The 72,089-nt window shown below is 42.0% G+C and overlaps 1 protein-coding gene and 1 long non-coding RNA gene across 3 annotated transcripts; one reads left to right on the top strand and one right to left on the bottom strand.

Moving 5' to 3' along the window:
• Positions 1 to 28,908: 28,908 nt before the first annotated feature.
• On the bottom strand, positions 28,909 to 32,111 carry LOC138848466 (uncharacterized). Its single transcript, XR_011386273.1, has 2 exons — positions 31,879 to 32,111; positions 28,909 to 29,168 (listed from the first exon to the last, which is right to left on the bottom strand). It is a non-coding gene; the product is annotated as an uncharacterized lncRNA (long non-coding RNA).
• A 582-nt stretch (positions 32,112 to 32,693) lies between these two features.
• On the top strand, positions 32,694 to 60,853 carry AADAT (aminoadipate aminotransferase). 2 transcript variants are annotated; one of them, XM_051842568.2, is made up of 13 exons: positions 32,694 to 32,774; positions 34,374 to 34,542; positions 36,339 to 36,471; positions 41,161 to 41,235; positions 43,604 to 43,813; positions 47,696 to 47,761; positions 49,733 to 49,815; positions 50,213 to 50,309; positions 52,643 to 52,704; positions 53,542 to 53,606; positions 55,519 to 55,625; positions 59,290 to 59,391; positions 60,306 to 60,853. In XM_051842568.2, the coding sequence occupies exons 2-13, from the start codon at positions 34,481 to 34,483 to the stop codon at positions 60,345 to 60,347; spliced, it is 1,104 nt and encodes a 367-aa protein (XP_051698528.2). In that variant the 5' UTR covers positions 32,694 to 32,774; positions 34,374 to 34,480; the 3' UTR covers positions 60,348 to 60,853. The 2 variants fall into 2 exon arrangements, with proteins under 2 accessions (XP_051698528.2, XP_008248013.2); XM_008249791.4 differs by lacking the exon at positions 32,694 to 32,774 and adding an exon at positions 33,248 to 33,388.
• The last annotated feature ends 11,236 nt before the right edge of the window (positions 60,854 to 72,089 follow it).

Here is a 72,089-nt window from a genome sequence, read left to right as displayed (position 1 = left end):
ACCTAACAGGCACACTATCTGCATCTTACTAAGGATGGCCCTCACTAGCCACTTTACCCACGACCTTGTAAAAAATTTTTTCACATGTTGACAGCATCACAGTGAAACTTTCATCATTTTTCTCCCATTTTTTTAACTCTGTGGTAATAATCTATTTTTTACAAGGGACAACAGGCATGGAGAAACAAATGTCATTGCTGCTGAAAGTCATGGGTACATTAGTCATCTTTTCATTACTACAGCAAGATACCTGAGACAAGCTACTTATGAAGGAAAGAGATGTTTATTTTATTTATAATTCTGGAGGTCTAAGTTCAAGATAAGCCAACTCCATTTGTTTAGCTTCTGATGAGAGTGGCAGATGGCCATGAGAAAGGCTAGTCCACTTAAGACTTTCATAATAACAATTTCAAAATTCACCTCCTGAGAATTACCTTCTGAGGGCATGTCCCCAGTGATTCAAGGACTTCCCACTAAGCTCACCTCCTAAGCACCATAATCATATTAAGTTTCCAATATCTTAGTACTATTAACTCATGACTTTGGAGTCTAAATATCTTTCATGAGTTCAGGAGCCAAACCATGTTCAAACTGTAGCATACACAATTCACAATCAAGTGCTATAAATCTTCATTGCTTCTGCCATTTGGCCATAAATCAATCACTTATTCTCTGCTTGGGAAGATTCTTGGGAAGAAAATCCCACTTTAGGCTCCATTTTTTTTTTTTTGAATGAACATAGATTCTTCTATTGACAATTGTACCTTTTGTGGAATATCTTCTCTCTTAGGGGTAGTGCATTAGACCTAGAAATCAAAGGTTATGGTCAAGCTATGCCAATCAGGCTCAATCTTTGGGCTCTGAATCTTTATTAGAGTAATACAAGAATGAAAACAGCTGGAATTTATTCCAGGGGTAATTCTTGGACAAGATCATAGAACAATTTTGTTCCAGCAGCTACCTGGTTCTTGTCCTTTATCAGACTTACACTTTAGTTTTTCTCCATAAACTTCTAACCAATTCCCCCTTTTTTTTTCTTTCAGCCTGTACTGACTCATGCTCCTTGGAACAAAAGGATCCTAATTGATAATATACCATTTATGGTCCCAAGTTAAAAATTAAAATCTCCCATGATGCAGATTTGCTCTTCTCACTGAAAGTAGCAATTCCAGTTACATTTGACAGGCAGAGTTAGACAGAGAGAGACAGACAGAGAGAAAGGTCTTCCTTCTTCTGTTGGCTCATCCCCCAAACGGCCACTATAGCCATTAAACAAGAGGTATGCCACTTTTCATTGAAGAGGCACTTTGCAAAACAGGATTATGGTAGGAATCCAAAAAACTGGTTGTTTCCCATCCACCTCTGCAAATATGCTCTCCCTTTGCTTCTCTGCCCTGCCTCAGGCAATGGAGCCTCAGTTATTTGGATTTATCAACAGACACTGTGGCTTTCTGCTGTGCTCAGTTAACAGCAATACTTCAGAAAAGTGTGAAGAAAGTGAGATTAGGGTACTTAGCCCTGGGACTCCCTCCCTACAGATGAGCTTCAGGCTGGCTGCCTCTACCCCAGGCCACAATCTCTGCCATAAAGCTTGTTCCCAATCTCCTCACCACTATAGGACTGGGGTGGTATAGCCTGAAAGACTGAACTGTCTTAATGGCTCCTCCAAACGCAAGCCATGCCATGATAAATACTGCTACAAGTTAGAGTGTTTCATCTCCTTCCTGGTAGAATCCTAACTTATTTAGTAAAAGTAAATTCCAACTCAACAGACTGACCTTGTCTTCCACATGTAAGAATCGCCTGTTGCCACCACTACAATGTAGTCATTGATATACTGTGACTATGTTCAAGAAAGAAGTAGCAGAGATGATTTGATGGAACAATGACCCAGACAGCTGCTGTACTTTCCTTTTGGGGGCCAATTTCAAGGCTCTGCAAGATGAAGGCCCATGATAAGCTATCCAAATTTGTAGTAGAATTCTATTACTTTTTCTAGGGAAAAAGGTATACAGGACAGGTAGTAAAGATGGCTCTCAGCTAAACTTCAGCAGCAGGGAAAGTGAAGCACTGCTGTAGCCATAAGCAGCATTGATTCATAAGGCAAATACACACAACAGACAGAGCGCTGACACTGTAAATTTAAAAACAGTTCATGGAACAGTCATTCCCTTTTTTTATCTGATGTACATATATTTCTCTGACATCTCTTTGCTTTAGGCAAAGCACCTGAGCCATTTCCCCAGTTACAAAGTAAGGGTAGATGTGCCAACTTAAGTCCGAGGGCTGCTGATCCCTCAGGAGTAAGTGGAATGTGTGTAGTTAAGTGCTAAATATATGGAAAGAGTAGTACACTGGTCATTTGCACTTAGTTGTGAGTATGTGCTTCGATTTCCACATACGTATATATATTATTCTACTGTAAAAGTTATTAGAAATCAAAGCAAGTAGACTTGCAACCCAAATGGGAAAGGTGTAACTTCTTTAGATACTGAAGCAGAACTGTGGTGAGCTGTTGCCAGACTTTCTATAGCATAGAGATAGATTCCTGTGGCTCTCTGAGGAATCATATAATATGATAAGAAAGAAACTATTTAAGAGGGATGATGTAGCCCTGCAGCAAAACTATACCTCTCTGCTCTTCTGCATGGGCTACTCTGACCACTGAAGGTGTCTCACTTGATGTTAGCTGACATATATCCTTTGTACTGGTTGTCATTTTTTATGTTGACTCCAAGTGAGAGTAACCTTGCACTGAGGAAGTCATTTGCCCAGTTTTCAAATCCAGACCAGACTCTTTGTATGATCTAACTCAGTAAATAAAGTGGCCTAAATGTGAGGCTATTAGGCTGGCTCTCATAATAAACAGAACTTATTGCTTAGACTCTTATTTACTGGCTGTACGTCTTTAATCAAAGTATTTCACTTCAGTAAGCATCAGTCTCTACAGCCTACATCTACATCTCAAATAAAATGAATTTAAAACATTGAGAATAGTACCTGACACATAGTGAACATTCCTTAAATATCAGCTATTATTGTTATTACATTATAATGCCCGAAAAGAACTATAAAACTAAAGATCAGGCCTAAAGGAGTGATTTTTCACATTATAAATGCAATGAAGACCAGGAAGTACCTTATAGGAATGCTTTTATACTTTAAACCTGCCCCAGAATAAGTGAGACTCATAAGATCAATTATATCTAAATTCTGCAATAAAACTTCCTAGCAAGGCAGCAAAGTTCAGCTTGTGCACCAGAATTGAGTATCTGTGCTGATTACATTGGACAAGGCAGATAACAAAAATATTAAACAGAAAAAGTCAGAACCTGAAGAGATAGTGCTCAGAAGAGAACTTCATTTTAACCCTTAAGAGGAAACAACAAAAAGTTCAATCTACGCTATCTATAAAAGCATAAAAAACTTGGGCAAGAAGCGACTTCAATCTGAATGTTAGACTTTGCTTGACTTTAGATGTATATTCCCTCATGTCACACTTTGACAGCATGGTATGCTTAAAAAAAAAGTCAGGTAGCAGCTTGTATTTTCCAAAGATTGTCTCTACCATATTTCCCATCCTGTGTGCACCTCTGCGATATAACTTTGCGCTTCCCCACGAAGAAATGTTTGTTTCTGCACTAGATTGAATCTCAGTATGCTCTGTGGTGCTCTGATTAACTGAACGCAAAAGGAGTCATTTTGTGCCAGTTTCAGCTGTAACCATTAACTGGCCTAGCAGCTGTGGTGCACAGAAAAACTTAAGCCAAATGGAGAAGCCATGGATCAGCCAAACATTCCACATCCCTAGCAGGGCTCCTCAGCCACAGTCAAGACCAACCGCCAGCCACATTACACAGCTATCCTGCAAATCCAGCCCAACAAAACCCTCCAAGGACTCATTCCCCATCTCCATCAGACTAGACCCAGGAGACCTCGGAGGAGAGCAGCCTCCAAGATCCATCAACCCACAGAGCCAGCAGAATACAGTTATGCCATGCCCTGACCTTCAGAAACTCTAAGATAATGAATCTGAGTTGTTCTAATCCACTAAATTTGTAGCGATTTGCCACACCGCAATTGAAAACCAGCAACTGAAAGAAGAAATTGCTCATCTGTGGAGTCCACATAAACCTTTTGGTCAGTAGCAACATGAATAGCCTTAAAACAAACTTTCCACAAAAAGATGATCTGGAATTTGTGTAATGGACAAGCTTATTGCTTTGTGGTTTTTTTTAGAAAGCTGTTATTAATAAATATAAATTTCATAGGTACAGCGTTAGGAATATAGCAGTGATAAGCTTATTGTTGAAATAAAAATATTTTCCATTCCTACACAAAACTGGGTATATTCTCATGGCTAACAAAAGAACAGATATATTAAAAATGAACATTTGAACAAAGACTTCATAGTTGCTTTGGTCTGACTTTCTTTGTTTCCCAAAATTCCCATCCCCAGGGAGACAGTGAGGCCTCTAGGAATGGGATTAGGGACTTTATGAAAGTGACCCTTGCACCTTCACTGTGTAATGATACAGTCCAAAGGTATTGTATAAGAATCAGAAAGTCAGCCCTCACTAGACGTTGAACATGCTGGCACCTTGACCTTGGAATTCTCAGCCTCCCACACTGCAAAATAAATTTCTGTTGTGTACAAGCTACCCAATTTATGGCATTTTGTAATTGTAGTCCAAATAGACTAAGACAGTAGTCAAAAGAATAAACTTTATTTCTAAATATTTCACACTCGAAGTCATAAAGATATGAGTTGAAGCCAAGCAAGCTTTCTGATATAAGCTCTTTCTGCTAATAGCCTAAAAAACTTCCTCATTTAGTAAATAGTTTAATATCCCTCAAATATTTAATCATGAGAGAATCAAATGATAAATAGGCTAGCAAACATGACAATCTGAAATAACTAGGTCTGAAAATATATGAACTGCTCTTTCTTAAACATTCATATTTTTAAAATGCAGACACTTACATATATCATGTACTGTTCTTTTGCCCTTTGTGGGGAAATTAGGCACATGAGGCAATTCAAAGATGGTGCCCAAAGGAAGTAAGGAGGGCAGAACACAAAGGTGTTTACCACCAAAGCTAACTGGCCACATAACATCAGGGGAAGTGACGACAACTGATAATGAGTGTATAGACATATGGCTAGTCCTATAAAAATCATCCCATAAAATGACCGTTTAAGTGATTGGTTGGTCCTTGTGCCCTGCCCCAATGACTCTGCAGTTTTGTGCTTTAAAAGGCTTTGTTATGCACCCAATAAACGAGTTCCTGCTTGACTTGACTCCCCACTGCATCTGACTGTCTCCGGGATCAGGAGGCTGGGAAATGAGCAAGCAGCGCGCTTAGCTTTCCTCTGGCCCAGTCCATCCTCATTCAGGTGGACTAAGACCCTGCATCTGGCCCCCAACGTGGGGCACGACTAGTAATTTTCAGCTGAGGCTAAGCAGTCTCTCAGGGTAAGTGAAACGCTCAGTATGGGTAATGCAATTTCATCCAATGTGGACTCGGCCTTAAAGGCCTTACCCTATACGTCAGCCGTCATAACCTTGGCTCCTTGGATTCAGATGGCTAATCTCTTTTCTTGGAACACTTGGTCATGGGCGAAAAGAATCGCCCCTGAGAGGGAAACACTTTGATATATCATCTCCTCTGGGGTTTGACCCCACTATTACCACCCTTAAAGCTTCCTTCCACCCAGACACCATACCCCCACCTTCTGAGGGTGAGAGGGAGAAAGAGGAAGCACAGGACTTGGGAAAGCCCAGAGACTCAGAGGAAGATGGCGGAGAGAGAGAATGGGCTAAGTTTAATCAAAAAGTAAAAGTCACCCCACCTAGCCCATCCGCCCCAGAAGGACCGGAAACCACCCCCATACCTCCCGAAGGCAGAGGCGGCCTCCTGCTATGTAGAGCCGTGGAGGGAGCTACCTGATCTGGACCCTTGCAATTGCCCAGGAGGAGGGAGGAGAAATGAGGTAACCTATGTGGGAGCAGCCACTGGCATGGCAGCGGCCAGGCCGCTCGCTCTGCTGGTGCTGCTGCTCCTGGGGCCAGGCAGCTGGGGCCAGAGCCCCCACATGACACCCTGTGGGAGGATCACCCCACAGGGGACATGGCCACGGCCTTCCAGGGCCCCTGGGTGCGCCTGCTGCACTGCCTCACCGACCCCGCCGAGGGCTGCTGTGTGCTGGCCATGCGCCTGGCCGGCCCGTACCCCGTGCAGTTGCTGTTGGAGCTGTGCGAGGAGCCGCGCCTGGCACTCGTGCAGCTGCTCGGCCTGGCTATAGAGCTGGGCAGCACCACTGCCACGTCACACCTGCACGACGCGGTGCGCGTGCTGCATTGCACCCTGCAACGCAGCGCATGGAGCCCAGCGGGGACCACCAGAGCCGCAGCGGTGGAGGCAGGGGCGGCCCCAGGCCAGCAGTGGACTCGGCGTGGGGCCAACAGCTGCCGCCCACTGAGTCGAGCAGCGGCACAGACCCAGAGGAGGACAATGGCGGTAAGCGCTGGGGTCGGCAGCCCAGGTGGGGGCCCCGGCATGGGGGGGAGAGGAGGGCTGCGGCTCCAGGCCCCTCTCTCCACCGCCAAACAAAGCAGGGGATTCGGGGCCGGGTGAGGAGAGGCCGGGGCAGCTCGCCAAGAGACCGCAAAGCAAATGCGAGCCGGTCGCAGACCCAGGCCCGAGTGAGCGCACGTCTCACAGCCCCGGGCCACACCTACCGGGTATGGGGTGTTCCACGGCCGCCTAAGGCCAGGGCCTGGCCTGGCCACCCACGGTCCGCAGGAGCGCTGCGCCCCAGGCACTCGCTGGACCCGGCCAGAAGCAGAGGGTAGTGCGCGCTGAGTCACGGGACTGCGCAGGCACCAGTTCTGAGTGCAGCGAGAGGGCGCGCCCTGAGGAGCACTGGAGATGTCCTGGCCATGTCACCTCCTGTTCAGATACCTGTTCCGGCCCTCCTGCTGCACAGGCTGGGAGAGGGTTCTGCCCTCCTTCATCCAGACAGCAGGTCCCATCCTAGGTCCTTGGAGAAGAGCGCCTGGAGGGCTTTCAAGGAATTGCAGTACCATCACATGCTGAAACATCTGCACAATAGCGCGCGCATCACCGTGCAGATGCCACCCACCATTGAGGGCCACTGGGTCTCCACGGGCTGCGAAGTCAGGTCGGGTCCAGAGTTCATCACCTGGTCTTACAGATTCTACCACAACACCACCTTCCAGGCCTACCAGTTTTATTACAGCATCAACCGGTACACAAACCCCACCTCCTGGAAATGCTCATTCAGCTGCCTACCAGCTTGGTCACCAAGGTCTCCGTCCAGTTTGAGGGGGCCTTCTCAAGTGGACCGAGTACACTCCAGACCCCAACCACAGCTTCTATGTCAGCCCACCCATCCTCAGTGCCTTTGTGCCCAGTGTGGTGGCAGCCACACCAGTGGACTGGGAAGCCTGCACACGCCAGACTTCAGCATGCCCTAAAGGAACAACTTTTAAAACAAAAAGAGGGGACCAGCCCCCATCTCAATGGGGGTGTGAGACTACGGGGATGGGTCACTGGATTAGTCAGAAGGGTCTCAGGAAAAAATCTGGAATGGATGTCAAATTGTTAATGAGACCTTAGGCCAATGGGTGGCACCCCAGAAGGGAGGGATGTTTTGACTATGCAGGGCTACAGGACTCACACCTTGTATTTCGATAGGAGTATTAGTGCACAACAATGATTCCTGCACGCCAGTGACCCTCATCCCCCATGTACTATATCACCTAAATGAAGAAGTGGCAGTGTGCCTACACCAGCATCAGTGACGAGAGGTTATGACCGCCGTGGCAGTAACCACACTCATAGGTTTGGGTGCCACAAGGGTTGGCTTAGGAGCTTCATTTTTTTTTTTTTTTTTTTTTTTTTGACAGGCAGAGTGGACAGTGAGAGAGAGAGACAGAGAAAGGTCTTCCTTTTTGCCATTGGTTCACCCTCCAATGGCCACCGCGCTGATCTGAAGCCAGGAGCCAGGTGCTTCTCCTGGTCTCTTATGGGGTGCAGGGCCCAAGCACTTGGGCCATCCTCCACTGCATTCCCGGGCCACAGCAGAGAGTTGGCCTGGAAGAGGGGCAACCGGGACAGAATCCGGCACCCCGACCAGGACTAGAACCCAGTGTACCGACACCACAAGGCGGAGGATTAGCCTATTGAGCCGCGGCGCCAGCCAGGAGCTTCATTTTTAATAAAACTAAAAAAGGAGGGGTTCCAGGAAGTACAGGAAGTACAGGATGTTATGACAAAATTAATAAAAAAAAAAAAAAAACCTCTGTGTAGCCGGGACGTACTTCCTAATGGAGGTGTCCGTATGCTTGAACCTCAAATGAGGTGGGCATGCTCAAACTTCAAACGAGGTGGGCATGCTCGAACCTCAAACGAGGTGGGCGATCAGCTAAAACAAAAAAAGGGGGAATATGCGGGGAAATTAGGCACACGAGGCAATTCAAAGATGGCGCCCAAAGGAAGTAAGGTGGGCAGAACATAAAGTTGTTTACCACAAAGCTAATTGGCCACATGACATCAGGGGAAGTGACGACAACTGAAAACGAGTGTATAGACATATGGCTAGTCCTATAAAAATCATCCCATAAAATGACCGTTTAAGTGATTGGTTGGTCCTAATGCCCTGCCCCAATGACTCTGCAGTTTCGTGCTTTAAAAGGCTTTGTTATGCGTGCAATAAACGAGTTCCTGCTTGACTTGACTCCCCACTGCATCTGATTGTCTCTGGGATCCGGAGGCAGGGAAACGAACGGGCGGGTGGCGTGCTTACCTTTCCTCTGGCCCAGTCCATCCTCATTCAGGTAGACTAAGGTCCTGCAGCCCTTCTGTTTTATTTTATCAAAAATGGGAGAAGAGGGGATAGAGCTTCAGAGAAAGGGCAGATAAAAGAGAAAATTCAAAACAGAAATAACATGTTTAGTGACATTTTTCCCATTATCTCTTAATTTTGCCTAATACATCAAAATTAAAACATTGATGAATATTGAAGCTCACTCCAGTTAGGAGTGAATGTCTGTGTCCTCTCAAAATTCATTAACCCCCAGTTGTGAAAATATTTGGAGATGAAGTCATTGGGAAATTAACAGGTTTAGATGAGGTCATGAGGGTAAGGCCTTCATGATGAGATTATTTCCCTTCTAAGAAGGGATACCAGGGACAGGCATTGTGGCATAATAGGCTAAGCCACTGCTTGAGATGCCTTCATTCCACATCAGAGTGCCTGATTCAAGTTCCAGCTATGCCATGCTTCCAATCCAACTATCTGATATTGCACCTGGGAGGGAGATGATGACCCAAGTACTTGGGCTTCTGCAACAAAGCATGTGTGAGACCCAGATGGAGCTCCCACCTACAGGCTTTGGCCTGGCTCAGGCCAGCCTGTCGTGAGCATTTGGAAAGTGAACCAGCAGATGGATATCTCTCTTCCTTTCCCTGTATCTCCCCCCTCTCCCTGTAACTCTGCCTTTCAAATAGAGAAATACATCAATTAAGAGAGAGAGAGGTTGGCACCATGGCTCAGTTGGCTAATCCTCCACCTCCGGCACCGGCACCCCGGGTTCTAGTCCAAGTTGGGGTGCTGGGTACTAGTCGTGGTTGCTCCTCTTCCAGTCCAGCTCTCTGCTGTGGCCCAGGAGGGCAGTGGAGGATGGCCCAAGTGTTTGGGTCCCTGCACCTGCATGGGAGACCAGGAGGAAGTACCCGGCTCCAGGCTTCAGATCGGCACAGAACTGGCCCTAGCGGCCATTAGGGAAGTGAACCAACAGAAGGAAGACCTTTCCCTCTGTCTCTCTCTCACTGTCTATCTCTCTCTCTCTCTCTCTCTAACTCTGCCTGGCAAAAAATAAAAAAAGAGAGAGAGAGATCAAAGTTTGCTCTATCTCAATCCTCCTGCACACACTGAAGAAAGCCTGTGTCCTCACACAGCCAGAAAGTAGCCATCAACAAGCCAAGAGAACCTTCACTAGAAACTGAATTCAGACATTCAGCCTCAAGAACTGTGAGGAATGAAGATCTGTGATTTAAGCCACCTGGTCTACCATATATTGTTAGGGCAGCCAGGAGGAACAAAGACAATCCCATATTCTTAAAGAGCTACCAGGTATGTCCTCTGAACCATATTTAAAAAGTAGCTAAGACAGTCCTGAGCCCATCACCCCATTATCACCTCCAGCCCATATGAAGAAAAATTAAAATTTCTAGGCGTTTAGTAGGGCCTCTGGGCAAGAATGTAGCTTTTCCCCTTCCTTTCCATGGAAGTTACTCTACTTCCAGGTTGAAGGGGAGGGCTCTGAAAGAGCCATTCTTGAATATTAGAGAAGCCTCCTAAAGATGAAACTGGGATCTCACTGTCTGGTTGGACACACGGTTACAACACAGCAAACTGGTTGACCTGCTTCCTTTCTGTGTACAGACAGAAGGAAAATGACAGGACAGGACAGAGTTTAGAGGACAATGTGTTACTCCCACCTTTGCAAGAATATATGAGTTTCCACTGAGCCAAGTGGACACCCAGGAATGTAGCCAGCCCTGAACTAGTCTGTTTTGCCCTTCCACACTTCACAGAAGAGAGCTATTTCATTTAAGAGACTACCAAGTGTATTGTGTGTTGACGGAGATACTCTATGTCGTCTCTCATGACACACCCTGAAGAAAACCCTACTGTCCATTCCTGAGTTAAAAAAATTCCTTCTAGTTTGAAGTTTCCCTCTTGAGCCTTTTTCAGTTCTTAGAATCTGGGCAGTCCTTGAGGGACTCAGGAGATACACCCCCAAGGAAGGAGGTGAAGGCTATAGACTGTGCCTGTGAACAGACTCGAATCTTCAAGAGGCATTGGCATATGTGTAGGTGGCTTTCAGAGTCTACAGTATCACATGCTGCCAACAGTGCTTTGGCGTACTTGTGTTTTGTCCCACTCAGAACCACCACCCCTTGACTATTCCCTAGACTAGGTCCACTGCTTTAAGAGATAGGTTTCATCATTGTTCAGGATGGTATGGCCAATAGATCAGGAGACAACTGCCATTAAAAAGATTATTTGTTACAGATCACAGATGAAGGGGTAGACCATACTGTGGGGGAACACGCATCCCACAGGAAAGCACATGAGTCAACCAGGAGGCAATGGGAGGGGGGCAAACTGTGACAAGAGCCTTTATTGCATTTACAACAGGAAGGAACTGGTGAGGCAGAGTAAGCAGGCTTAGTATTGGCTAGTTTAAATAATTTAGTGGCCTCCAGGGCACATGGGTTGCCCTTGGTTATCTCTTACCTGGGCCTGGATTAATTAGGGAAGGTGGGTGGTGGCCCACAGTGTAAGAGCCCTATAGGGAGATAGTTGGGGATATGAGTTCTGGATTTTTTGGTCTGCATGTGAAAGTCATGCGCCTGAGTTGTATACTCTTCTCTAGAAATCAGCTAGCCTGGTCCAAAGCAGTAAACTACAGAAAATTTTAAAAGATGGTTAAAACTCACAGCAAAACATTGTGTCTCCTCACTGACATGCTCTCACATGCAAAGTTAGGCTTTGTTTCTCAATCCACAGGGAATATAAATCCCACTTCTTGATGAAATTGGGTTTGGACGTCAATCAGAATTCTGTGGATACAGGACTCATCTGAAAATCTATACAATTCTAGGACTGGTAAAATCCAACCTCTGTCTCTGCCACGTCACCTATTTTGGAGCCCAAGCAATATGGGGGAATGGAAGTTTCTATGGCAACCTGCACTGTGCCAATCCTGCTGGGAGTCAGCAGTGGTTTTTATCCCAGGATACTTTGCTATTTCCCTGATTTGTTCTAACACCTTCAAGAATTTAAGATAGTAGGCATGCATACATCAGTTTCTTATTGCTGTCCTCCCAAGCACAATTTCTGAACCATGTAAGGATAGTAGATGAAGGTTAGGTCCCTTCTTTGTGGAGTTTTAGGATTGTTTCACCTGATCCCCAGCTTGGGCTGTCAGACACAAGATATCCACTCTACTTCCCAGAGGCCTGTGAGGCTACTAGAACGTTCAGAGGGTTGAAGAGCTTCTCTTCTACTGCCAGGACACTGCCCAGCACAATTAAGCCTATGTTCAAAAAGTGCATCCCTGGTCAGAAAGGGCAGCCTTGGTCTTACCCTCTTTCCTCTGCCTGACCAGCTTCAATAACTAGAATTGAATTATCTTAGGTTAATCCTAGATGGAGAACCCCTGGTTCCTAGTTGGTCTGAATAGGACTGATGCATATTTTCTTCATCTAGAGCCTCCAGCCAAAAACCTCTGTACCAAACTCTCCAGCTTCGGCACACAGCTTTTGCTCCATCTTGCTCTTCCACACTCAAAAATTGTTCTGTACTACCCAAGCTCTCTACTCACCTTAAAGTGTCATCACAGGTACCTACCCCTTTTGTCACCATTACTTACAGAGTGCTTTGAGAACAAGAGTGACCACTAAGGCTGCTTATCCTGACATCCCAAAAGCTACTCATGTTTTTCACAAGCTGACGCCTGCTATTTTATCAGTACCTTCATTTTATGCGCTCATTTGCCCCAAAGGCAGTCCTTCATTATGCTAGAAAGAAACTTCCAGAAAAGAACTCTAACTACTTTTTTTTTTTTTTTGACAGGCAGAGTGGATAGTGAGAGAGAGAGAGACAGAGAGAAAGGTCTTCCTTTCGTTGGTTCACCCCCCAATGGGTGCGGGCCCAAGCACTTGGGCCATCCTCCACTGCCTTCCTGGGCCACAGAAGAGAGCTGGACTGGAAGAGGAGCAACCTGGACAGAACCAGCGCCCCAACTGGGACTAGAACCCGGGGTACCGGCGCCACAGGCAGAGGATTAGCCTAGTGAGCCACGGCGCCAGCTTCTAACTACTTTCAATAACCATTCTCTTCTAAGGAACTGCCTACCATAGCAGTTGTCTTCTCATGAGGAGCATTACAGTGAAAACAGTTCCCTATTGATCCCTACATGTTCCACGAAATGACCAAGAGCAGCCAACTGCTCCCCCATTCCAAACTGAACCATCCTCCCTCCTTCGAAATGCCCTGGAATTGCTCATTTGTCTGCTTACAGACAACCAAGAGCTACTGCATGCACCCATTAAAAAGTCTTGCCTGTATCCCCAAGCCTCATCTTAGTAGAATGGTTGCCAATCAGTGTCCTCTATAAAATTTACTCTCCTTTCTAACACCTCTGAACACCTAATGAAACAAAAGCAACATAGATGGGTTCCATTGCAACAGTCTGTCTAACCCTGCTGTGCCAATTTTGTCTTAGTTTGCCTTGACACTTCATCATACGGGGCATAATTTTTTCCACAGTATGTCATAGTTCTGAAACTTTCTGAAGACCATACCATAACTACTTACCTGTCTCTACAAACAATTTTAGCAAAGATAATGCTAAGCCTGTAGATCAATTCATGAGCACTTTATAGTAGTTGCAGTGAAATAGCTTCAGAGACACCCCCTGCTATGGGTGGGATGAAGTTTGTGCCCCCAAAAATTCATGTTGAAATTTAACCCCAACCTAACATTGAAAAGTGATATGGCCTTTAAGACAGGATCAAGTCATTAAGAGGAATCAGTGTCTTCCCTGAGGGACTGCGCTCTTACTCTTTCAGGCCTGTGTCAGTGACTGGGAGAGTTTTCTGGGGCCAGCACTGTGGCGTAGCCAGTAAAGCCGCCGCCTGCAGTGCCAGCATCCCATATGGGCACAGGTTTGAGACCCGGCTGCTCCACTTCCCATCCAGCTCTCTGCTATGGCCTGGGAAAGCAGTAAAAGACAGACTGAGTCCTTGGGCCCCTGAACCTGCATGGGAGGCCAGGAAGAAGCTCCTGGCTCCTGGCTTCACATGGGCACAGTTCCAGCCACTGTGGCCATCTGGGGAGTGCATCAGCAGATGGAAGACCTCTCTCTCTGTCTCTCTCTCTCTCTCTCTGCCTCTGCCTCTGCCTCTCTGTAACTCTGCCTTTCAAATAAATAAATCCTTTTAAAAAATGAGTGTTCCATTCAATTATTGTTTACAGCTGTTGTCTATATTCTCGCTAAACTAGGGTCTTTCTGTTTTTTACTTGTTAAACTTCTTATTCTGTGAAGTATTTAGCCTTTTTACTGTAATATAATTTAAAATATGTAATGTAAATATAAATTATGGTATCTCAAAAACTAAAAAAAAAAAAAAAAGAAAAGAAAGGGAGAAAGAAAAATGTAGCAGGGAAGGGAAAAGGAAGGTAGGAAGGAAGAGAATATCATTATGTTCTTAGCTACAAATCACATTGAATCTGTTTTTTAAAAAAACTAATGAAAAATTAAAAGAAAAAAAAGAATGAATTCAGTGAGCTAAGCTGCCACATGCAATGCCAGCATCCCATAACAGAGCACCATTCAAGTCCCAGCTGCTACATTTCTGATCCAATTCCAAGCTAACATCCCCGGGGAAAACAGCAAAAGGTGGCCCAAATACTTGGGCTGGTGCCATCCACATGGGAAACCTGGATGGAATTACAGGATACTGGCTTTGGCCTGGCCCAGCCCCGGCAGTTGCAGCCATTTGGGATGTGAACCAGAGGACGGAAGATCTATTTCTCTGTCTCTTCTTCTCTTTCTGTAACTTTGCTTTTCAAGATAAAATAATTTTTTAAAAGAATTTTTAAAATGCAATTTAAAAAGAAGAAAAGAAATGACAGGGGGAAAAAAGCCCTTCCTAAACAAACTCTGCGGGAATTCCTTACCACCAGATTGGCCTTCCTGAAATTCTTAAGAGTTCAACATAGCCAGCGCCATGGCTCACTTGGTTAACCCTTTGCCTGTGGCGCCAGAATCCCATATGGCACCGGGTTCTAGTCCTGGTTGCTCCTCTTCCAGTCCAGCTCTCTTCTGTGACCCAGGAAGGCAGTGGAGGATAGCCCAAGTGCTTGGGCCCTGCACCTGCATGGGAGACCAGGAGTAAGCACCTGGCTCCTGGCTTCAAATCGGCGTAGCTCCGGCCGTAGCAGCCATTTGGAGGGTGAACCAATGGAAAAGGAAGACCTTTCTCTCTGTCTCTCTCTCTCACTGTCTAACTCTACCTGTCAAAAAATAATAATAAAAAAATTTTAAAAAGAGTTCAACAAATGAAATTTAAAGGGTGATAATTACTATAATAAAAAATGAAAAAATATGAAATTCACTGTAAGAGGCAAAGTCATAACCAAGTTCAGAATATTTCAGTATTAATGCTATGAAAAAAATTTTTATTTATTATTTATTAATTATTATATTATATTATATTATGTATTATAATTATATATATTAATTATAAATTATTAATTTATTTAATAAATATAAATTTCCAAAGTACAGCTTTTAGATTACAGTGGCTTCCCCCCCCAATAACTTCCCTCCCACCCGTCTCCTATCTCCCGCTCCCTCTCCCATTGCATTCACATCAAGATTCATTTTCAATTATCTTTATATACAGAAGATCAATTTAGTATATATTAAGTAAAGATTTCATCAGTTTGCACCCACACAGAACATAAAGTGTAAAGTACTGTTTGAGTACTAGTTATAGCATTAATTCACATTGAACAACACATTAAGGACAGAGATCCTACATGAGGAGTAAGTGCACAGTGACTCCTGTTGTTAACATATTTAGACAAGGTCACAGTTAAAGTGGAAGTTCTCTCCTCCCTTCAGAGAAAGGTATCTCCTTCTTTGATGACCTGCTCTTTCCACTGGGATCTCACTCGCAGAAATCTTTCATTTAGGTTTTTTTTTTTTTTTTTTTTTTTTTTTTTTGCCAGAGTGTCTTGGCTTTCCATGCCTTAAATACTCTCATGGGCTCTTCAGCCAGATCCGAATGCCTTAAGGGCTGATTCTGAGGCTGTTTAGGACATCTGCCATTCTATGAGTCTGCTGTGCATCCCACTTCCCATGTTGGATCGTTCTCTCCTTTTTAATTCTATCAGTTAGTATTAGCAGACACTAGTCTTGTTTATGTGTTCCCTTTGACTCTTAATCCTACCATTAGGATCAACTGTGAACTGAAACTGATCATTTTGACTAGTGAGATGGCATTGGTACATGCCACCTTGATGGGATTGAATTGGAATCCCCTGGCACGTTTCTATCCTTTGGGGCAAGTCCGATTGAGCATGTGCCAAACTGTGCATCTCCTCCCTCTCTTATTCCCACTCTTATATTTAACAGGGATAACTTTTCAGTTAAATTTAAACACCTAAGAATAATTGTGTGTTAATTAAAGAGTTAAACCAATAGTATTAAGTAGAACAAAAAAATACTAAAAGGGATAAAGTATTAAGTATCAATGCTATGAAAAAATTTTTAACCTTTACATTTTTAAATAGTCAAAAATAACTATAACTACAATTAATCATTATGGATATCACAATATATAAAAAAGATGTAAATTAAGGCAATAAAATGCAGATTGTTACAGGTAAGGTAAAAGTATAAAGAAATTTGGGGCCAGAGTTGTGGAACAGGAGGTAAGCCACTGCTTGAAGCACCAGCATCTCATCTGGGCACTCGATCGAGTCCTGGCTACTCCATTTCCATCCAGCTCTCTGCTAATGTGCCTGGGAAAGCATCAGAGGATGGACCAATTTATTGCTCACAATTCTGGAGGCTGAAAAGTCCAAGGTTAAAATACCACTGGATCTGGTGTCTGGTGAGGGCTCACTCTCTGCTTCATTCATGGTAACTTAATGCTATGTCTTCACATGGCAGAAGGAGTTAACAAGTTCCATCAGGCCTCTTTCTTTTTATTTTTTAAATATTATTTAAGGTATACAAGTTTCATGTATTTCATATATACAGACTGAAGAACACAGTGATACTTCCCACCCTAATCTCCCTTCCACCCACACTCCAACCCTTCTTCTTCCTCCCTCTCCCATTCTCACTTTTAATTTTTTTTTTAGATTTATTTATTTGAAAAATAGAGTTACAGAGAGGCAGAGAGAGAGAGAGAGAGAGAGAGAGAGGTCTTCCATTTGCTGGTTCACTCCCAAAATGGTCACAACAGCTGGAGTTAGGCCAATCCAAAGCCAGGAGCCTGGAGCTTCTTCTGGGTCTCCCAGTGGGTGCAGAGGCCCAAGGACTTTGGCCATCTTCTACTGTTTTCCCATGCCATTAGCAGAGAGCTGGATGGGAAGTGAGGAGCAGCTTGTACTTGAACCAGCACACACATGGGATGCTGGCACTGCAGGCAGCAGCTATATGCCACAACACTGCCTCCCCTTTTAATTTTTAAAACTATATATTTTCAGTTTGCTTAATGATTGTAAAGTTAACCCTACACTAAGTAAAAGAGTACCTTTCTCTGAAGGGAGGAGAGAACTTCCACTTTGACTATGACCTTGTCTAAATAAGGTCGGAGTTGGCAAACTCAAAAGCCTTCCATAGCCTTGGCAACTCATGACTAGAGCCTAGGGAGATTACTGATGCCATAAACAAGAGTGTCAATTTGTTAAGTCAACAACAGGAGTCACTGTGCACTTACTCCTCATGTAGGATCTCTGTCCTTAATGTGTTATCCAATGTGAATTAATGCTATAACTAGTACTGAAACAGTATTTTACACTTTATGTTCTGTGTGGGTGCAAACTGATGAAATCTTTACTTAATATATACTAAATTGATCTTCTGTATATAAAGATAATTGAAAATTAATCTTGATGTGAATGCAATGGGAGAGGGAGCGGGAGATAGGAGACGGGTGGGAGGGAAGTTATGGGAGGAAAAAGCCATTGTAATCCAAAACTGTACTTTGGAAATTTATATTTACTAAATAAAAGTTTTAAAAAAATAAAATAAAAATACTATTCCTCCACAGAAGAGACAAGGGCTGTAAACAATCATGAAATTTCAAAATGTCCATTTCACTCTGTCGCTCCCCGTCTTCATGGAGGAACGACACAGGACCCTGCGCTGTTCTTTTGTCTGCTCGGCCCTCCCCGGGTTTGCTGCTGGTTCTTCCCGGGTTGGCTGCTGTCCCTTCCACCTCCGTGGAAGGGCGGTTCCCCCTGCCACATTCCCCACTTCCGCAGGGGAGCGGCACACCGCCGGCCGGCTCTCTCGGGGGCTGCACAGGTGTTCCTTCAGATAGATGTTCCCCTTAGATGTTCCTGGTGCATGCCGTCTCTCTCCTCCCTTATAGTCCTCTTCCACCAATCCCAACTCTGCTACCCACATGCCGAGTACACTGCTCTCCTCCAATCAGGAGCAGGTCCCACAGTTTATTGGTTGAACTGGAGGCAGCTGTGTAGAAGCTGTTTCCTCCCTTCTCAGCGCCATATTGTGGGAAAGCAGATGCATAGAATAAGTCTTAATTCCAGTAACTCAGTCTAGTCCGAGTTGCTCCCAGTTGCTCCCCACAGATCCCCCTTTCTTTTTATTTTTGGCGTTGATACGCGCCTGTCTTCGGTGCCCCACGGCACACACTCTGCTCTGCTTGCTAGAGTTGCCCACAGGTTCTTACAAGTCCTATCAATCAGGCAAACCGAATCCGGGTCCTCTCTTCACCATGTTGTGAGGAGGTTTTTAGGCGCTGATGCGTGCCTGTGTTCGGTGCCCTGCAGCGCATGCTCTGCTCTGCCTGCAGGTGCTTACAAGCCCTAGCAATCAGGCAAACCGAATCCAAGCCTTCTCATTGCCATATTGTGGGGAGACTTATTGGTGTTGATAACGTGCCTGTCTTCGGTGACCTGCGGCGCATAAGCTGCTAGCCACCCGCAGGTGCTCATCGCCTCACTAATCAGGCAGACCGAATCCAAGCTCTCTCATTGCCATGTTGTGGGGAGGCCTTTCTATTTCTCTATTTCTCTATCTCCGGGCATTCCTATTTCTCCCATTTTACTTCTATCTTCCAGCATTCCTATTTCTCTCATTTTACTTCTAAACTTCTGTTTCTCTTATCCCTGCGGCTTCCCGGCGCCCGCCCCGAGGCTGCTTCTCGGCACCTCGCCCCGCGGCAGCTTCACTGCTCTGTGCGGCTTCCCGGCGCCTCGCCCCGCCGGCGGGCTCCCGGCTCTGCGCGGCTGGGCTTCGCGCGCACACTCCGCGGTCTCCACGCCCCTTCGCGTCCGCACCATGGCCTCGCGCCAGCCCCGCGTTCCCTATCTATTCACGCCCCGTGCTCTCTCTGCACGCAGCGGCTTCCGCGAGTCACACAGCGTAGCTTACGTCTCCGCCACTAGCATTCAATCCAAGTTCCCCGGACTAACCTGGCGAATTCCAACCTGGCGGCCCACGTCTCTGCCTCTGGTTCCAGATCTTCGCCTCTTGCTCCCCGGGCTGACTTGAAGAATTCCAAGATGGCTTACGTCTCCGCCTCAGCCTGCACTCGCGGCTTCATCCTCCCTAACATTTTTCTCTATCCGGTATGTTTCCCTAAGTTTTCTTCCAACAATATTCCTCCCTCATTTCTCCTGGCTTCTCCCCACAGTCCGTATCCAAGTCTAAGTTTCTTATAGGTTTCACTTTCACTTTCAACCTGCAGTCCGTATCTGAGTCTAAGTTTCTTCTTGCTTTCACTTTAAATCCTAACTTCTTTCCCACAGTCCGTATCCAAGTCTATGCCTAGGCTTTCAATAGCTTCTTCCGACACCTTTTTCGTCCGGCTTTCCCCTAGGCTCTTTGCTAGTCTCTCTCTCCGGTATTTTCCCATTTCTTCCCTCCTAAGTTTCTTATCCGAGTCACGGCACCATTATGTCGCTCCCCCTCTTCGTGGAGGAATGACACAGGACCCTGCCTAGGCTTCATATCCGAGTCACGGCACCATTATGTCGCTCCCCCTCTTCGTGGAGGAACGACACAGGACCCTGCGTTGTTCTTTTGTCTGCTCAGCCCTCCCCGGGTTTGCTGCTGGTTCTTCCCGGGTTGGCTGTTGTCCCTTCCACCTCCGTGGAAGGGCAGTTCCCCCTGCCACATTCCCCACTTCCGCAGGGGAGCGGCACACCGCCAGCCGGCTCTCTCGGGGGCTGCACAGGTGTTCCTTCAGATAGATGTTCCCCTTAGATGTTCCTGGTGCATGCCGTCTCTCTCCTCCCTTATAGTCCTCTTCCGCCAATCCCAACTCTGCTACCCACACGCTGAGTACGCTGCTCTCCTCCAATCAGGAGCAGGTCCCACAGTTTATTGGTTGAACTGGAGGCAGCTGTGTAGAAGCTGTTTCCCTTCTCAGCGCCATACTGTGGGAAAGCAGATGCATAGAATAAGTCTTAATTCCAGTAACTTAGTCTAGTCCGAGTTGCTCCCAGTTGCTCCCCACACACTCCAATACATTTTAAAACAGGTATGTTTCCTCCTTACTGTTAACAGAAGATAATGCAAATGTATTTTGGAGGGGATAAGCCTTGCATTTTTTTTCTAATGGAAATTCTAGTTAATCTTAACTACATAAACTTCTTATATCGGTATTATCGATCAGAAAAACTAAAATTTGCTTCCACACATTTAAGCTTATCAAGAAAGTTTGTGTTCCACTAAATGAAAATTGAATTTTAATTCTAAGAACCTTTTAAATAATTACTTAATTTGTATTTACTTCTGCATCAGATCCCAAAACAGCATGCCAGGTCATCTCCCTGTGTGGATGCCTTCAATATCCTTGCATCAGGCCTTTCATAAGGGCACAGAGCCTGTTCGCAAAGGCTTGTACTCATGACCTAGTCATCTTGTAAAGGTCCCACATTTTAATTTTCCAGCACTGGACATTAGATTTCAAAACATGAATTTGGGAGAGGACACATACATACAGACAATAGCAAGGGGGCTTAGAAAGCAGGTTCCCACGAATCCCTTCTTTATATCAACTCCTTCGACCTTTTCCACCATCACAGAATTTATCATAATTCCCTAAGTGATTCTGACACAAGTGCTCTAAAGACCGTGCTCTCAGAAAAGCAATTCTTCAAAGGGTATCTAAATCACAACCACCAAGACATACATCCCTGTTTCCCTTGGTTCCTGTCCAAAATTAAAACCTTCAGGTTGTTTACACTCTCTAGCACTTCTATCCCTCAAGCTTTTCCTTGTTTCAACAATCCTTCTTTCTCTCTTCTGAGCCTCAGGGATGACTGGACCATCATTAACTCCTTGAGACTTTAAATTCTGCTCCACATCTCCTGGCTTTACCAAACTGTAGATTTATGGAAACCTGTAGCTCTCTCAGATAAAAACTGCTTATCTCCCTACTGCCCAACAACTTCACATTTGGAAAATAAGGATAGCATCTCTGTTTCTCCCAAAACCACTTCCATACTGTGAGTCCTACACCTTCTTGCAAAAGCTTGTGCTTCCTGAGACTCATGCTATTGGTTATACATTCTGTTTCTATGCATGTACTATTTTCACCTCTCCTCCCACCATTGTATACCCACCCCTTTCATTGTCAATGAAGACACTGACACTCAGCTCACAATATTCCTTGCAAGGCAAGTCCTGCTATCATCCTGGAATTATTATCCTGCTGGACAAGTGATTTAGCAGCCTGTTTTCATGTTCTTAACTTCATCGACTCTATCACTTTAGCTAACACTCTACAAACAAACTGAAATTTGTAATCACCTGAAAGCACCCACTTCTAATACTTCTAATACATCCTACTTCTAATTCAGGCATCTCACCCTCTGCTCATAATCTTTCCAGCCCATCCACTGTGATTCTTATCACATGGGCCCCCTCAACTTCCAGGGCACCTCCAGTCCATAGACTCCCCCTCCACTTTCCCCTTATCTAGCCATTGCTTCATTTCATCACTTCCCTCTTTTTTCTTAAGTACAATCTCAATTCCTCTTTCTAATATTTTAAACTCTCTGGTTCCATAGATCTCTCATTGCATACATGTGCAAAAACCCAAAACCTGGATGGGTCCAATTATCCTTCTTTGTTGCTAAGTGCTAAATGTTATTAAAGATAAAACTTGTAGTAGTGCAAATTGGCCTCCACCTATAGTCCCCAACCTCAACCTCAACTGGACCTGTAGCAATACTCGTCTCTATTTGCCACAGCAAATATTTCAAATATTTCCCCTTCATCAAACCCTCAATCCTTCTACATCTCCTTTCTCTGGTCGTAGGACCTCCTACCCATTTTGAAAAATAGATAAACACTCTTATGCCTGCTTCACCATTTTCCTACTTCAACCCTATTCATAAAATAAAAAGTGTTCCACTCTCCACTCAGTGCAGCCAAGTGTAACAGGCAGTTTGTTGCCATATAGGTGAAAGATTCAACATTACTGAGAGCAGACAATGCACACACCAGGATCAAAAGATATAGAATTTACTTACAGCAAGTGGTGAGAGACTATAAAAGATCAAGCCCTTTGCAACATGCTTGTCCCCCATGATCGGAAGACTTATGTAGAGATGATGTGAACACTGTGGTTGGTACACATCCTACTTCATGCTGCAATAGGAGGACCTCAACGCCTCTGAAATTTAAAAGTTTGGAGTATGCCTGAAGATTATTAATACAATACACCAAGCTCAGAGTAAGAAAAGATATTCCCTCAAATCATAGACAGAATAGACAGTGAGAGTTCTTTACATCTTTGCAAAAAAAAATGTTCCAGGCCTAAGGCCACTTTTATAGAGATATGTTAGAGGTACAAAGCTGTTCAAGACTGTCTTTCCCAACAAAACTATCTGAATTTCCATATAACACCAATAAATCCAAACTGGCTCTGAATCAAAAATCTCCTTCCAATCCCTGTATCGACCTACGGATATTATTAAATCTCTCTATGCCCCTTCAACTAACCTTCTCAAAAGAACCACTACTTCATTTCCTCACATTCTGTTCATCTTCAATCCACTCCAATTCTGCATATAGTACCAAACATTCCCCAAAATTCTTTAGGTCAGGTTAGCAATAACTTTACATCATTCATTTCAAAGACTTCCCTATTGTATCTTGATTTAACTCTGAAATTTGGTATTCTTCAACACTCTCTCCTTCTCTAAATTTTTCCTCTCTTTAGTGTCTGTGACATCACATAATTCTTATTTTTTTCCACCTGATACCTCAGTTTCCTTTGCTAGCTTTTTCTATTATATATGACCCTTATACTTTGGAGCAACCTAAAGTTGTCTTTCTCTCTGATGAAACTCAGCTAATTTTATTATTTCTGTTATCTTCTCGATCATTCACTCATTCATTCAGGCACTCCACATTTAGTGAGTATACATAGCGATTTGCCAGGCACTATACATGTTGCTAGTATTCAGAAATAAGACCACTCTATTGCATTGCTCCACAGAGCACTATTCACCTAGTATGTTATACAAGGCAGTGGTGCTGTTTAGTGGTTCATAAAACAAATATGGTAACTATTCCCATAGGCTTTACTGTTTCAACATAGAAGAAATATAAATAAAACAAATAATTTATAAAGTAATTACTTAGTACAGAAGGGATTTCAAAGGAAAAGAGGCAGGTTCAGTTTAGTCCATTCTGAAGAAGCAGCACTAAAGCTGGGCAACCTGAATAGAATGGAAAGTTACTGGTGAAAAAGTGTGAAGTTTACCAGTAAGAAAACATCAAGTATAAAGTAGTGAGGTAGAAAGAAGCTTGGTACATTGGATCTGCTAGAGAATTAGTATGCCTGGAAGGAAGGAATGAGAGAGTGGTGATAGATAAACTAGGAGTGGTAGACAGGAGCTAGATCATGCAATGAGTATAAAGTCCAAAATCTTCATATGGACAAACCCTTCTGTGGTCCAGTCACCTTGCAACCTCAAAGTCAACCCTCAGGGGCCAGTGTTGTGATGTAGCAGGTAAAGCCACCGCCTACAATGCTAGCATCCCATATGGGTGCTGGTTCATGTCCCGGCTGCTCCACTTCCAACTAGCTCTCTAGTAATGGCCTAGGAAAGCAGCAGAGGATGGCCTAAGTCTTGGACTCCTGCTGTCCATGTAGGACACCTGGATGAATCTCCTGGCTCCTGGCTTCAACCTGTCCCAGATCTGGCTTTTGTGACTATCTGGGGAGTGAATCAGCAGATGGAAGATCTCTCTCTCTCTCTCTCTCTATCTATCTATCTATCTCTCCTTGTTTCTCTGTAACTCTGCCTTTCAAATAAATCCTTAAAAAAAAGTCAACTCTCAGCACCCACTTCATCACTCTCTCAACTCCATTTAGAATAAACTTCTGTAGGTTCCTCCACCTTTCCCCGTTTTCACATGAAGTCTTTAGGAAGTAACTCCTAAAGATCAACACACTTTTACCTATACACTAAAATGCAAGATCTGTAACAGCGGAACTTCATCTGTCATGATCAGTGGGATACTCCCAGTGCCTGATGTCCTAGAAAATATAAGCACTTTGAAAGAATAACACAAAATTCAACAACATTTTCTTGAGCTGCACTAGACCAAACTGGATCAGGTATATTTTTCCAGAAATCCAGCTTTCAACTTAAAATGTATTTTAATAAAAGAATGTAGAAAATTCAATCACATTTTTAACTTTGTTTCTATAGAGATAAAATATTGTCATCTAATGTGGCAACAAATGAATTGTTGCTCATAATCTGTCTGAAAATTAGGAACTCTCTCCATTTGAAGTGTGCTTAATAATCATTACCACTTCATTTGATCATTTAAGACTTCAAGCTAATTGTTTACATATAAATTCTCTGAGCATTATAAGTGGAGAGGGCATCACTAACCAGAAAGCTTAGAGACAGGGAAGAAGAATAAGTGAAAATAAAAATGATATATCTTGGCCTGATGGGACCACACTGCTGCCTTTCCCTTTCTTTCCATAGGGTCAATTGTTCCAAACTTTCACTAGTGCATACTGGTAGCTTGGAAGAAACAATCATCTTTCTAAATAAATGTGGTCCTATTTCCATCATTCTCTCTTCCTGTCATTATTCTACTATTTGTCCCAACCAGCAAAAAAAAAAAACTAATGCAGTCCTGTTCTGCATTCTCAACTAATCCATGTGCTATATTGATGCTTACAATGCTCATTATTCTTTATGTGGTATACCGATTTATATAAAAATAACAGGTGCACTGTCATGTCTCCAAAAATCACAACAGTAATTATTCAAATACAAATTTCTTCCCATGATCCCAAACTCAATAAATAGTGCCACTATCCACATTTCTCTGTCATGCAAAGAAACATGGAAATCATTTTTGTTACCTCTTTCTCCCATCTCCATTTACAACCCAGCAAGTACTACCAATTTTTCTTCCCAATCTGTACACTTCTATTTTTACCTTCATAACCAATTCTCAGTCCAAATAAAGTCAATCCCCACCTGTATGACTACAGTAAGCTACTAAATAATCTTTTGCCCACTTTTGTCTCCTCTGTTCCATGCTGCACATGGAAGGCAAAATGCAAATCATAGAGAACTACCCTTCCCAATCTTTCTTCACCTCCCACACTCCCTCTATGACTACCACTGTCATCCAATTTGTCCTCTGCAATTATTTTTCTTATTGGACAAGGACCAGAATTTGGTCATAGCATACAAGGGCCAGCATGATTTGACCATTGGATATCTCAATTGTTTAATGTCTTCCCAGTGTGTGGCCTCTTTTCACATCTTTGAATAAGGCATGCTCCATTCGTTCAGGAAAGCTTTGCACATCCTGATCGTGCTGCTGGGAAAATTCTCCCCTTCATCCACTTTCTTTGTCTTCTTTTCCTCAACTTTTAGATCACAGTGGAAAAATCATTTCCTTACATAACTATCAACCTCTTACATAACCTTCAACCTCTAAGACTGCATAATAAACCATTGTACATTATTTATAGCTCATTAAGTATTATCAAACACTACATGTTTCTCTCCTCAGACCTTATCAGTGCCCATTAGAGTACTGGTACATAGAGGATATCAGATGAACATTTACCAAATTAATCCCTATCCTGGGGGATTTGACTTGCCAAAAACAACAACACTTTGCTACCCATTTTTAATCTAGTTTCACTGACATCTGAATATTCCCTCTCACCAAAAAAGCCAAGAAACTATAAATTCTTCTTTCTTTTCTAAGCATACATTAGATCTAATAGTATCTAGATATTACTTATCTCTCTTTACTACAGTTTGTAAGGCCAGAATACACCCCCAATAAATTTGGTTCTCTGAAAGTTAAATCTCTCTCAGATCAATAATAGATTTATGTGCTGAGGAACAAGTGTTCCCTTTAAAATTAATCACCCCCATCTCTGTGTTTTATATGCATACCATGCTCCTGTGCTCCATACTTTTCACAGTTTTATTATAATATGTTTTTAGTGCTCATTAAATAGACAGGCACATATACTTTCCCACTGAGAGAAGATGAGGTTTACTTGTCTTAGTAAATTCAGCCCACAGTTTGTACTTCGTAAGCATTCAGTGATTATTTCCAACTCAGGAGATTTATTCCACTTAAGCTTGAGAGAACTCCTTCCTAAGTTTTCTCAGAATATGCTGAGTTGCCTCTTTTCTCATTATTAATACTGTGAACAATAAAAATGAAAACAGCTGACAGTTATTAGGCACTTATATGGCAGACGTTATAAAGGAAATTTATGTGGATTTGATGGTGATAATAATCCTATGAAATAGACAACACTTTTATCCTTTTTTACAGGCTAAATGACTTAGCTTTAAAGAGGTTAAATAATTTGCCCAAGTACACCCAGCACATAAGTGGTAAGGCTAATATCTGAAGTCAGGCCATCTGATTCTAAGCCACATTCACTCACTATATTCTGCTACTTAGGAAGTAGTGCCCTTTCAAAAGGCAAAGCCACACGTCTCCACTTTGGGCATGATCAGGTACATTCCTACTGGACTCAATCTCCTACAGATAACAAATGTAAGTTCTGCACAAAATATAAGAAGGTAGGAAGGGGAGGGACGGAGGAAGAAGGCAGGGAGAAAAGTGGGAAGGAAAGAAAGAAAAATGGAAGGATCTGAAAAGTGAACAAAGGTCCATAGAACCAGCATAGACTACACATTTGGAAGAGGACAGTCCCATTTTTTACAGTTTTCAGGATGAGAACAAACAAATCAACACCTCATGGGGCAGCTAACTCCCATAGAAAACCTGCAGTTTCTATGCTTCCTCCTAAAGAATGAAAGGGCAGTGTTTGAAATAAACAGAAGCACTGGGAAATGGAGGGAGAAGTCTCAGAAGGGAAAAAGATCAAGAGAGGGTATTCCTTGGTCTGCACCTCATGCCCAGGCTAGTCCTTGAACCAACCACATGTGCACAGGGAAAACTCAAAGATGCCCAGCTAAAGATGAAAGAGCTGAATTGAAACCTGATCTGTTGCCCAAGAGATAAAAATTATACTTTGATTCTAACCAAATTAACTGCCTGCTAAAACAATAATTTAAACAGTCTTTGGAGGAATGTAATCAGAATCTCTATAGCATAACATTCACAATGTCATGGTAAATTCAAAATTATTCAGAATACAAAAAAAGACTACGAAAATGTAACTTAGTCCCAAGGAAAAACACAAAGGAAATGAACTCTGAAATGAGCTACATGTTTAAATTAAGCAAGAAAGGATCTGAAGGTAATGTTATAACAATTATTAAACCAACTATAACTAGCACAAAAGTTTGGCCAGGAAAACAGATTTATTTTGGCTCATGGTTCTAGTCCGAGATCAACAGATTGCATCTGGTGATGGCCTTCTTGCTGGCAGATCCCAAGGTAACACGGGACATCACATAGGAAGAGACAGGGAGCACACATGAGTGTCAACATCCTCTGGTCTCTCTCTCTCTCCCTCTCTCCCTCTTTCTTAAAAGCCACCAGGATTCCAACATGGGGGGTCCATCCTGATGAATTTATACAATCCTAATCACCTCACAAAAAATCACCTGCTTCTAAACATCATTAGGTTACATTTTCTCCCTCATAACATTTCGCAATGAGAATCAAATTTCAACACATGAACCCTTGGAGGACACATAAACTGTATCCAAACCATAGCAGAGTCTAACCCTTAGTGCCTCTCAACTGGGGCCTTACTGGAAGACAGGGCTTTACAGAGGCTACCAAGTTGAAATAAGGTCCTTATGGTGGCTAATCCAACGTGACTACTTCCTTCTTGGGAGGGGAATTTTGGACACAGACAACAGAAAGTGAAGATAAAGCTAGGGATCAGAGATGGAACTACAAGCTAACAAAAATGAAAGATCACCACCAACTACCAAAATCTAGGACCAAATTACATCGACCATCCAGCTCTCTGCTGTGGCCTGGGAAAGCAGTGGAAGATAGTCCAAGTGTTTGGGCCCCTGCACCCACATGGCAGACCTGGAAGAAGCTCCTGGCTTTGGATAGGCTCAACTCTGGCTGTTACGGTCATCTGGAGAGTTAACCAGCGGGTAGAACTTTCTCTCTGTCTCTCCCTTTCACTGTCTGTAACTCTACCTCTCAAATAAATTTAAAAAAAAATGAATAAATAATTATGTCGAGCATGTTCCTCCACAGATCCCAGAAAGCACCAATACTGCTGACACCTTTATCTTGTACTTCTAGCCTCCACAACCATGAAACAATAACTCTTTTGTTCCGAGCCACCCTGCTTTTGGTATTTTGTATGGCAGCTGCAAGAAACTAAGGCATCATGTAAACGAGCCACTTCACAAGCAGCTCTCCCAGTTCAAGTCAAGCTTTCAGATGGTACAACCTTGACCCTCAGCCAGCCTACTGGTTAAGCAGCTTCTCCATTTCTGACCCACAGAAATTATGAGCTAGATATCTGATGTCTTCACTGCTTTTGTGGACTGACTTTTGCCCTACCATCACCAAAATAAATTCATATGTTGAAGCTTGTCAACACGGAAAAGAAACAACAGAGAAAAATACCTCCATGTGTAACAAATTTATTTGGAAATAAGCAAAAAGGATCATATGCTGGGTTGCACACTAGGAAAAGCCACAGTTACACTTGAAGAAGGAAACGGAAGGCAAGACTTTATTAGCAAAAATAGATGAATCACACAAGCTGCTTGGATAAAAGTGCATTGGTCTTGGAGACCTGAGGTAGGAGCTGGCATCAGTTTATTGGTGGAGGTGCACTGCTGGGCAAATGTTCCATCCAGAGCACTTTATATGAATTGTTGTATTCTAAAACAACAGTAAAGACAAACTTTGTTACAGAAATATATGTCCACGTGTAAGATTAGCAAAGTATAGGGTGCATGTTGGAAGAGAAGGCATTTGTTCTGGGGTTTTTAGAAAGTCCTTAAAATAATAGGTATGCAGCTTCCTCTTTCATAACTCCCAGCTCTAATTTTGTCTGGGTTTAACAAGAATGACTTCATCTTGGAATCAGGAATTTCACAAGCCCTTACTTGCAGTGTGACTGTATTTGGAGTAGGCATTTCACAGAAATGATTAAGATTAAATGAGGTCCTAAGGGTTGGGATCTAATCTAATATGACTTATGTCCTCAAAAGAGGAGGAAGAGACACCAGGGATGCAGGTGCCCAGAGAAAATGCCACATATGCACACAGAAATAAGATGGCCATCTGCCAGCCACAGAGAACAGCTACAGGGGAAACCCAGCCTGGAAACTCCTTGATCTTGGACTGCCAGCCTCTAGAACTGTAAGAAACAAATTTCTGTTGTTGGAACCAGCACTGCGGCATAGCAGGTTAAGCCTCTGCCTATAGCACAGGCATCCCATATGGACTGTTCCACTTCCAACCCAGCTCCCTGCTAATATCTCTGGGAACGCAGCAGAAAATGTCCCAAGTGCTTGGGCATCTGCAACCATGTGGGAGACACAGAGAAGGACTCTGGCTCCTGGCTTCCATCTGGCCCAGTTCCTGCCACCGTGGCCATTTGGGGCATGAATCAGAGAATGGAAGATCTCTGTCTCTCCCTCTATCTCTCTCTGTAACTCTGCCTTTCAAGTAAAATAAACAAATCTTAAAATAAATAAATAAATTTGTTGTTGAAGCCACTCAGTCTATGGTATTTTCTTATAGTAGCCCCAGCAGACTAAGTACACAATTAAGTTTTTGAATAATTTGTCACATGATAACATACTCCCCCATGCTACCTCCCAAAAAACATACACATTTGAAACTCTATTTACCACACAACATGGTCACAGTCTAGCCCCAAAATGGATAAAAATTAGGAACTTGAGCAAAATTTCTGTAAAGTAACTTAGTGTTCTGAAGCTTCCTTCCCTCGGATTATGGTAAAGGCTCTGAGATAAATCTGTCAAGTGAGGAACAAGTGTTCCCATGAGTGATTTCTAGGCTTTAAGTAAACTAGCAGAGGATGACAGTATGCTCAGATTCTGTTTGTAGACTGTGACCATGACCAAAACTCTGGCAGGCAGACGAGAGGACAAGAAGCTGTGTTCCTAATCTAACTGTGAACTTCTGTCCACTACAAGTTAATCACTACCTCCTCTCTGCTTTCCTTATCTACCCCTGCTAAGGACACTGCATTTTATGAAGTTGCTGATCCTCAACGGACAAACTCTGATTCTTCAAGAGCAGTGACTCATCTCTGGTATCTTCTTAAATTCATCACAATTCCTTGTACAGAGTAAGAATTTGAGAAAAGTTTAGGGAAAGGATTGGTGCCTTTAATTCCATGTTCAGGCAGTCCTATCCCTAGTCCTTCAAAAGGCAGCACTGAGTGGTGAACCTTGCTCCTGCACCTTTCTTTCTCAACAGACTTCCTTTCCTCCATGCTCCTGACAAATCCAAAATCTGGTTTCTCTAGCAATCAATTTTGCCTTCAATTTTCAGTTTTTGATCAACTGGTAAGCTCATCCCAACTTAACTCTTCCCTATCCCTCTCATGATTACATCCTCTTTAAAGATTTTTTTTATTCATTTGAAAGACAGACTGAGAGAGAAAGAGATACCTTCCATCAACGGGCTGAACCAGGCCAAAGCCAGGAGCCTACAACTCCACCCAGGTCTCCCACATGGGTGGGAGGGGCCTAAGGACTTGGGTCATCTTTCAGTGTTTTCCCAGGTGCATTAGCAGGGAGCTGGACCAAAGTGGAGCAGCACAATGTGACAAAAAATGACCTACACGAAGGATCTCTTTGAGTGAGACTCCATTGGAAAGAAGGGGCCATCAAAGAAGGATGTACTTTTCTCGAAGGGAGGAGAGAACTTCCACTTTACTTATGGCCCTGTCTAAATACTGACGGAGTTTGTGGACCCAAAAGGTTTCCACATCCTTGGCAGCACATAACAAGAGCCTCGGGTGACCACTGACATCATAAATAAGAGTGTCAATTGTTAAATCAACAAGAGGGGACACTGTGCACTTGCTCCCCATGTAGGACCTCTGTTCTTAATAAGTTGTACTATGAGAATTAACGGTAAAACTTGTCCCAAACAGTACTTTATACTTTGTGTGTCTGTGTGGGTCCAAACTGTTGAAATCTCTACTTAGAATGGAGTTGATCTTCTGTATATAAAGATAATTAAAAATGAATCTTAATGAAGAATGGGGTAGGAGAGGGAGGTGGGATGGTTTGGGGGTGGGAAGGTGGGTATGGGGGGAAGAACTGCTATATTCCAAAAGTTGTACCTATGAAATTTATATTTATTAAATAAAAATTTCAAAAAAAAAAAGTGGAACCTGGTTCATACGGGATGTAGTTTTTATGTGCAGGTGGTGGCTTAATCCACTGTGCCAAAACACCAGCCCCATGGCTAGGTTCTGCCTCGTATTTTCTAATCGCAACCCCCAAGTGCCTCCCGCATCCCACAGCCTGCCCTGGGTGTTGCTTCTGTCTACCTGGCCCGAATCACCACCCCGTTTTTAACCACCCAGCACCATCAACCATCTCACCTATTCAACTTCAAGAAGGCTGAAGAGAAAAGCCAGTAAACTGTTTAAGGGTTGAGAGCCTGCATCTTAGGACAGTAGAATCTCCTTAGCGTTGATGCTGGGAAGACAGAGTGTGAATTCTGTCCTCGGTTTCTCCTACGCTACGCTGAAAGCTTGGAATGCAGCAAGGTGGTGGCTGTTGGCCTCGGAACTAATCCCCAAAGCCTGGACACGAGCACCTGCTTCCAGCATCCCGGGACCTCACCTGTTCGCAGATCTCTGCAACAAGAAGCGCCAGCGGTGAGAGAGACACCTCCACGTTGAATTTTCCATCCTATCGGAGCAACCAGACTTTAACAGTTTGGAACTCACTATGTGGTTAATGTCTCTCATCTGTCAAATTTCTTCTTTCTTCTCCCTTCTTCTCCCTTTCTTGAAGCCAGGTGAACCTAAGGAAAATTCTCTGAGCACGGCCATAAACCGGAAGATTCGTGAAATCCAACTTTGCTCATCTCATTTCCAGCACATACGCAACACATTCCCAAACTGTCAGAAAACTCAAGGGGAGCTGAAATACTAAAACTGAGGAGACTTTCAGAGTGAGTCTTCGAAAGTTTCTGTCAGCACACCACCGTCGCTCTAAACTAAATGCTCAGACCTTGGAGAAAGTGATGTTGGAATTCATCTGGGTCGCCTTGGTGACTTTCCACGATAACCCCTACAGTTTTATTCAGGAAACAGGAGAAAGAGGCCCAGCAAAGTACGGGTTGAGCCTGTAAAATGATGAGTTCGCAAGGTCGCCTGAGGCCAGGTGAGGCGCAGCGCGCTCGCACGCACGCGCGCCTGCAGGCGCGGCGCGGTTTAGGCAGCGGCCGCAACGGATCAAAGCGACCGCCAGAGGGTACTCAAGGATCGAGGTGAGGTGGACTTCCGGTCTCCTCCGGCTGCCCCCGCGCGAAACCCGAGACCCGCGCCGGAGCAAACCCGAACTCTCGTGTTGCTGCGACTCCAGCAGCAAGGTCGAGTCGTGCTGGCCTAAAAGCTGTGTCAGGCACTAATCCAAGGCTGCAAATTTCTCGCGGCCAGGCCTCACGCCCATGCCCTGCGCGCTAAGGGAAATGACCCGGGACGGGGAGGTGCGCGCGGCCGGCGGCCATAGGCCGAGGCGCGGGGCGGGAGGGGGCGCGGCGAGGCGTCACCAGCGTGTGCCGGTGCGGCGCCGACATAAGAGACCGCGCGGCATTCCGCGGGCGGACTTTGCGCTCCTGCCACCGGCCCCAGGCCAGGTTCGCCGCGGAGACCGGACGCAGCCTGCAGCCGCGGAGCCTAGGCGGTGCTGTGCGGACGCTGCGGGTAACAGCCAGTGGCCGGAGTGAGCGCTGAGACGGAGGACTTGACCGGGCTCTTCGGTTTTCCTAGTTATCCACAACTGAAGCCGGAGCTCGCTGCTTGGCTGTACCAGGCATGAACTACGCACGGTTCATCACGGCCACGAGTGCGGCCAGGCGGCCTTCTCCCATCCGAACCACGGGTGAGATGCGGAGCCAGCGCCGCTGCCCCCTGTGGTGGGGTTTTCCTCGCCGAGCCCCTAAGAATTGGGTGCCACCAAGTGACACTTGGTGGCATCCGTTCATTGAACGGCGAGAGCTCTAAACGCGCAGGAACGACGTAGGCCCTGCAGCCCTAGTGTGCAAAGAGCGCACGGGCTGGGACGCCGGGCGGGCCGTAGAGTGTCGGTACCAGATGGAGCTGGAACTGCGGCGGAGAGGGACAGGTGCTGGGGACGTGCATGGACTACACTGCTGTCCTGGGAAGCTGGGTGCCGGCCGGCACTACCCATGGTTCTGTGTGGGGCGGGGAGGGCCAGGTCAATGGCAGGGAAAGAGCTGAAGGAGCTCCCAGGCGCCACAGGCAGGGTAGGATTAAGTGGAGGAGGCTGTAGGGGCTCCTTGGTTTTCGCTGGCTTCCTGAGCACGGATGATTACTCCTCGATCACCCCAGTAGTCTCTCCACCAGTGCGGAGACGGGAAAGTACTCCATAGTAAACTAGCATCCTTAGTCCCTGTGGGCTGCTGTCTGGACATGCCGTCACGTGAGTAATTTAGCAACAACACAGTTCTGGAGGCTAGGAAGCCCCAGATCAAGATGCCAGCACATTCCATGTCAGGTGAGACCACGTTCAGTAATAACAGAGCCTTGTTGCTTTGTCCTCATGTGACAAAGGGAGCTACCTGGGGTCGTCACGGGCGGAAAGGAGCATACACACTCCCTCGGACCTCTTTTTAAGGATATTCCTCCCATTCATGAGGGCAGAGCCCTCCTAAAGGTCCCACCCCCTCATGCTATGACGTTGGGTGTTAGTTCCAACATGTGGATTTGAGGAACACCAACATTCAGATAGTTGCACAGTCCATCATAGCCATTGTTAAACTTTATACGTAGTTGACTGTAATCAACTGTCTCTGCTTATAAAAATCCTCAAAGAAATTATTTCTTTTCTCTCATGTTTATTATAGCTGATGTAATAGCCAAGGCAACAAAATCACTCATCTCCTTGGCTCCTGGATACCCAAATCCAAGCACGTTCCCCTTTAAGAGCGCTGTTATCACTGTAGAAAATGGAATGACCATCCAATTTGGAGAAGAGATGATGAAGAGAGCACTTCAGTATTCTCCAAGTGCTGGGTAGGTTATCAACAATTTCTTTGGGTCATTTTCATGAACAGTATTCTAAGGCTACTGGTAAAGGGACTTGTATCTTTTTAAACTGAGTGTTCAATGGTTAGGTTTAAGGAAAGAGTTTTCAAAGAATGATTAAGAGCAAAAAGGATATTAGGTCAGGCATTGTGGTATGGCGGGTTGAGTTTCCACTTTTTTGGGATGCCTACATCCCATATCAGAGTGCTGCTTCAAATCCCTGATGCTGTGCTTCCAATCCAGCTTCCTGCGAATGCATCCTGAGAGGCAGCAGATGACTCAAGTACTTAAGTACCTGCCCCCAACATGGGAGACCCAGATGGAGTTTTGGGTTCCTGGTTTCAGCCTGGCCCAGGCCTGACTATTACAGACATTTTGAGAGTGAACCTGCAGATGGAAGATCGATCTCTCTCTCTCTCTCTCTCTCACTCAGTTAAATAAGATGAAAATACAGTCACTGGGGAGTTTTAAGAATAAATACTCCTTTTAAAAAATGTGTATCTATTTTTATCTACTTCAAAGGCAGAGAGAGAGAGCGAGCGAGTGAGCGCCTCAGGAAGGAAGTGCCATTTGAGCTGAGTGAAAAAAATGAGAAGCCAGTGAGGTGAAGAAGTATTTTGGGAGAAGGGAGGACTAAGGAAGCAACAATTTAATGTTCCTGAGCAATTTTCTAATAATTATTAATAATTATCTAATAACCCTTTCTAAATAGACAGATATGCAAATATGTTCTCATAGGTTCAACTGTCTTTAATTCCTTCAAGGCAAGCTAAAACACATACCTTAAAACCTTATTTAGCTGACTATCTTTGAATGGTAAATATTTATGGAGAGCCTATAAATTATACTTAATTCAAATCTTTTTTCTATGATTGAAAAGTATATTGAAATAATGTTATTATATGTGAGTAATATGTGTTTGGGCTTTTCTCTCCATGATACAAAGAACTTATTGAGCCTGAACTTCTAGGTAGCTTACAGATACCTCCTGAAGAACAAAGAATCAATTACTCATTGAATGCTCTAGCATAAAACAGAACCTCAGGCTTTGGAATAAGAAAGATTATAGCTTCAAATCTCAGCTCATTGATTGATTAAATGACTGATTTTATGTGAATTTTCTAATCTCCAGAGAGATCTAGATTGAGTTCCCTGGGCTCCTGGCTGCCAACCTGGCGCAGCTTCACCCATTGCAGCCATTTGAGGAAGGGAGCAGAAGATGGGAGTTCTTTATCTGTCTCTCTTCTTCCCCACCTCCCCTCCCCACCCCGTGTGTGTGTGTGTGTGTGTGTGTGTGTGTCTGTGTCTATCTCCCAAATAAATAAGTAAAAATTTTAATGGGACTATTAATACTGACAGAGGCATTTGAAGGCTTTTACATTGAATGTATAAAAGACTTGTTATAAAACTACCATTTACTTCATGTCTATTTTTATCTTTTGGGAATTTTTTTTTTCAAATTTCATGTGTTTCGTAGGAACATAGTGATATTTCCCACCCTACAGTACCTTCTGCCCACACTCCCAGCCTTTTTCCTCCCTCTCCTATTCTTACACTTAATTTTTATAAAAATCTATTTTCAGTTTACTTTATACTCATAAAATTAACCCTACACTAAGTAAAGAGTTAAACAAATAGTATGACGGAAACAAACACTGTTCCTCAACAATAGAGACAAGGTCTATAAACAATCATTGATTCTCAAAATGTCAGTTTCACTCCATGTCTACTATTACTATGGTTTTTTTACTACTACAGAATTAAAAACACACTTTATGCTTTAGAATTCCAGAGCTTTTGTCCTGGCTAAAACAATTCCAAGTTAAATTGCACAGTCCTCCCACCATCCACTATCCACCTGATCAAGGACAGATGGATATCTGTGTTACATCTGGTAGCCAAGATGGGCTTTGTAAGGTAAGACTGAAAGGACAAGGTAACCTACATGAAGAATTAAATGTGTTCTTCTCACTGAACCACAAGAGGATCACATTTTGTGGATTATTGGTTGTCTTTCTTGTCTTCACTTAGAATTATAAATGGGAATGCAAAGACAAAATGGAATTCTTTGTATTCACTTCACATCTAGATTAAAATATGACTGTTATTTAAAGAGTAATAAAAGTAGCTTTCTTTTTTCTTTAGTAGAAATGTAAAAACTATAATCTTGCTTCCATTAATGGATTTTAATTAAATTACACAATAATTGTTTGTATGCCTAGAAATATTTTTTAAAGATTTTCTGAAATTGAAAAAAGTTTCTGGACGGCGCCACAGCTCACTTGGCCTCTGCCTGCGGCACCGGCACCCCAGGTTTTAGTCCCGGTTGGGGCGCTGGATTCTGTCCCAGTTGCTCCTCTTCCAGTCCAGCTCTCTGCTGTGGCCTGGGAGGGCAGTGGAGGATGGCCCAAGTGCTTGGGCCCTGCACCCACATGGGAGACCAGGAGGAGGCACCTGGCTCCTGGCTTCAAATCGGCGCAGCGCACTGGCCGCAGCGGCCATTTGGGGGCTGAACCAACGGAAGGAAGACCTTTCTCTCTGACTCTCTCTCACTGTCTAACTCTGCCTGTCCAAAAAAAAAAAAAAAAGAAAGAAAAGAAAGAAAAAAGTTTCTTCTTTTTCCATTTAATTATGAAAAGAGAAGAGATTGTTTGGGTTTTTGCTTGAAGAGAATCATTTGTGATTCAATGGATTGATATTTTCAAAGTCTCTTTCTATGAAATGTTTTTCATAGGGAGGGATCCTATGAGCTTTTCTTACAGGACAACGCTCAAGACAATTTCTTCTTTAGTTGTCACAACAGCAGTGATATCAAAGAAGGAAGATAGCATAACTGGCCAAATGCATCAATAATTTAATCAATAAGACATGCGCATTTTATTACAGAGCCTTAATAGGAATCTAGTTATTATTTCATCTGTCACAGATGGTATTTTAGGTCCCTGTGTTTCTGTCAACATCTATTAGACAATGCTCCCAGCTGGTAAACAGCCGTCCCTTTTAATTTAGCATATTTGACATGTGTATAGCCCTAACCAACATAGAAAATATATATATATGATTAGGTTTGCTTTGATCTATTGGTAATGTACATGCCACTCAAGTGATTTCTCAGATCCCAGGATAGCCTGTAAAGCCTGAGCCAGTTAGGAAATTTTCAGAGGATACTGTTTGTTGTAAGAAGCCAAAAGCTCATAAGGAAAATATGAATTGAATATGATGGGTCCAGTTGGGGAACCAAAGCCAGATCTTCTGTCCCAATTGATTATTGTGCTCCCTGTTTGTTGTGAGATGTAGGTGGTTAGGGGTTTAAATTTTAACTGAAAAGTGATCCCTGTTAGGAATTTGGAAAACATTATGCTGAGTGAAATAAGCCAATCCCAAAGGGACAAATACCACATGTTCTCCCTGATAGGTGACAACTAACTGAGCACCAAAAAGGAAACCTGTTAAAGTGAAATGAACACTATGAGAAACGGTGACTTGATCAGCCCTCACCCTGATTATTAATGAACAACTTATTATGTTATCCCTCTTAGTATTTTTTTTGTTTGTTCTACTTAATACTTTTGGTTGAATACTGTAATCAATACACAATTATTCTTAAGTGCTGAAACTTAACTGAAAAGTGATCGCTGTTAAATATAAGAATGGGAATAAGAGAGGGAAGAGATGTGCAATTCGGGACATGCTCAAGCTGACTTACCTCAAACAGTAGAGTTAGAAACATACCAGGGGATTCCAATTCAATCCCATCAAGGTGGCATGTACCAGTGCCATCTCACTAGTCCCAGCGATCAATTTCTGTTCACAATTGATCATAATGATAGGACTAAGAACCAAAGGGATCACATAAACAAGACCAGTGTCTGCAAATACTAGCTGATAGAATCAAAAAGGGAGAGAATGATACAACATGAGAAGTGAGATACACAGCAGACCCATAGAATGGCAGATGTCTTAAACAGCACTGTGGCCTCAGAATCAGCCCTTAAGGCATGCGGACCCAGCTGAAAAGCCTATGAGAGTATTTCAGGCATGGAAAGCCAAGACACTCTGGGGGGGGGGGGGGGGGAACCTATATGAAGGATCTCCGCAAGTGAGATCCCAGTGGAAAGAACGGGTCATCAAAGAAGGAGGTACCTTTCTCTGAAGGGAGGAGAGAACTTCCACTTTGACCATGGCCTTGTCTAAATATGATCAGAGTCAGTGAACCCAGGGGGCTTCCATAGCCTTGGCAGCTCATGACAAGAGCCTAGGGTGATTACTGATGCCATAAACAAGAGTGTCAATTTGTAAAGTCAACAACAGGAGTCACTGTGCACTTACTTCTCATGTAGGATCTCTGTCCTTAGTGTGCTGTACATTGAGATTTAATGCTATAACTAGTACTCAAACAGTATTTTTCACTTTATGTTTCTATGTGGGAGCAAACTGTTGAAATCTTTACTTAATGTATGCTAAACTGATCTTCTGTATATAAAGAGAATCGAAAATGAATCTTGATGTGAATGGAAAGGGAGAGGGAGTGGGAAAGGGGAGGGTTGTGGGTGGGAGGGACGTTATGGGGGGGGAAGCCATTGTAATCCATAAGCTGTACTTTGGAAATTTATATTCATTAAATAAAAATAAATATAAGTTGAAAAAAATGATAGAAAGAAGGGCTTGAACTGGGGATTATGGTTTTCACAAGGGAAAGGAGGAATATATTTTGATGTATGTATAATTTAGTCCTAACAGACTCCTTTGATTTAGACTGGAAAGTTCAGTTTCCTGAGTCTAACGTCAGTAAGTATCATATCGTTCATAAAATGTCCTAAGATTTGTCAAACCTCGTCTTCCTTGATTTCTGTAGATCTGGTAACTGCCATCCTCCCACTCCTTTCTGAAGCACTCTCCCTGGCTCTCCCTGTACCCCTGGTGGGGGTCTCCTCCAGCCCACTTGCCCTGCCTATTTGCAGTGTCCTCTTCTACCTGGTCATTATTTATTGGGGCTCCTTAAGCCTCAGTCCTTGAGCATCTTATTTCCTGGGTCTGTACACATTCACTGGGTGCCTCCATTCTCACCCACATGGTATCTGAGTGCTAGTAACTCCCAAGCTCCTTCCATGTGTCCCTCTGCCCCCTGAAATCATTGCAGACTGTTTTCAAAGATACCTAAACCAAAACAGCTCCTCATCATCTCACTCAGATATGGATAATTCATTGGCTCTGTGTTTCCATGAAGGGCACCACTGCCACCGTGTCTGTAGTTCTGCAGCCAGAAATCCAGGAGCCATTTTATAGACCTCTTCCTTACTCCTGGATAGTCCATAATCAAGCTCTGTTGGTTTTTATTTCCTAAACATCTCCAGTTCTTCTGTTTAATTCAATCACTGTACTTCATATTATCCTAAGTTGTCCCAGAACTGAAGCATAACTTCCCAAACTAAAAACTTCCCAAGCTCTTCCCAAGATACTCATCCTACAGCCAGATTGATCTTTCCAAAATACATATCTGATAGTGTGACTCTTCCTCCCTACCCTTTCTTAAAATTGATACTTATCTTCCTTGGCCCAGACACCTAGCATGGTGTACTGTCTGCCCATATCTCTGATGTCATTCACTATCTGCTTTACACTCAACTCAGTCCCCAGATTTTTTTTTCCATTTTCTCAAAATGTGCGTGTTGCCACCCCCAATACTAACTCATCACTTCCACAAGGAAGCCTTCTCTGAATTCCCTGACTTCCCATTGTCTCTTACAATGAGCTTTTACAACTTTGTGCCTCTTCAGTTAATCACACTCACTACTACTTTTAATTTTTTATATCCTTATTTGGGCAGTTATTTGATAAGTTTCTAGCTTTCCCAGTGAACTGGCAGCTTTATGAGAGTAAGAACCATGCCATTTTGCACTGTATTTTGAACAGGCCTGACTCATAGGGGACATTTAATATTTTTTTTTTTTTTTACAGGCAGAGTGGACAGTGAGAGAGAGAGACAGAGAGAAAGGTCTTCCTTCCATTGGTTCACCCCACAATGGCCGCTGCGGCCGGTGGGCTGCGGCAGCACACAGCGCCAATCCAAAGCCAGGAGCCAGGTGCTTCCTCCTGGTCTCCCATGCTGGTGCAGGGCCCAAGCACTTGGGCCATTCTCCACTGCCCTCCTGGGCCACAGCAGAGAGCTGGACTGGAAGAGAAGCAACCGGGACAGAATCTGGCACCCCAACCGGGACTAGAACCTGGTATGCCAGTGCCGCAGGTGGAGGATTAGCCAAGTGAGCTTTGGCGTCGGCCCATTTAATATATTTTCAAAAAAGCATTGAAAAGAATAAATGAATTTTAGGAATCACACCAGTTATTTTCTTTTTCATCTTATCGTAGCACAGAGGTTGGCAGACAATGACTTGAAAGCTGAATTCAGCACTTCATCTAATTTTGTAAATAAAGCTATGTTAGGGCTCTGTGACACCCATTTATTTCTACATTGTCTGTGACGGCTTTCTCACTATAAAAGCAGAGACTTCCTGTCTCCTACTCTAGAATGCCCAGAACTGGGGCTTGAGAAGGGGGTTCTGAGAATGAAATTATATTGTCCCACCTAACCTGTGCTTCTTTTATTAGGTATTTGAAATGATCATTAACCCTGGAGATAATATCCTCCTAAATGAACCTATTTATCCAGGAACACTTCAAGCTGTGAGTATACACTTTTACAAAAGGCACCTCTCTTGTAATAAATAAGAAAAGAAAAACATTCTACCTTTACAATTATCTGTCCATTGAAAATAAAATGGCATCTTTCATCTGTCAATAGCATCTTTTTTTTTTTTTTTTTTTTTTTTTTGACAGGCAGAGTGGACAGTGAGAGAGAGAGAGAGACAGACAGAAAGGTCTTCCTTTGCCGTTGGTTCACCCTCCAATGGCCGGCGCAGCCAGCGCACTGCAGCCGGCACACCGCACTGATCTGATGGCAGGAGCCAGGTGCTTCTCCTGGTCTCCCATGGGGTGCAGGGCCCAAGCACTTGGGCCATCCTCCACTGCCCTCCCAGGCCACAGCAGAGAGCTGGCCTGGAAGAGGGGCAACTGGGACAGAATCCGGAACCCCGACCGGAACTAGAACCCTGTGTGCCGGCGCCGCAAGACAGAGGATTAGCCTAGTGAGCCGCGGCGCCAGCCCTTGTCAATAGCATCTTGAATGATATATTCAAAATCAGGTAATTGTATGAGATGAAACAGACATAGGGCCCACTGGTCCGCTCCCCAAATGTCCACAACAGCCAGGATCAGGCCAGGCTGAAGCTGGGAGCCGGGAACTCAACCCAGTTATCCCATGGGGATGGAAGGGACTCAGCTGCTGGAGCCATGACCTGCTGCCTCCTGGGTGATGACTTGTAGGAATTGGGACAGGAATCCTGGCAGTCCAGTAAGGAATGTGGGCATCTTAACTACTTGCTCAAAGTTCCACCAGCATTTTTTTTTAAATCTAAATGTATAGGTACTAAAATTAGGTTGTAAAAATTGCGTCCAATTTTCTTAATTTTTTTCTTGAAATGTGACTTAATTTACATTTTTACATATATTTTAATTTCCATCTTTTATTACCATATGCATAAGTATAACCATGTTACATATAAATTTAATAAAGTTCTAAACTACTGTGGTGTTAACTAGGACTATCACATTAGTGTTAAGTCAGCAGAACTATAATATCCTGAATGAGGAAGCTGAGTTCCTGAGTGTGCTGGGCACTGTCAGAACACTGGTGAGAACTGGGTTTCTTTTGGGCTCTCTGCTTTAGGATGGAAATGTCTGCAAGTGAGCCCATTCAGAGAAGCATAGTCAGAATGAATAGGGAGCTGGAAACCACACCACATAATGGATGTTTCTAAGAATTGTAGTTGTTTTTCCCAAAGGAAGGAGACTTAACAAACAGAATTGTCCTTAAGTATATAAAAGTTAGCCATGTGACAGAAGAATTCTATTTATCTGTCCCCATGTCCTTAAATTAATAGAACTAAAGAGTGGACTTTGAAGGAAAATGACCTCAAACCAGTATAAGGATTTTGTAACCATCGACCTCTCTGACGGAGGAGGTGAAGTGCTGCCCATCGATGCATGCTCTCAGAGTTATCCACTTTGTAAACCAATGCCAATTATAATCATAAAGGTATTCAGTCTGAAGGGCCAGATCAGCTGTAGAACAAATGATCTCAGTATCTCAGTAGCTTGCCACCACAGAGGTTTCTGTCTTTTACTCTGTGTGCCCACTCCAAGACCACCATGGCTCCATGGCATCTTTACTCCAAGCCTTAAATCCACAGAAGCAGCCCCAGTCTGGAAGGTTGCCCATCTCACAGCAGACGGAAAAGAGGCCCAGAGAGCCACAAGTTGGATGTTAAAGCTCTGTTTCAAAGGAACACGCATCAGAATTATGTGACACTTCTGCACACAGTTTATTAGCCAGAGCAAGACACATGGACAAACCCAGTATAAATGGGACAAGAGGGCAGTCTTTGTGGAACAGCAAGATAAGGTGCCACTTTGGATGCCCACATCCCATATCTGAATGCCTAGTTCAAGTACCAGCTACTCTACTTACAATCCAGCTTCCTGTTGTGCACCTAAGAGGCAGCAGATGATGGCCCAGATACTTGGGTTTGTGTCTCTAGTGTGAGAGACCCAGATAGTGTTCCTGGCTCCTGGTTTCAGGCTGCCACAACCCCAGCTGTTGTTGGTGTTTGCAAAGTCAGTAGATGAATGATCTCTATGTCTCTGTCACTCTGCCTTTCAGATAAATTAATTAAAACAATTTTTTTAATGGGACAAGAAAGTATAGTCTCTCCCCTCAGAAAGGACAAGAGATATTTTTGAACAATCACGGAAACCACCCCAGGGAAACCTTAGAATGAAAATAAACAACTTAAGCCCACTGGAGCATTGATTTGAGTGCAGGTTTATGGATCTAAGGGGATCAGCTGTAACGTTGGTTGGTGTTAAACCAAAGCTCAGTGGCACTTAACATGCATTCATGTCTGACTCGGGCTTTCCTTTTTGTACTCAACAGCTGCAGCCCCTGGGCTGCAACATGATTAATGTTGCCAGTGATGAATACGGGATCATCCCAGACTCCCTCAGAGAAGTCCTTTCCAGATGGGAACCGGAAGATTCAAAGGACCCTAAGAAGAACACTCCCAAGTTCCTTTATACGGTCCCAAACGGCAACAACCCTGCTGGAAACTCATTAACAAGTGACCGCAAAAAGGAAATCTATGAGGTATTTGCAAAGAATGGGTGAGGTGGTTACCTTCCTGCTGCTTCTTGACCTTTCAGAATACTGTGCAAGTTCCCTTACTTATTAGGCTCCTGTTTTCAAAGAAGGTAATTATTAATAAAAGGAAGTCATATATGCCAAGGACCCAATAAATTTAGACATAGTAAGTTACTGCTTCCTTTGTTAATTATTTTCTTTTAATTGGTGTACTAGAAACGAAACAATATGCTTGTTGTGATGTTAAATTTTATGAGATTATTTAATATCTGACCTCAAGTTTGATTTGTATTATTTCATATTTGTGTTGTTAACTTGTCTCTCTACCTCCCTCTTGTCATTTCATGTTACTAAGAATTCTCTAAATATAAGAGGCAAGCCTCCTATTTTGTAAAGTCTCTTTTAAGTACCTACCTAGCTTTTCACTGTAAATTTTTTTAAGTTTCAAACATTTATTGAGCTCAACCAAAATCTCTGAAAAAGAAGAGAAATACTACTTTCGTAAAGTCTTTTTTATGTACCTGACAGTGCTCCCTAACCTTTTAACTCCAAACAGTCCTTTAGAACTGTTAGAACATAGTCCCAAAACTATGTTAAAACAGAGAATTAAATCATGTGCACTGGAATCATAAGAGAGATTATAACCAGTTTCTTTTACTTAGAAAATACAAAGTTTCAAAATACTGTCTTATTATTTTAAATACCATCCTGGGCTCTGTCCAGAGTTCTGTTCCCTACTCTATTTACACACTTGCCCCAAACAGCCTCATCCAGTTCCTTGCAGTCAGTCCCATTCTGTGTGTGATGACTCCCATGTTGCCTAGACCCCCCCTCCCTCTTCCCTCAAACTCCAGACTTGTATCCAACTTTCTACTGGACACCTCTACATGGATGTCAAATAGGCTTTCAGACTTAACATGAACAATGGCCAAAGTACAACTCCTGATTTTCCCCAGCCCCTCCCCAGACATCTCATCTACAACCACTCATGCATTCCATCTCCATAAATACTATAACTATGAACTATTAACCTTTATTCCTCCCCTTCCCTTCTCTCCTTCCCTCATCCAGTCTGTGATGTGGACCCCACCACCACCACCACTACCACCATGTTTATCTAAACCTGCCCATTCTCTGCTACCATTACTGACCCGATTTGCCAAGTCACCTCCCCACTGCTATCATAGAACCTTTACAAGGACTTCTTCACTGCACCTGCTGTTTCACACGTGGTCTCTCCCCAGTCATTCCTCACAAAGCAGCCAGTCATGCCTCTCCCCTGCTGCAGTATCAACATAAAGCAGGTTCGTGGAGCCCTGGTGGCTTCCCACTGCAATGAAAATAAAGTCCCAATGCCTTGATCTGTTTTGCAAAGCTAAGTCCTTTTATTTATTTTTTAAGTCTTTTTACATTCCACAAAGGTTTTATAAATTTTCTTGAGCAATATGTAATTAGTATACAGATTTATGGTATTATGATATTTTAAGACATTTAGAAGGCATTTATAATAAACAGCATTCCCTTCCTGTCATTTATTTATGTTTGAAATCTTTGAACTCCTCTCTTCAGTTCTTCATAAAATATGAAAGTAATATCGTAAGTGATGGGTTATTTTGAAATGTAGTCCCCCCAATGTGGAACACTAGAACATGTTCCTTCTATCTGTTTTTTGCCTGTTATCCACCTTCCCTGTATCTCCACTATTTCCCAACCTCTAGTAATTACTAGTCTAAATTCAGATCAGCTTTCCTTTTCTTTAGCTACCACTTGTGAGAATATACATATTTGTCTCTCTATGCCTGGCTTCTTTCATTTAACATAACGTCCTCCAGTTCCATCCATTTGACTGCAAATGACAGAATTTCATTCTTTGTGGCTGAATAATACTCCATGTGTACATAAAACACATTTTCTTTAACATTGGTAGGCACCAAAGTTGATTCCATACCTCTGCTATTGTGAATTGTGCTACAGTGAACATGGGAGAGCAAGTATTTTTCATATGCTGATCTCCTTTGTGTGTACACTCAGAAGTGGAACAGCTGGGTCAGATGGTAGAACTACTTTTTGTTTTGTGAAGAACTTTCATACTGTTCTCCATAATTGCTACACTACTTTGCAGTCCCACCAACAGTGTATGAGTGCTCCTTTTTCTCTACATCCTCACCCACATTTGTTGATTTTAGTCTTTTTAATTATAGGCATTATAATTGGAGTGAGGTGATATCTCATTGTAGTTTTGATTTTGATTTGCATTTCCCTGATATCTAATAATATTGAGCATTTTTTTCATATATTTGTTGGCCATATGTATTCTTTTTTAAAAAAAGTTTACTTATTTATTTAAATGGCAGAGTTACAGAGAGGCAGAGGCAGAGAGAGAGAGAGAGAGAGAAAGACAGAAAGAGAGGTCTTCCATCCTCTCGTTCACTCCCCAGATGGGCAGACCGAGCCAATCTGAAGCTAGGAGCCAGGAGCCTCTTTCAGGTCTCCCACGCAGGTGCAGGGACACTAGGACTTGGGCCTTCTTCCACTGCTTTCCCAGGCCATAGCAGAGAGATGGATCAGAAGTGGAGCAGCCAGGGCTCGAACCAGTGCCCATATAGGATGTACTGCAGGCGGCGACTTTACCCACTACACCACAGCTCAGGCCCCTGTATTTCTTCATTCGAGAAATGTCAGTTCAGATCCTTTGTCTATTTTTTAATTTTTTTTTTTTAAGATTTATTTTATTTCTTTGAAAGTGAGATTACAGAGACAGAGGTTCAGAGATCTTCCATACACTAGTTCACTCCCCAAACGGCTCAATGGCTCGAGCTGAGCCAAGCTGAAGCCAGGAGCCAGGAGCTTCATCTGAGTCTTCCATGTGAGTGACAGGGCCCAAGTACTTGGGCTAAATTGTGCTGGTTTCCCAGGCACATTAGCTGGGAGCTGGATCAGAAGTAAAGCAGCTGGGTCTCAGATGGCACCTATATAGGATGCCAGCATTGCAGGCAGTGGCTTGGCCTACTGTGCCACAATGCCAGTGCCAGTTGGATTATTTTTTGTTGTTGAATTTTTTACATGAAAAACATTAACAAATCTTAATCATCCTTCTTGCTGTAGCCACACTAGCTTTCTTTCTATTCCTTAAACACATCAAGTTGTTTGCTCACCAAATGGCCTTTGCTGTCACTCATCCCTTACTTAGTCCAGAATCTTCTTTCTTAGTATTTGCACATCTGACTCCCTCTGAGGCCCTGTCAGGAAGGACTGCTCAATGATTAACCTAAAGTAACTCTTCTATTACTGTCCCTCCTAAAAAGGATCCATTGGAATGCTCTGCTAAGCACGTAAATAGCCTCTCCATCTAACAGATTTTTTTTTTAATTTATGTGAGATGTGGAGAGAAACGCAGAGATTTCCCATCTGCTAGTTTACTCCATAAATGCCCTCAACAGCCAGGACTGGGCCAGGACAAAACCAGGAGCCAGGAACTCAGTTCAGGTCTCCCACAGAGGTGGCAAGGACTCACTACTTGAGCCATCCTCTCCCCCTCCCATTGTGTGCATGAATAGGAAGCAGAAGTTCTGGGCAGAGGCTAAACTTTACCCAGGTGCTCTGATATGGGACACAGCCATCCCAAGCAGCGTCTTAACTGCTGGGCCAAATACTCACCGAGGACTACTTTTGTTTGTTATCCATATTATTTATATTCTATCTTTCCCACAAGAATGTACGTTCCATGGGAGCAAGAATCTTTAGTTCCTTGTTCATTTCTTTATGCTCACTAAGACAAGAGAGATTCTGTAATTTCTTGAATAAATGAGTATATATACTTATGATTCCAAATGGTTTTAATTTTGGAAAGCCCTTTAAAATAAACATATTACTTTAATATTTTTTTAGCTCGCAAGAAAATATGATTTCCTCATAATAGAAGATGATCCTTACTATTTTCTCCAGTTCAACAAGGTAGGTAATGATATTAACATATTTCACTATTAGAAGATAGGGTATTGTAACTTATTGCCATGCATTTGATAATTAGCCTGGCTGCTAAATCAAAGCTAATCAGTTTCACAACTTTAATTTTTTTTTAAAGATTTATTTGAGAGTTACACAGAAAGAGAAGGCAAGGCAGAGAGAGACATCTTCATCTGTTGGTTCACTCCCCAGTTGGCCTCAACAGCCGGAGCTGCGCCAGTCCGAAGCCAGGAGCCAGGAGCCTCCTCTGGGTCTCCCACTCGAGTGCAGGGACCCAAGTACTTGGGCCATCTTCCACTGCTTTCCCAGGCTATAGCAGAGAGCTGGATCAGAAGTGGAGCAGCTGGGTCTCAAACCTGTGCTCATATGGGATGCTGGCACTGCAGGCAGCGGCCTAACCCACTACGCTACAGTGCTGGCCCCAACAACTTTAATCTTTAGTCTTCCAATTTTACCATAGAGTTAGTACTTTTCAATTTTTGGTGTTACTCCTCTTTCTAGAAATTACTTAGCTTTGTAATAGTAGCTCGTTGTCAATGCCATGCATGCGGACAGGCAAAGTTAGGCCGATGGCCATCTTTTTTTTTTTTTTTTTTTTTTTTTTTTGACAGGGAGAGTGGACAGTGAGAGAGAGAGACAGAGAGAAAGGTCTTCCTTTTGCCGTTGGTTCACCCTCCAATGGCCACCGCGGCCGGCGCGCTGCAGCCGGCACACCGCGCTGATCCGCTGGCAGGAGCCAGGAGCCAGGTGCTTTTCCTGGTCTCCCATGGGGTGCAGGGCCCAAGCACCTGGGCCATCCTCCACTGCCCTCCCAGGCCACAGCAGAGAGCTGGCCTGGAAGAGGGGCAACCGGGACAGAATCCGGTGCCCCGACCGGGACTAGAACCCGGTGTGCCGGCGCCGCTAGGCGGAGGATTAGCCTAGTGAGCCGCGGCACCGGCCCGATGGCCATCTTTAACTGTGACTCTCAAGTAGGTTTCATGTTGGGTGTCAACATCACTCTCTTGATAGAGGCTGACTAGAATGACGGCTCAGAAGGATGAAGCTGCAGGACACAGACAGCTGTGCTCAGTCAGTGATGTCCATTATGGACACAGGCAGCAAACCACAGGTGTGACATCTTGGTCATTGTGTCCCTGGATCATACCTGAAGAATAATGGAATTTATATTCATTCTCACTATACTTGTATGCCACTTTTCACGATGACTGTTCTCTGATAGACAGTGGAGTGGTATACACAACCAAAGTCTGAGTCCTCAAAAGGCAATAAGATTCTTTATTTGATCACAAAGCCACAGAGAACATGTACTTGGATCTTCCTCTTCTCCCACCCCCCCACCATTAAGTCTACTGAGAAGAAAGAAAAGTTTTCTGTTTTCTCTATAGAGCTTACAAGAACATCACTCTGCCTACGTACCACACTCTGGCATGACCCCTTTTCTCTATGTGAGAGTACTTGTAAATATTGACATCCATAGTTCGTGCTGACAAAATTTCTCATCTTCATTCTCATCCTTTTTATCTCTAGTTAAATCTAAAGGTCTTCATTCTTACTCTGCACAAGCCTAAATGCTGCTGGCCCTCTTCATTTTTATCTTGTGCCAAATAGTTGTTCCTAAGTTCTTTCTCTAAATCTGTTTTTTCTGGTTTTCTACCCTTCGAGGCAAGGAGGACCTGTTTGAGGTTTCTCTAAATTTATAATAATGGTATCTTGAGCAAATGAAGAAGGCCTGTGTGTGTGTTTGGCAGAAAAGCCATGAAGACAGGCAAATGTTACTTAAGAGCATGCACCTCTGTTTTGTATTCCATGTTAAAGGGTTGAGATAAAGGTAAGAGAGACTTGTGCTACTGCTATCCAAGTTCATGCCCTCATGTTCTACGTACAGTAATCATACAGGAACTGACAGTTCTCAAACGGTTTTATTATTATTATTTTTGTTTTGTTTTTCATTTTAAGTCCCAGGCGCCAACATTTCTTTCCATGGATGTTGATGGGCGTGTCATCAGAGCTGATTCTTTATCAAAAGTCCTGTCCTCTGGGTAAGACCCCATGTGTCTAAGTTCTTTTCATGTAAGTTGCTTCTCTTCCACTGGCCTGAAAATACCAGTTTGATTATGAATATGAATACAGGCCTTTTCTCTCTTTACTCATTTCCAGTAGTCAAAGATGCTTGGCCATTAATCTAAATATAGGGTCTGGTCAGGGTTGTGGTATCACATATGAAAAAGCACTTTTGAAAAAGCTTGATCTGACTTGCATTATATTTTAAATGTACACTTAAATTTAAATTTATGTTTGAAGTGTTTTATTAGAATTTTTCAGTTGTCTCAATGCATTTGTGCCCATGCCACCACACTCTTCCCAGCTGAGTCAATAAGATGATATGTATTAATTGTGACTATGGGATTGGTTTTGTGCCTTTTCTTTTTTGTGCAGGTTGAGAGTAGGGTTTCTAACTGGCCCCAAACCCTTGATAGAAAGAGTTGTTTTACACACCCAAGTGTCATCATTGCACACCAGCACTTTTACACAGGTAAGGACAATTTAGGAAATAGGCATTTTTAAAAATCACATCAGAATAAAAAGTACATGTTGGCAAGTAAGATTCAGTTAAGGTGAAAATTACCAGTATTGAATCACCAAAATTGTATCACCAATATTGAATCTCCAATATTGAGTCCCCAGTTCCAATATAATACACCAAATGCTACAGGTGTTTACTCTAAAAGACAAATGAGAATTGGATTAACTGGTGTTACTTTGCAGCCTAATCCAAACTTCTTAAGGGTCAGAGTATCTTATTCACGCCATGTCCCTAGCGTCTATCCTAGGAACTCCGTAAAAATGTTGTGAAGCTGAATCAAATGGAACTGACCTTGGTGAAGTAGTATGAACTTTGCTGTTGTTGTCTTGGAATCTAAAACAAGAGCAAGGATTCCAAATCTATGTAGCGATTGATTTCTTGCCTTCATTGCACATGTGCTATCCTCTCCAGAAACACTGGTTGGAATGCATTTTTATTAAAGTAAAGCTAATTTTGAAGAATGTATATGTTTCCTCAGAAATGTTGAGAAATTATTGGATAGCTATCACAGCTCAATTGTTTTATAAGATCTCAGGGTAAGGCATTTGATTCCGTGCTGAAGTCACTGATTGGAATGCCCGCAATCCGTATGGAGGTGACTTATTCCTCCAATTCCAGTCCAGCTTTTGTTAATGCAGCAAGTGATGAATCAAGTGCTTGGGTCCCTGTCACCCACGTGGGAGACCCAGGTGGAGTTCTGGCTGCCAGCTTCAGCCTGGCCAAGCCTTGCCTATTGCAGGAATTTGGAAAGCGAACCGAACCAATAGATGGAAGATCTGTCTCTTTCTCCCCCTTGCTTTTCTCTCCCTCTCCCCTTTCCACTTCCTCTCTGTCCCTCTACCTGTTTTTCAAATAAAATGTGAACAAATGACTACCTTTAATTAAAAGCAATAAAGAATTCAAAATTACTAGAAAAGTGTGTGCCGCTGAGTACATCATCTGTTTGATTTAGTGCATTCTATTTTTTGTTGTTGTTCTTGACAGGCAGAGTGGACAGTGAGAGAGAGAGACAGAGAGAAAGGTCTTCCTTTACTGTTGGTTCACCCTCCAATGGCCGCTGCGGCCGGTGCACCACGCTGATCCAAAGCCAGGAGTCAGGTACTTCTCCTGGTCTCCCATATGGTTGCAGGGCCCAAGGACTTGGGCGATCCTCCACTGCACTCCTGGGCCACAGCAGAGAGCTGGCCTGGAAGAGGAGCAACCGGGACAGAATCTGGTGCCACGACCAGGACTAGAACCCAGTGTACCGGCGCCACAGGCAGAGGATTAGCCTATTGAGCCACAGCGCCGGCCTGATTTATTGCATTCTATTAAACACAGATATCCACATGTTTTTACAAAACTCAGAACATTTTTTGTGTTTTTTGAATTTGTTACAACTATTTGGAGAAAGTCTCCAAATATATTATCTAAGTTTATATATCTACCATTTAATTTTTGTGTTTAGAGAAGCTGTAGAGTCTGGTATTAATAGCATGCATCTGGAGCTGACAGTCTGACCTTGAATCCTGGCTGTGTGACTTCAGAGAAGTTAACCTTTGTGCCTCAAGTTCTCATCAGTAAAATAGAAATCACCTGCAAAATAAGATAGTTATTAAGATTAAATATGTCAATATAATATATATAGTATAGTAGTGCCTGGCACATAACAAATACTAAATAGTTATTTTTTTCTAGTCTGTCATTGTTATTAAATAACATTTATTATAATTCACTGACCATATAAGGTAGATATATGTTATGTCTTTTCATGGTGGTTTATGTGTAATTAAGAGTGATTTGTTTTCCCTGATCTGTGGTAATTAATAGAGAACCTAAAATGTAATGTATAGGACTGAAATTGACCTTTTGAAATTCAATAATTGTTTACAGCCCTTGTCTCAACTGTTGAGGAACAGTGGTTTTCTTTTCTTCATACTATTTGCTGAGCTATTTACTTAGTATAGAGTTAATCTTATGAGTATAAAGTATACTGAAAATAGATCTTTGTAAAAACAGTAGGAATAGAAGAGGGAGGAAAAAGAAGGATGGGAGCAGGGGCAGGAGGGAGGACAGGGGGAAAGTATCACTATATTCTTGAATCTGTATATATGAAATACATGAAATTTGTATATTTAAATATCATTTAAAAAGGAGTGATTTGCATGTACCTGGAATACATAAAATCTGTTCTCTATATTAATTAAAAATTTTTTTAAAAAAAGAGTGACTTGCTTTTTGGTTTGAAAAAAACATTTTTAGGTGATGAACCATAACATTAGTTATTCTCTTACTTCTTTTAGCTTATGGTATCCCAGCTTTTACACCAGTGGGGAGAAGAGGGTTTCCTGGCTCACACAGAGAGGTATTGAATCCTTTGTTAAAATGTTTGTGGACAAAATAGCAATTCCAATGGACAAAGGACAGATCACACAGAGTATTGACTTAATATTCTTCCATCTTAACTATCCTAAGATAGACACTAGGAACCATCTGTTAGAAGTCAGACATCTGTTCATTTCATTAGCTCTCCACCTGGAAAGTCTTGTCAGGAGCAAACGGTATGATTTGAAAGTGGAATCCACCTTACACCTAAGGTAATCTGAAATTCCCACCAGATTAGGATTCACTTATTCAACTAATTTAGAAGGTAAACTATCAGACTTATCAATATTTTCTTTAATAACTAACTCTAAGGGTTATATGACACAGGAATTGGCTCAGATGAGTAAGAATATTATTTGCCTGAATAATCACATATCAGTGCAAGTTGTGAATTAATTTAGTTAGGTATTGTGGTTACTGCTAGGCCATTTAGAAGTAAGGAAAGATGTCCTCATTCCCAAACCAGTGATTCATCGTTTCAGTGGTGTTTTCTTGGATGTTGACTGTTCTCCTACCCACAAATGATAGTCATTATTTTAGACAACCCAACACAAAGACTCACTCTGCTACCTCTGTGTTCCATGATGCACACAGAAATAGACTGTGCTCTGTTCATTTTCATTTTTTAATTATTCCACAATAAGGGAAAAAACCAGAATGTTAAAAAGTTTATCACCACGTAAGTTAAACAGAAATGTTCTGTTCTCTTATTTTAATCAAGATAGAAAGCAAATTCTCACAGCCTAGAGCCTAGTGCCTTTCTTGTTTCTGCAGTCAATATAGTGAAGACATTGTTTTCACTGATTTCTTTTTCTAGGGTTATTCATTTCTATAGGAACCAGAGGGATGCAGCACTGGCAGCCGCAGACAAGTGGTTAAGTGGTGAGTGGACCACGCATGCGCCCTGGTGGTAAATAGTAGCACCTGTGAGAGAGGGTGACCAACACACAGATTATTAACAATCCTGGAGGAAGAGAAGCAGCAGTTCAAGGGTATTCTTGCCAAGAGAATGTTACCCTCTCAATGATTATACAAGTAACTCTATAAATCCTGGCACAGTGTAACCTGTCTCTACTCATCTGCTACAAAGAATTTGTGATTTAAAAGAAAGGCCAAAAATCAAGCAGCCATAACTTACTTAAAGCTAAATAATGTCTTATGTTCAAAAAATGTTCAAGTTATTTCAGAATTTGCCCCAGATAGAAAATACCGAACAACATATTCCATTTCTAACTAAACTACCTAAAGGTAAATATGAGCAGACTTCAAAAAGTTCATGAAAATGGAATTAAAAGATGTTCATTTCAATGCAAAAAATTTTTGAAATCCATGCAATTTTTTCTTAATATGTGATTTTCAGGAAGTCTTTGAAGACCTTTCAGATAAGACAGATCTCTCAAATGATTTTCTTTGTAATTAACATCACTTATTTGTAAAAATGTTCTTTTGCTAATTTAATGGCAATGTTTTACATTTATTTTTTATTATGGAAGAAACCTGGATGAATTAAATGGTTTAATTACAAGATATGTGAAAAAGTTCAAAAAATAGAAATAAAAAATTTATTTTGGTGCCAATTCCATGCATATGAGGAATCTTCAAAAGATCCATGGAAAGTGCATATTTTGAAGAAACTATGCATGGATTTTAAAATTTTTTGCAATAAAATACACTCATCTTTTACTTCTGTTTTTCTGTGAACTATCTGAAGTACCCTTGTTTATCATTAAAAATGTCTTTAACATGAATATCAATAATATAAAAATATCAATTCCTTACTTTTGTCATATCCCATTCCCTATAATATCTTTCTAAATAAAAATTAACTTTGGATAAGAGTTCTGTCCTACCACTTTGCACAGTAGTGCTAATGAAAAAGTTTTAACTCACAGCAAGTTTTCCTTTTACAAAAAGATAGTAATTAAAAGCAAATTAATTATATTTTCTTCTTGATTGCTCTGTCTTAATAGTGAAATATAAAGCTTAAAAGTGCATCTGGAATTCTTGAGTTTTAAGCACTTGTACTTACATTCTGATAAAAAAAATAATCTGTTGTACATCTAAATTGTTACATAAATGACAAATTTATTGACATGCTGTAAAACTTCAGAAAGACTTGAAGAATCCTCTTTTAAGACTGAAATGGGCTAAATTGCTTGATGCCTTATTACCATGTCAGAGGGCCTAGGTTTGATTCTTAATTCCAGTTCCCGACTCCAGCTTCCTGCTAATGCAGAGCTGGAGAGACAGCAGTAATGCCTCAAGTGATTGGATCCCTGTCACCCATGTGAGACATGGGATTGAGTTCCCAGCACCAAACTTTGTCCCAGCGAAGGCCCAGTCACTTTTTCTCTCTCTTTACAGCTCTTGCTGTCACTCTCACTCTCCCTCTCTTACTCTTTTTCCCTCTCTCCTTCCATGCTTCCCAAAATTTTTTTAATTTTTTAATAAAATAATTAAATGGAAACAGCCCTTTGGGTATTAGTTCTAGCTAACTGAAGGAGAGAGAAGCACTAGATTTCTTGCTCTCTGCTAAGACTGGCAATTGTAAATGTGCACAGAAGAGCTATTCAGCCTTCATCTGCATCTCTCATCCCCCTCCCTCATGCACACTGACTCTGAAATTAACCCAGAACATCATTTTTCAAGGCCCATAAAAATGTATCTTTTAAACTATTATCACTGAAGAAACTTTTTTGGAAGTACAAGTGTATAATTCCTGCACTTACGTGATTTTACAGTATGCTTGGCACCAACTCCAGTATACTTGAAAGATGTTTTTTCTCATTTGTAGGTTTGGCAGAATGGCATGTTCCTACTGCTGGAATGTTTCTGTGGATTAAAGTTAAGGGCATTTCTGACGTAAAAGAACTGATTGAAGAAAAAGCCATTAAGAAAGAGGTAAAACTGGGAAGTGGTACACACAGGGGAGACCCAAAGAAAAGCGGCACATTTTCTTTAAAGTCATGCTTTACTCAACCAGAAATAAAAAGAGATGATTTTTGTTGCCTACCACCCAACTCATAGTGTTTTAATGATAATATCTCATTATTAAAAATCATAATGGGTTTTGAGTTATTTAATTATTCAGCTGGTCTAAATTAATGGAAATACAGCCACTCCTCTCAGCTGCTGATTAGCTTAGTAGTTAAGGACACTTATTGGAGTCGTACATCTGAGTTTGAATCCTGGCTCCATCCATGTGGCTTTGGATCAGTTAATCTCCTGTGCTTCTTCTGTAAAATAGAATAATAAGAATTCCTCTCATCAGGATTCTTGTGATTAATGAATTAATATGTAGCACACAGTAACACTTCACATGTTGTAAATGCTCAATAAGTATTAGCCATTAGTATTTGAGATGGATGGATGGATGGTTGGATGGTGATGAAATAACAGGTTATTTTTAAACTCTTGGGGATGGGCCAGTGCTGTGGCATGGCAGGTAAAGCCATCCCCTGCAGTGCTGGCATCCCATATGGGCGCTGGTTCAAGTCCTGGCTGCTCTCCTTCGGATCCAGCTCTCTGCTATGGCCTGGGAAAGCAGTAGAAGATGGCACAGGTCCTTGGACCCTCATACCTGCATGGAAACCTAGAAGAAGCTCCTGGCACCTGGCCTTGGCTCAGCCCAGCTCCAGCCCTTTGCGGCCATCTGGGTAGTGAACCAACGGATGGAAGACCTCTCTCTCTGTCTGTCTGTCTCTCTCTCTCTCTGTGTGTAACTCTGCCTCTACCTCTCTGTAACTATGCATTTCAAATAAATAAATCTTTAAAAAAAAAAGCTCTTGGAGGCTGGTGCTGTGGCATAGTAGGCTAAGCCTCTGCCTCCAGCACCAGCATCCTCTTCCATTACACCTTTATGCATTTTCCAAATTTCCTTCTGTGAGTCTATTTTACCTTCATAATTATTGAGAAAACCCCCTCCATTTCAAATACTAATGGCTAATACTTGTTGAGCATTTACTAAACACAGGTATTTGTCTAGGTGCTTTACACATACTAACTCGTTAAACCATCACTGCAGCCTTTGCGAAGGCCATTATCCTTCCTACCCATTTTATTTGAGAGCAGAACTCTTGCTGTAGTCATTGTTCTAATCCTCATAACAGTAAATAGTAGATACTTCATAAAAAATTTAATTGACTTATTTCAAACAGATACTTTTTATTTTATTTAAACGTCATGCATTTCATATACACAAATTTAGGAACATAGTGATTCTTCCCACCCTGCCCTCCCTCCTGCCCATCCTCACACCCTTCTTTCTCCTCCCTCTCCTATTCCCATTCTTATTTTTTACAGATCTATTTTCAGTTAACTTCATAGTCGTAAGATTAACCCTCCACTAAGATTAACCCTACATGAAGAGTTCAGCAAATAGTATGAAGAAAAAAAAAAGTTCCTCAACAGTCAAGACAAGTAAATTTTTAGATGATTCAAAGATGTAGTGATAGAAAATAATTTCTTAATAACCTGATCTTTCATAGCAAACTCATGCAACATTGGAAAGAGACACTTAAAGAGACCAGAGCAGGTTGTATACAATCTCCAAAACATTTTCTTGCCAGTATCATCTATACTCAAACATGAGGTTTATTTAACTGTTGAATAATATCCTGCTGTGATACTGATAATAGTCTAAATGTCAGCCATTTGATAATTAGAGGTAGGCATTCAATATATAATAATGTTATATATTATTATTAAATAATTCAATATAAAATGTTAATTGAGGAAATAACATCTGCCATTGAGTGAACAAGTAGAATGCATTCATATCCCCAAATGTACTAATCCTGGCAGAGAAAATGTTCTGTTTGCTAATACTCATGATTCCACAGAGATACATTTTAACACAATAAAGTTTTTTTCTTTGCTTTTTTTTATCAATGCCATTATCAAAACCATTTGGTAAGTAACTGTATGTATCTCTGGGCTGGGTGCTAGGGATGTAGACTTCATATTTTACTGTACTTTTTTCAGACTTCATTTATTCCCTATGTTTTGTTGCATGTTCCTTTACATTTTCTACATCATTTCCAACTGTAATTCCACTACCTTGGCCCAGATTTTGGTCAGCTTGCCTTTGGTCATCCTCTGCCTTGGTTCTAGTCCACCCCAAAGTTTTCCACTATATTGAGAGAATTAATAGTTTGCATTGTATGGTTATTCAGGACAAAGAAACCCGTCTTTTGTCTTGAAACATTTTCACAAGAGTGTCCCAACTCATTTCCCTCTGGCTCATGGGGTAGCAGACAGTATCCAGATTCATACCGTGTCATCATCACAAGCAATTACTTAATAGTTTTGAAGACCATTATTGTACTAGTTAATGCCAGCTGCTTTGAAAGATAAACTCCCAAAATCTCAAAGGCTTAACACAATAGAAGATTATGTTTTACTCATAAAACTCAAAGATGTGATCTGCAGACAACTCTGCTCCCTCAGTGATTTGGGGACCCTTGTTGTTTCCATCTTGTTACATTTTAACCTTCAACACATGGATCCAAGATTGCTACAAAATGGGAAAAGTGCAGTTGGTCACTGGTGGAAAGATTTTTCTAGGGGAGGCCTAGAATTTGCTCACATGGCCAAACACAACAAGAAAGGGTCTAGAGAACAGTGTGTATGCCCAGGAAGCAGATGGAGTCTACAGTCATGCAGCATTCTCTGCCACAGGTCATCTGGAATAGCAGGCCTGTGTCCCACATTGCAGTGTCTAGGTTCAGTCCCTGCTTCAGCTCCTAATTCCAGCTTCCTAACAATGCAAACCCTGGGAGACAGCATCATTTAATGGTTCAAGTAATTGGGGTCCTGGCAGCCACAGGGGATACCTGGATTGCCTTTCCTGCTTCAGCCAGCTGGGACCCAACTGTTGCAAGCATTTGGGGAGTGAACCAATAGACAGGAGCACTCACACTTCTGACCTACATCCCACCAATGTGTGTCTCTCTGCCTCTCATTAAAAAAAAAAAAAAAATAGCAGTTCTCATCACTCCATCTTACACACTTTTTTAAGAAAAGATTTATTTATTCATTTGAAAGGCAGAGTTACAGAGAGGCAGAGGAAGAGAGAGAGGTTTTCCATCTGCTAGTTCACCCCCAAAATGGCCGTTATGGCCAGAGCTGGGCTGATCCGAAGCCAGGAGACAGGAGCTTCTTCCAGGTCTCCCACCTAAGTGCAGGGGCCCAAGGACCTGGGCCATCTTCTACTGCTTTCCCAGGCCATAGCAGAAAGATGGATCGGAAGTGGAACAGCCGGGACTCAAACTAGCACCCATATAGCATGCCAGCACTGTAGGCAGTGGCTTTACCTACTACGCCACAGTGCCAGCCCCTCTGCGTTTTTTATACATAGAGGAGAGTATTTTCCACATTTGTAATAAACGCTTGTCCAGTTTTGTTCATTATATGACATATACAATTTTTATATAAGTTGTTTTGTCTTCTTGTGATTTCTTTAACTGTTTTTAAACTTAAAATTTCCTTCCCCACTTTGAGATCAGGTTTACCTGTATTCTAGTTTTTCTTTCATAGCATGTTACTTATTTTCCAACCCTCTTAGGTCTTGCTGGTTCCAGGAAATGGTTTCTACATTAACAGCTCTGCTCCCAGCCCTTACTTGAGAGCTTGCTTCTCCATAGTTTCTCCAGAACAGATGGATGTGGTGAGTACAGTGTTCTCATCACGGTAACACTGTCAACTCTGGTTCTGGTGCCTGTGTTCACTTTGTGAGTTAAAACATTGCTTAATGTCTTCTTAGGCTTCTGAAAGCTTATTCATGGACCAATCATCAGCTAACATAAAGATCCCTTTTACTCAGTGACTAGATCTCTACAGACAAATGAGACTAATGTGAAGTTAAAATTTATTGTCTTCATGAATAACTGTTCAGAACATACTGAGCAGTGTTGGGAGAGTACCAGTGTGTTACAAGGAAAATCTCTTTCCTTTCTTCATGGAATTAACTGAGCAAAAAGTAGAGCTTCATGATAGTCACCAGTCTCTTTGAAGAAAAAGGATTGGTGAGGGTAAAGAGAAATCAGTGAAGTCTAGCTTTCACTGGAATAACAGGAAACAGAGAAGCAAGATCCCAAGCCCTGTGTGTCTGGAAATCCAAAAAGAAGTTATAAATTAAACAGTGATATTAACCCTGAGGAGAGTTCTTACTTACCCTGGGGGATGGACATTTTTGCTGTGTCTTGGGTTTACTTGCTTTCTTATGTCATTGAATGTGCTTTTCATAAGTTCTCTCTGCTTTTATGTATGAGTAGAGTAGAATAGTTAAAAAATGTCAAATGTATATACAGGTAAAAGATTATATGAAATTATAAAATAATGTGAATAATATAGAAAAGGATCATTAGAAGGGCTTATTTATGGTCAAACAAAATCTAATGTACTTATAGCTATGTATTTTAGTAGATTCAACTGATGGCATCTTGCCAGATAAAACTGCCATGATCTTGATTTTTCATTGCCTTATCTCAACTTCCAATGGGCATTCTGTTTGAATTTTTAAAGTTATGTTTCCAAAAGAGATCCTAATTTCACCACTTCTTATCTTTTTTTCTATTTTAGGCCTTCCAGAGATTAGCTGAACTTATAAAAGAATCTTTGTGAAGAACTCAAACTAATCATAATCCTCATAGAATTTTTTTCAAATGAATTATTTCTATTTAGCTGGAAGAAATCATCATGCATGTTAGCCTTACAGGTGGATTTCATCAAGCATATCATATCTGTAATTTAACTAGACAACTTTTAAAGTACTTTTGTATATCAGATTGCAAAAATATATTTATAATCTACTTGTGCCTTTTGATAAATTTTCAACCTGCAAAAACTATTTTATCTTGGATTTTATTGTAAAGAGCTCTATAATTGCCTTTGAAACTAACATTTTACACAAAATTATTTTGGAAAATTTAAGGAAATATTTAAGTTCAAGGTGGTATATAATGTGTACCTTTTCTATTTTCAGGAAAATTTTATAGATCTTATTGCAAATGTTGTAATTTGACCATTATAAATGATTTTTAGTAAGATTCCCATAATAGCCATTGTGTTATACCACAGAAATCCCTTTAAAATAAAATTCTGAAAATAAACATACTTAAAGAATCAGAGCTATTAATATTAAGCAAGGAGGGGAGATCATGGGCTTAGAAAATTTTACTGCATTGCATTTTTGTAACACTACATAATTTATTAAAGCAGTCTTAGCAGTTAAATTCTAAACAATGAAATATTGGGATTTCCCTTTTTGATGATTTTCTTTCTCATCTTTTAAAATCTTTATATTCCCATCTGATTATCAAAGTTATATATGCTCATCTTAAATTTTCAGATAGATAAGAAAGCAAAATAAATCAAGTAAAAGTATTCACTCTTTTCACCCTGTGATAACTGCCCTCAGCATTTTTTTTTATCTTTTATTTAATGAATATAAATTTCCAAAGTACAACTCATGGATTACAATGGCTTCCCCCCCCCCATACCGTCCCTCCCACCCACAACCCTCCCCTTTCCCACTCCCTCTCCCCTTCCATTCACATCAAGATTCATTTTCGATTATCTTAATATACAGAAGATCAGCTTAGTATACCTTAAGTAAGGATTTCAACAGTTTGCTCCCACACAGAAACATAAAGTGAAAAATAATAGATGATTTTTTTTTAAATGATGATGAAATCAGATCAGACCTATTGTCATGTTTAATCCCAGTGAGAGACAAGTTGGGAACTGATAATTTCTTTTTTTTTTTTTTGGAAGATGATCAGTTTAGTGTACATTAAGTAAAGATTTCAATCGTTTGCACACCCATAGAAACACAAAGTGAAATATACTGTTTGAGTACTCGTTATAGCATTAAGCCTCAGTGTACAGCACATTAAGGACAGAGATCCTACATGAGGAGTAAGTGCACAGTGACTCCTGTTGTTGACTTTACAAATTGACACTCCTGTTTATGGCATCAGTAATCTCCCTATGCACCAGTCATGAGTTTCCAAGGCTATGGAAGCCCCTTGAGTTCTCCGACTCTTATCTTGTTTAGACACGGTCATAGTCAAAGTGGAGGTTCTCTCCTCCCTTCAGAGAAAGGCACCTCCCTCTTTGAAGACCTGTTCTTTCCACTGGGATCTCACTCACAGAGATCTTTTTGCCAGAGTGTCTTGGCTTTCCATGCCTGAAATACTCTCATGGGCTTTTCAGCCAGATCCGAGTGCCTTTAGGGCTGATTCTGAGGCCAGAGTGCTGTTTAGGACATCCGCCATTCTATGAGTCTGCTGAGTATCTCACTTCCCATGTTGGATCACTCTCCCCTTTATTTATTCTATCGGTTAGTGTTAGCAGGTACTAGACTTGTTTATGTGCTCCCTTTGACTCTTAGTCCTTTCATTATGATCAATTGTGAACTGAAATTGATCACTTGGAATAGTGAGATGGCATTGGTACATGCCACCTTGATGGGATTGAACTGGAATCCCCTGTTATGTTTCCAACTCTACCAATTGGGGCAAGTCAGCCCGAGCATGCCCCAAATTATACATCTCTTCCCTCTCTTATTCCCACTCTTATGTTTAACAGGGATCACATTTCAGTTAATTTTCAACACTTAAGAATAATTGTGTGATAATTACAGAATTAAACCAGTCATATTAAGTAGAACAGACAAAAAAAATACTAAGAGGGATAATGTATTAAGTTGTCCATTAACAGTCAGGGCTATGCTGATCAAGTCACCATTTCTCATAGTGTCCATTTCACTTCAGGAGGTTTCCTTTTTGGTGTTCAGTCAGTTGTCACCAATCAGGGAGAACATATGGTATTTGTCCCTTTGGGACTGGCTTACTTCACTCAGCATGATGTGTTCCAGATTCCTCCATTTTGTTGCAAATGACTGGATTTCGGTGTTTCTTACTGCGGTATAGTATTCTAAAGAATACATATCCCATAATTTCTTTATCCATTCTACCGTTGATGGGCATTTAGGTTGGTTCCAGGTCTTGGCTGTTGTGAATTGTGCTGCAAGAAACATTAGGGTGCAGACCGCTTTTTTGTTTGTCAATTTAAACTCCTTTGGGTAAATTCCAAGGAGTGGGATGGCTGGGTCGAACGGTAGGGTTATCTTCAGGTTTCTGAGGAATCTCCAGACTGACTTCCATAGTGGCTTGACCAGTTTGCATTCCCACCAACAGTGGGTTAGTGTCCCTTTTTCCCCACATCCTCGCCAGCATCTGTTGTTGGTAGATTTCTGTATGTGAGCCATTCTAACCGGGGTGAGGTGAAACCTCATTGTGGTTTTGATTTGCATTTCCCTGATTGCTAGTGACCTTGAACATTTTTTCATGTGCCTGTTGGCCATTTGGATTTCCTCTTTTGAAAAATGTCTATTGAAGTCCTTGGCCCATCTCTTAAGTGGGTTGTTGGTTTTGTTTTTGTGGAGTTTCTTGATCTCTTTGTAGATTCTGGTTATTAACCCTTTATCTGTTGCATAGTTTGCAAATATTTTTTCCCATTCTGTCGGTTGTCTCTTCACTCTCCTGACTGTTTCTTTTGCAGTACAGAAACTTCTCAATTTGATGCAATCCCAATAGTTGGTTTTGGCTTTGACGGCCTGTGCCTCCTGGGTCTTTTCCAGAAATTCTTTGCCTGTGCCAATATCTTGAAGGGTTTCTCCAATGTTCTCTAATAACTTAATGGTGTCAGGACGTAGATTTAGGTCTTTAATCCACGTTGAGTGGATTTTTGTGTAAGGTGTAAGGTAGGGGTCTTGCTTTATGCTTCTGCACGTGGAAATCCAGTTTTCCCAGCACCATTTATTGAATAGACTGTCCTTGCTCCAGGAATTGGTTTTAGATCCTTGATCAAATATAAGTTGGCTGTAGATGTTTGGGTTGATTTCTGGTGTTTCAATTCTGTTCCATTGGTCTATCCATCTGTTTCTGTACCAGTACCATGCTGTTTTGATTACAACTGCCCTGTAGTATGTCCTGAAATCTGGTATTGTGATGCCTCCGGCTTTGTTTTGTTGTGCAAGATTGCTTTAGCTATTCGAGGTCTCTTGTGCCTCCATATGAATTTCAGCATCATTTTTTCTAGATCTGCGAAGAATGTCTTTGGTATCTTGATTGGGATTGCATTGAATCTATAAATTGCTTTTGGGAGAATGGACATTTTGATGATGTTGATTCTTCCAATCCATGAGCATGGAAGATTTTTCCATTTTTTGGTATCCTCTTCTATTTCTTTCTTTAAGGTTTTGTAATTCTCATCGTAGAGATCTTTAACGTCCTTGGTTAAGTTTATTCCAAGGTATTTGATTGTTTTTGTAGCTATTGTGAATGGGATTGATCTTAGCAGTTCTTTCTCAGTCATGGCATTGCTTGTGTATACAAAGGCTGTTGATTTTTGTGCATTGATTTTATATCCTGCCACTTTGCCAAACTCCTCTATGAGTTCCAATAGTCTCTTAGTAGAGTTCTTTGGATCCTCTAAGTACAGAATCATATCGTCTGCAAAGAGGGATAGTTTGACTTCTTCCTTCTTGATTTGTATTCCTTTGATTTCTTTTTCTTCTCTGATGGCTCCGGCTAAAACTTCCAGAACTATGTTAAATAGCAGTGGTGAGAGTGGGCATCCCTGCCTGGTGCCAGATTTCAGTGGAAATGCTTCCAACTTTTCCCCATTCAATAGGATGCTGGCTGTGGGTTTTTTATAAATTGCTTTGATTATATTGAGGAATGTTCCTTCTATACCCAATTTGCTTAGAGTTTTCATCATGAAAGGGTGTTGAATTTTATCAAATGCTTTCTCTGCATCAATTGAGATAATCATATGGTTTTTCTTTTGCAGTCTGTTAATGTGGTGAATCACATTGATTGATTTGCGAATGTTGAACCATCCCTGCATACCAGGGATGAATCCCACTTGGTCTGGGTGGATGATTTTCCTGATGTGTTGTTGTACTCTATTGGCCAGAATTTTATTGAGGATTTTTGCGTCTATGTTCATCAGGGATATTGGTCTGTAATTTTCTTTCAGTGCTGCATCTTTCTCTGGCTTAGGGATTAAGGTGATGCTGGCTTCATAGAAAGAATTTGGGAGGATTCCCTCTTTTTCGATTGTTCTGAATAGTTTGAGAAGAAATGGGATTAGTTCTTCTTTAAATGTCTGGTAGAATTCAGCAGTGAATCCATCTGGTCCTGGGCTTTTCTTTGTTGGGAGGGCCTTTGTTACTGTTTCAATTTCTGTTTCAGTTATGGGTCTATTTAGGTTTTCTATGTCTCCATGGTTCAATTTTGGTAGATTGCATGTGTCCAGGAATCTATCCATTTCTGATAGGTTTTCCTGTTTGCTGGCATACAGGTCCTTGTAGTAATTTCTGATGATTCTTTTTATTTCTGTGGTGTCTGTTGTTACGTTTCCTTTTTCATCTCTGATTTTATTGATTTGGGTCTTTTCTCTTCTTTTTTTCAGTTAGTTGGGCCAATGGGGTGTCAATTTTGTTTATTTTTTCAAAAAACCAGCTTCTCGCTTGGCTGATTTTTTGTAATGTTTTTTTGGATTCAATCCTGTTAATTTCTTCTCTGGTTTTAATTATTTCTCTTCTCCTACTAGATTTGGGTTTGGTTTGCTGCAGTTTTTCTAGGTCCTTGAGGTGTGCTGAAAGCTCATTTATTTGGTACCTTTCCAATTTCTTGATATAGGCACCTATTGCTATAAATTTGCCTCTCAATACTGCTTTTGCTGTATCCCATAAGTTTTGATATGTTGTGTTGTTGTCTTCATTTACTTCCAGAAAGTTTTTGATTTCTCTTTTGATTTCTTGAATGACCCAGTGTTCATTCAGGAGCATGTTGTTCAGTCTCCATGTGTTTGCATACTTTCTGGGGTTTCCTGAGTTGCTAATTTCCAGCTTCATCCCGCTGTGATCTGAGAAGCTGCATGGTATGATTCTAATTCTTTTAAATTTGCTGAGACTTGCTTTATGGCCTAGTATGTGGTCAATCCTAGAGAAGGTTCCATGCGCTGCTGAGAAGAATGTGAAGTCTTTAGATGTAGGGTTGAAAGTTCTGTAGATATCTGTTAGATCCATTTGGGCAATAGTGTCAATTAAATCTGCTGTTTCCTTGTTGATCTTCTGTCCGGATGATCTGTCTATTTCTGAGAGTGGAGTATTGAAGTCCCCCAGTACTATTGTATTGGAATCTAAATCTCCCTTTAAGTCCCTTAACATATCTTTTAAATAGACCGGTGCCCTGTAATTAGGTGCATATACATTTATAATAGTTACATCTTCCTGTTGAATTGAACCCTTAATCATTATATAGTGTCCCTCTTTGTCTCTCTTAACAGTTTTTGTATTAAAGTTTATTTTGTCTGATATTAATATGGCTACACCTGCTTTTTTTTAGTTTCTGTTGGCATGGAATATCTTTTTCCAACCTTTCACTTTCAGTCTGCATGCCTCTTTGTTAGAGAGATGTGTTTCTTGTAGGCAACAAATAGTTGGGTTGTGTTCTGTGAGCCAGTCAGCCAAACGGTGTCTTTTAACTGAAGAATTCAGACCATTAATGTTCAATGTGACTATTGATACGTAGTGACTTTGCCCTGCCATTTTCCCGGAAATATTTTCTAGTATATGCTTTGAGCTTCCCATGCTCTTTTACTGGTAGGTGTTCTTCCTTTCCCTTCTTTCATATTGATGGCTGTGTTTCTGTGTTTCTGAGTGTAGCACATCTTTAAGTATCTTTTGCAGGGCCGGACGAGTGGCCACAAAGTCTTTCAATTTCTGTTTGCTAAGAAAGGTCTTTATTTCACCTTCATTCACAAATGAGAGCTTGGCAGGATATAATATTCTGGGCTGGCAATTTTTCTCTCTTAGCACCTGTGCTATGTCTCGCCATTCCCTCCTAGCCTGTAGGGTTTCTGATGAGAAGTCTGCTGTGAGTCTGATTGGAGATCCTCTGAGAGTAATCTGACGTTTCTCTCTTGCACATTTTAGGATCTTTTCTTTATGTTTCACTGTGGTAAGTTTAATTACCACGTGTCGTGGTGAGGATCTCTTTTGGTCATGTTTATTGGGGGTTCTATGAGCTTCCTGTACTAGGATGTCTCTGTCCTTCTCCAAACCTGGAAAGTTCTCTGCTAGTATCTCACTAAAAAGGCCTTCCAATCCTTTCTCTCTCTCCATGCCTTCAGGAACTCCTAGAACTCGAATGTTGGTTTTTTTAATAGTATCCTGTAGATTCCCAACAATATTTTTTAGATTTCTAATTTCCTCTTCTTTTCTTTGGTTTGACTGTATGTTTTCCTGTACTCTATCTTCTAAGTCCGATATTCTCTCTTCTGCTTCACCCATTCTGTTTTTAAGGCTTTCTAATGTGTTCGTCATTTGATCTATTGAGCTCTTCATTTCATTTTGATTTCTCTTCACTATCACACTTTCCTGTTCTACTAGTTTCTGAGTTTCATTTTGACTCTTCCTTAAAATTTCATTTTCACGAGAGAGATTTTCAATCTTGTCCATTAAGGATTTCTGTAGTTCAAGGATTTGCTTTTGAAAACTTCTAAATGTTCTTATCATAAATTTTTTGAAATCCGTATCTTGCATTTCTTCTATCTCATCATCTTCATACTCTTGGCTTGGGGTGTTTTGCTTATTTGGAGGCATCATAGTGTCATCGTTGATCTTGTTCCCTCTATTTCTGTGTTTGTTACTCGGCATAGTTAATTCTTCTTGCGTCACTGTGCGTTTTTTTTTTTTTTTTTTAATACTGTGTCCGTGTTAAGTGGACTGCCTGCTGTTGGAGGAGCCTTGGAGGCTTGAGATGGGTGCGGCCTGAGAGCTCTGCCTGGTTCTTCCTGGTTAAGGGTGTGCAAAGGTGACACCCTCAGGTTATGCGTGGTAAATCTCTCTCTTTTTATTTATTTATTTATTTTATTTATTCAGGGGGTAAGTAACACTGCACGGCACGGCTGTGCAGAATTGATGGTATTTTGCTTCCAGTCTTTGGCTCCTCTGGACTCCCACTGGGTTGCCTAGGCTACTGAATTGTAGTGACTCAGTTCCTTAGCTCTCCCCCATTGATATGTAAATCCAGAGAGGAGGCCTGCTCTTTGTCTCTTGGGAATTCTTCAAGCCTTGCAGCCTTATAACCTTTGCAAGGTTAGGGGGAAGAGAAACCCCTTTTTTTTCCTTCTTTCCGGTAGTGAGTTTGCTGCACTTTCCGGCCCCCCTCTAGATTCTGACCCCCGTTTCCCCACCAATGTCTCGGGTTATTGAGCTCACCTCCCCTTCCAGCGCGATGTGTGGACTCGGAGCCCTGAGCGTCCCAAGTCTCCCCACTGTTGTCTGTGTGGCATGCACTCCCCTTCGAGCACTGGCGTCTGCCCTCAGCATTTAACATTCCACTTTTGAGATGTTTTTCTGTACATGCACATGGAATATCTAGATTAGGATCTCATTGTCACAGTGTATCATAAATGCCTTGACTTCACTTTCTATCACTGTTTAAGAAAATACCAGAGTATTCCAACAACCAGTAACTGTACAATTACAAGCCCCTTTGAGGAGTGGGAAATTCATGCCATTATTTTATTCTATTTTCCCCAAAGAAACCATTTATTTAATGAGTATGAATTTCTTAAGTTCAGCTTTAGGAATATAATGATTCTTCCCATCATACCCACCCCCACTCCAACCCCCCCTCCTTCTCTCTTTCCCATTTCCAGTCCCATTCTCCATTAAGAAAAAAAGAAAAAAAAAAAAAAAACTGTTCCTCAACAGTCAAGACAAGGGCTGTTCAAATAATTGTTTCTCAAAGTGTCAATTTCACTTCTACAGATTTCCTTTTAGGTGCTCTATTAGTTAATCACAGATCGGGGAGAACATATGGTATTTTCCCTTTGGGACTGGCTTATTTCACTAAGTATAATGTTTTCCATATTCATGCATTTTGTTGCAAATGACTGGATTTCATTTTTTTTACCACTGTGTAGTATTCCATAGAGTACATATCCCGTAATTTCTTTATCCAGTCTTCAGTTGACAGGCATTTAGGTTGATTCCGTGTCTTAGCTATTGTGAATTGAACTGCAATAAACATGAGGGTGCAGATAACTTTTTTATTTGCTGATTTCATTTCCCTTGGGTAAATTCCCATAGTGGTTTTACCAGTTTACATTCCTACCAACACTGGATTAGGGTACCTTTTTCCCCACATCCTCACCAGCATTTGTTGTTTGTTGATTTCTATATGAAAGCCATTCTAACTGAGGTGAGGTGAAACCTCATTGTGGTTTTGATTCGCATTTACTGATGGCTCATGATCCTGAGCATATTTTCATGTGTCTGTTGGCCCTTTGGATTTCCTCTTTTGAAAAATGTCTGTTTAAGTCCTTGGCCCACTTCTTAATTGGGTTGTTTGTTTTGTTGTTTTGGAGTTTCTTTTTTTTAATATTTTTATTTATTTATTTGAGAGGTAGAGTTACAGACAGTGAGAGGGAGAGGCAGAGAGAAAGGTCTTCCTTCCATTGGTTCACCCCCCAAATGGCCGCAATGGCTAGAGCTGTGCCAATCCGAAGCCAGGAGCTAGGTGCTTCCTCCTGGTCTCCCATGCGGGTGCAGGAGCCCAAGCACTTGGGCCATCCTCCACTGCACTCCCAGGCCACAGCAGAGAGCTGAACTGGAAGAGGAGCAGCCGGGACTAGAGCCCGGCACCCATTTGGGATGCCAGCACCACAGGCAGAGGATTAACCAAGTGAGCCACGCACCAGCCCCTATCAGCCTATTTTGATTATAACTGCCTTGTAGTATGTCTTGAAATCTGGTATTGTGATGCCTCCAGCTTCGTTTTTGTTGTATAGTATTGCTTTAGTTATTCGAGATCTCCTGTGTTTCCAAGTGAATTTCAGCATTATTTTTTCATCTGAGAAGAATGTCTGGTATTTTGATTGGTATCACATTGAATCTGTAAATTGCTTTTGGTAGCATGGACTTTTTAATGATATTGATTCTTCCAATCTATGCACATGAAAGATTTTTCCATTTTTGTATATCTTCTTCTATTTCTTTCATTAATGTTTTGTAATTCTCATCATAGAGATCTTTGACATCCTTGGTTAAATTTATTCCAAGGTTGTGGGGAGCAACTGGGAGCAACTCGGACTAGACTAAGTTACTGGAATTAAGACTTATTCTATGCATCTGCTTTCCCACAATATGGCGCTGAGAAGGGAGTAGCAACTTCTGCACAGCTGCCTCTCGCTAGCTTGGGTGATGACCTGCAGGAGCTGATCCTGCTCCTGATTGCAGGAGAGCAGCGTACTCGGCGTGTGGGTAGCAGAGTTGGGATTGGTGGAAGAGGACTATAAAGGAAGAGAGAGACAACATGCACCAGGAACATCTAAGGGGAACATCTACCTGAAGGAACACCTGTGCAGCCCCCGAGAGAGCTGGCCGGCGGTGTGCCGCTCCCCCGCGGAAGTGGGGAAAGTGGCCAGGGGGAACCGCCCTTCCACGGATGTGGAAGGGTCGGTAGCCAACCCGGGAAGAACCAGCAGCAAATCCGGGGAGGGCCGAGCAGACAAAAGAACAGCGCAGGGTCCTGTGTCGTTCCTCCACGAAGACGGGGAGCGACATAATGGTGCTGTGACTCGGATATGAAGCCTAGGCAGGGTTTAGTGTCGCTCCTCCACGAAGAGGGGGAGCGACACAAGGTATTTGATTTTTTTTTTTTGGTAGCTATTGTGAATGGGATCAATCTTTAGAAGTTCTTTTTTGAGCCATGGCATTGTCTGAGTATACAAATACTATTGATTTTTGTATATTGATTTTATATCCTGCCATTTTACCAAACTCTTCTGTGAGCTGCAGTAGTCTCTTGGTGAAGTCTTTTGGATCCCCCTATATATAGAATCATGTCATCTGCAAATAAGGATAGTGTGACTTCATCTTTACCAATTTGAAACCTTTGATTTCTTTTTCTTGCCTGATGGCTCTGGCTAAAACTTCCAGGGCTATATTGAATATTATGCCATTGTTATTTATTTCATCCTGGGGTATATAAACATCCCCATCATATTGTTTTACTGACTCTGAATCAGATGTTCCATTTTCTAACTGTTAAAGTTCTTGAGCAAATATCTCTACCTCCAAGGTCAAAATAACTGATTCCATGCCTAAGTCTCTATTTCTAAGCAAATGGTAGTACTTAGGAGAGATCAAAGAGATGCAGGGCATAGAAAAAGGCCAACATGAGGCCCTGACAATTCGTTAGCTATGAGAAAAGGAAACTATAAATTAGAGATTCATAAAAGTAAAATATGTGCCTTCTTACTTTGTTTAATAACTTTCAACAATAACCCAATTTTCCTAGTCCAGAGACATATAATGAGTGTTGTGCTTTGTTTTGGTGGGCTTTATTATTGTTGTTTTTAACATCATCATCATTATTTATTTATTTGAAAGGCAAATAGAGTTCCCATCTGCTATTTCACTCACCAAATGCTCACCATGGCCAGGGTTGGACCAAGCCAAAACCAAGAGCCAGATATTCAAGCTAAGTCTCCCATGTTGATGGCAAGAACCCAGTTACTTGAGCCATTACCACTGCCTCCCAGGGTCTGAGTCAGGTGCTGGAGCCAGGTATCAAATCCATGCATGGGCATCTCAACTGATTCCTAACAATGAGGCGCAAACACCTATCTGTGTGTTTGTTTAGACTATTATCATGGGGTGGTTGATCCCTGGCTTTTCAAGCACGCTGTTTCCCCTACCTGGTATCTATAGGAATCTGTATTTTCAAAGCAAAACAGAACAAGAGACAGGGAGAACCACTGTGCCTTATTACTCAACATCCATTTTTGTCCATTAAGAATATTTTTCCCTCATTAGAGTACTTGAAGACATTAGGAAAATGCAGCCTCCTTCATTGGCTTTTGCCACTATAAAGTTTTAAAACATTTTGGGAAAGCACTTTGTCAGTGTGTATCAAGAGCCATTAAAGTGTTTAAACTGTTGAAAACTTAGACAAATTAAATTTAACAGAGTTTAAATGAACAGAGGAAAAAAAATTCATAAACCAGGTAGGACTCAGGACCAAAAGTGGTTCACAGAGCACTGCTCCACAGCATGAGGAGGGAGCATGGACAGCTAAGAGCAAAGTGGCTTACAGAAAATTGGCCTGATTTGTTGGACTTTGACATTTGCCTTATTTGGAAATGTTTTGACAGTTTACACCCTGTGACTGACTGAAAGCTTGCCTGCTGTGATTGGCTGAGACTTGGCTACTTGGTACAAGAATATGCTCTCAAGCTAGGTTGCAGTTTGTTTACATATTAAGGTACATTATTGTT

The sequence above is a fragment of the Oryctolagus cuniculus genome, chromosome 2, assembly GCF_964237555.1.
Source record: "Oryctolagus cuniculus chromosome 2, mOryCun1.1, whole genome shotgun sequence".
In the NCBI taxonomy this organism is placed as follows: domain Eukaryota; kingdom Metazoa; phylum Chordata; class Mammalia; order Lagomorpha; family Leporidae; genus Oryctolagus; species Oryctolagus cuniculus.
The sequence above is the reverse complement of the archived record's forward strand: the minus strand, read 5'-3'. Positions and strand labels throughout refer to the sequence as shown.

Bases quoted from the DNA above. Each gene is read 5' to 3' on its own strand.
- AADAT (XM_008249791.4), top strand. From the start codon at position 33,322: ATGAACTACGCACGGTTCATCACGGCCACGAGTGCGGCCAGGCGGCCT. The intron at 50,310-52,642 runs GTAAGGACAATT...TACTTCTTTTAG, and splicing joins ACACCAGCACTTTTACACAG to CTTATGGTATCCCAGCTTTT. The intron at 59,392-60,305 runs GTGAGTACAGTG...TTTCTATTTTAG, and splicing joins CTCCAGAACAGATGGATGTG to GCCTTCCAGAGATTAGCTGA.